General features: G+C 43.5%; 1 long non-coding RNA gene across 2 annotated transcripts; it reads right to left on the minus strand.

Moving 5' to 3' along the window:
- Positions 1 to 6,657: 6,657 nt before the first annotated feature.
- On the minus strand, positions 6,658 to 55,263 carry LOC143273192 (uncharacterized). 2 transcript variants are annotated; one of them, XR_013051084.1, is made up of 4 exons: positions 55,170 to 55,263; positions 54,818 to 54,892; positions 7,712 to 7,817; positions 6,658 to 6,996 (listed from the first exon to the last, which is right to left on the minus strand). It is a non-coding gene; the product is annotated as an uncharacterized LOC143273192 (long non-coding RNA). The 2 variants fall into 2 exon arrangements; XR_013051085.1 differs by lacking the exons at positions 54,818 to 54,892; positions 55,170 to 55,263 and adding an exon at positions 8,725 to 8,962 and having other exon boundaries at positions 6,788 to 6,996.
- Positions 55,264 to 72,089: the final 16,826 nt, after the last annotated feature.

Raw genomic sequence — 72,089 nt, forward strand, 5'->3', positions numbered from 1 at the left:
GCTACCAGGCTCAGCTTTGTATGTAGGTGTTGAGGATTTGAACTCAGGTTCTCATGCTTGCACAGTACGTACCTTATCCACTGAGCCATTCCCCAGGCCCCAAAGTGTGAGATCTTAACAAATCATCCTACTAGAATTGCCTTCAAGGACTTAACACTGGAGACTCACAGTGCAGCTTTTAGGGTGAGGACTCAATTATTTAGAATGAAAGCTAGTGTCTGATCATTAAAATGATGCTCCTTCAGACACTAAGCATTTAAATGTTTACCCCTTCAGGGTGAAAATATTCCCAAAAGATACTAGACACATTTTTGCATTAGAACAGACCACAGTGGCTTAATCGAGTGCTTCTAGAAGACTTGTTCATGGCAAAGGAAATACTTACTGCTGTGTTGAGTGTATTATGGATGCTGTGGAATGTCCCCTGCAGGTTCATATAAACACTTGATCCTCAGTTACTGGAGCTGTTTTGGGAAGTTATGGAGTCCTTAAGAGATAGGAGTTGTATTGGCAGAACTGGGTCCCAATGGGATGGACCTTGAGGATAATATCTTCTTCTGGTTCTGGCCCAAGCTCTCTGCCACCAAAATATGAAGGACTCTTCCACATATTCCTGTTGCAAAGAATGGCCCCTTCCCTTCCATGATGAAATACAGCCGAGACTGTGAGCCAAGGTGAGTCTTCGCTTCTTTAAGTAGCTTCTGCCATGAACTTTGTGACAGCAATAAGAAAAGTAACCAATATAGAGGCCAGCATGGACCAGTGCCTCTACGGTGCTTGGGAGTTCTTACATGGTTCATCACCAAATGCCACCTTCTCCTAACATAAGGAGATACATTTCATCCTCCTAAAATGCACATGTTGAGGTCTTGATATTTGGATATGTTTGGAGACAGGATCTTTACAGAGGATATTTATAATGAGGTCAGAGTTGGTGATCTAGGCTTAATGGTAGAAACCTGCTCAGTATGCATGAGGCCCTGGGCTCAATTTTAAGTATTGCAACAAAAAATGCATTGCCAGATGTGTTGTCCTCATATGCCTGTAATCCTCTTATGCGGGAGGGAAGGGAAGGGAGACAGTTGTAGGATACAAAATGAAGTCCTTTCACAAAAACAATGAGAATGAAAAGACACCAGGGTTGTCCCCAGTACATGCTGATGCCCTTAGAAAAGGGGATATTTGGACACAGAGATCTGAACAGAGGGAAGACAGAATGATAGGACCCTGCATAAGCTCAGGAGACAGTCCAGACAGACCTTCTCTCACAAGCTGCATCAGGAACCCACCATGCTCGCCATCTTGAATTTGGACCTCTAGCTTCTAGAAATGTGAGAACATGGATTTCTGTTGTGTAAGATGTCCAGTTTGTGGCTCTTTGTTATAGCAGTGCTCAGAAGCTAAAACACACCCCCAAAGCTATGGAACCTGGACTTCCTCCTCAAACAAGAACAACAGTGTTTTGACAGGCTGAACAAAGCACAGAGTGAACTCTTCCCGAAAGACTGCCTTTTGAGTTGTACTGCTCAAATGATTAAGGATGCAAGAAGGAACATTTGAATGCTGCTTTTCTGGAAAAAAAAAAAGTTAAATGGATGAGTTAACCTTAGAATTTATGTCCACCTTTGAGTGGGGCCCAACTGCAGCTGACTCTAACAGATGGATGCTTCTGAGGATCACAGAGGAGCCCCAACAAGTATTCCAAACAGGTTTCAAGCAGAAGCAGCCTTTTCCTTAAAATGTGTGAACACCCTGGCAGCAAGGCAGCCTCCTCGTCCACTCCTCTCTTGAAGTAATTTTCAGGACAAGCTCAAACACAGCTCTCACAGTCTGTTACGGGAGGAGTTAATGACTCTGTGCTCAAAAGGAATGACTTTTCTGAATTATCCATTTGACAGATCTCCCTAAGGTAACACCCGCTACCCCCTGCTTGCTCCCCTAATTGAAGTTAGCAACTGTATATCAGTCAGTTGAAGTCCATTCCCAGAAGGCACTAGTATTTATCTTTCATTTCTAAAGAATATTAAGTTTGCTGTTAGAAAGCAAGTCACCTGGAAATTTCTTTTGACACTTTCTGACTGTTCTCTGTAAATCTTTCCTGCCAGCTACCCACGTTAAGATCCTCATTGCCCTGGGTTCAGTTCTCCACGAAGGCAGTTAGTTCCTCACGTGAAATGACTGAAGGGTTCACAGAAACTTGTTCTTCTCCAAAGGACTGCCCTGTTGGCTTGTCATATGCATCTGAACTTATCAGTTGGGAATTAGTTGCTGACTTCATTTCTACATGAGAAGAAATCACCTCTGGGGCCAGAGAAATGGGTCCATAGTTAAGAGCAAGTACTTCTCTTCCAGAGAACCCAGGTTTGGTTCCCAGCACCTATGATGAGCTGCTTGTAACCTCCTGGAACTCCAGTTGTAGGAGTCAGTCCTCTCTTCTGGCTTCTGCAGGCACCTACACTCACATGTGCACATACCGCCTCTACCACATAGACACAAATTAGTTTTCTCCAATGGAGACTCACTGCATATTCAAGCCACACTTAGGAGCAGGCCCTTGGCTCAGCAGTGAATGGCCAACACAAAACCAAACCAAACTCAATGGTATTTGGGGAGTTTGTTTGCTTATTTGTTTGTTTCTTTTTGTCTTACAATTCTTTGTCTGGGCTGTTTTGTTTTGTTTACTTTACAGACATTTTGCTTATATATTATGGTTTCCAATTTTTATATGTTTTCTGTGTGTTATATATAACATGCATGTCTCAGCATCTATATGTTTCACGTGTTTTTTCTTTGGCTTTTTTTTTCTGTTTGTTTGCTTTTATTTTATCTTCTTATTTTTTTTAGATGTCTATATTTAAACAAGACTAAAAAAGAGTGTGGCTTTGGGTGGGTGGGTAAGCAGGAAGGATCTGGGAGGAGCTGGGGGGTAAAGAAACTGTAATCAAAATATATTGTATGAAAAAAATCAATTTTCAATACAAATAATTTTTAAAAAGATCTCTTAAAAAGATAAAAGAATATCTGTTTACTACCTGTATATATGTTTCTACTATTATTTAAGGTAACTTTGTATATTGATACAAATTTAAGGTTATTTTTGTTATACTGTATGTATGTTTCTACTCTTGTTTAAGGTATTGCACCTATGCAGCTTGTTCAAAAATGTAATGTAAATTTATAATCCTTGAAAGTTATTACTATATTAAGAAATACAGGTTAGTAATTAGTCATCTATAATAATCACACTTGTAGTCATGTTAGGTATGTTTTCAAGGTCAAACAGATAAATTTTAGACAGGTGATCTTCAAACACTTCAGAAATTTACAGAATATGGCATTTAAGATGTTTTAATAATCTAAAGCTTTTCATGACAATGAGATACATCTGCTCCTGGCAGCACCAATCTACTCCAGAGAAGATGATGGGCACTGAAGAACCTGCATATGGAGTTTGCTTTCTTTGTGGCAAAAGTTTGCCACTGGGCAAGAAACTGACCTTGCCTACACTGCTGACAGTATACTGTCCAAACTGGACAATCAGGACACACAAAAAAGCAACTTCTGAATTTTGTCAAGACAAGGTAGCAAAGTCCTTCAAAATTCCTGCTTCACAGAAAAGTCTGTCAGATATTCTAGGCCTGTAGGCCAAAGATGGGTGCCCCAATGTTGCAGAGGAACCTTGGGTGATTGCGCAGGCAGCCAAATGTCTCTGTCCTTTCTATAGTTTTGGAAGTTGTTTGCTCTTTACTTCCTGTTTTCTCAGGTAATAATATATTCTTCTCAGACCTCTGATGGGGTCAAAGACTAGATAGTTATAGTTACAGTTTTCCTTGTTCGCAAATTCAGAAAAGAAACTCACAAAAGAGGTGTAACTTGTATAAGGCTGAGAGACATAAAAGCTTAAGTTGTTTATCTAAGAAAACATTTTGAGGTGTAAAAAAATAGTTTTGGGTTGGTAATACAAGTTAGGATAGAAATTTGAATTAGGTACAAAACTTTGGACTCACCAAGATAGGATAGATAATGGAGTATTTTCTCTGAATTTGCCAAATACAAATGGACCCGACATTGTGAATGTAATTCTTACCTGATACTTGCTTTTATTTTATTTTATTTAGAGTTAAAACCTTCCCTTTTCATGAGACAAAAAGGGAGAGATTTTATGAGATATGTTGATCACACTCTGATACTCCTCTGACTGACAATAATGTTTACCTTGAATCAGAGGGTGGAGCTAGCTACTAGCTGACCAAATTAGCCATAAAGGTTTTGGAGGACCCAGGACATATAGAGAGACACAGGAAGTAGTAGAAAGGGGCTTGGAGAGATGCTAGGCCTTTTGGATTGAGGAAGGAGGGAAAGAGAGGTCACTGGCCACTTCTCTGATCAATCAAGTTTTTACCCTGATATCTGACTCTGGAGTTATTATTGATGAAAGAGTAATTAGATAAACACTTCAAACTGGGGAGATAGCTCAGTCAGCAAAGTGCTTATTATGCAAGCGGGGGGATCTGAGTTCAATTCCAGGCACAGTACTGTGAACCTACAATCCTCATGGTGGGCCGGTGGAGATACGGGCTTGCTGGCCAGACACTCTAGCCTAATCCATTAGTCCCAGCAAGAGACCTTTGCTTCCTTCCTTCCTTCCTTCCTTCCTTCCTTCCTTCCTTCCTTCCTTCCTTCCTTCCTTCCTTCCTTCCTTTCTCTTCCTTTCATTCTAATTTTTTTACACTTTCCCCGTTTATTGAAAATAGTTATCTTTTCTCACATAATATAATAATATATCCTAATTACGGTTCCCCCTCCCTCCATTCCTCCAAGCTCCTCCCCTCCTCCTTTCCCATCTGGATCCACCCCCTTTCTGTCTCTCACTAGAAAACAAACAGGCTTCTGTAGGCTCTTAATATAATATAGTACAGTATGATAAAACAAAACCTAACATATCAGAATTGAATAAAACAAACAGAAGGGGGAAAAGCCCAAGAGAAGGCATGAGAAACAGAGGTCCACTCATCTGCATACTCAGGAGTCCCATAAAAGCACTAAACTAGAAACCATATTATCAGGCAAAGGACACTCTTCCCACCTCCTTTTTCACGGGGTTCCCTGAACCCCAATGGGAGGGATTTGATGGAGACATCCCTTTTGGGGCTGAGGGTTCCAAGGCTTCCCACTCTCTGCCAAAAGTCTGGCTTTGGTTCTCTATATTCTTCTTCATCTGCTGCAGAAACATTTTTTTTTTAAAAATACACTGAAAAAAGATTAAGGAAGAGATTCACTGTTGGCTTCAGGTATCACATGCATGTACATACATGTGCACATGGATATCCACTCCACACATGCAAGTACATAAACAAACAAATAAATGACACTGAAGACAAATTTCTCAATAATTTTTCACTCAATTTTTGCTGGTTCTGCTTCTATAGAAACATCACATTCCACTTCAATCTGCCTTTTTATTTATTTTTGAAGATAGAAAATGGAGATGATTTGGGTAAGCCTGGAGGCCTGGCAGCTCAAACCTGCCGTCCTGGGAATTGGAAGTATGAAGATGTCATGTTCAAGGCCTGCCTGAGCAACTTAGTCAGACTGAGTCTCAAGATAAAAAGTAAAAACTGGTGTGGGGAAGTAGACCAGTGCGAGAGTGCTTGCCTAGTGTTCACTCCAAGACCACTCCAGAAACAAAAGACAGACAGACAGATGCTCTGGAAATGTAGAAGTATAACTCAGAGGCAGAGTGTGGACTTAATGGGCACTTTGTAGAGTGAACCTGTTTGTCATGGTGAGCTTCAGCTGTCAACTTGACGCACCTAGGAGGAGGGAACGTCAACTGAGGAAGTGCCTTCATCACATTGGCCCGTGCCTATGTCTGCAGGGGCATTTTTATAAATTGCTAATTGACGTAGGAGGGCCCAGCCCACTCTGAGCAGTGCCATCCCTAGACAGGTAAGCCTGAGCTCTAGCTGAGAAAGCCTGGGGAGCAAGACAGTAGGCAGCATTCCTCCATGGGCTCTGCTTCAGGCTCTTGCCTGGAGTTCCTGCCTTAGCTTCCTTCCGTGATGGACAGTAACGTGTCAAATAAAATCAATCTTTTCCTCTCCGGTTGGCTTTGGTCAGTGTTTTATCACAGCAAGAGAAAGCAGACTGAAACTCTGTCCGACAGAAGAGAGGGTCTGGGCGGGGATAGAGTCCGGTGATGAAGGACTTGCCCAGCACGAGCGAAGCTTTGGGACTTACTCCCAGCATGGCAAAAGCAAAGACAAGTTCCACCCTGTCTCCCAGACAAAGAGGACCTGGCAGGCAAGCTGGCATTCTCTGTCTACCGGATAACATAGTTGGGTTTCGTTTACTACCTGGGCCGGTTGTAAAAGGAGGGGTCCAGTGCAAAATGAGAGCACAGTGCCCTCTGTTCAGAAAGTAGTTAAATAGGAGCAAGATTTCCTGCTTCCTTCCCTTCCTCCCCCTCCTCTTCCTCTTCTTCCTCCTCCTCACTCCACCCCTTGCAGTGCAAGAGTGTAAAGCTAGGGCCTTGCACACACTATTTTCCACTGAGATGCACCCCTGGCCCCCCATTAATTGTGGCATTGATCGAGATGCAGAGCAATGACAATGGACACTTAAAGGACATTCAACTTGTCTGTGGAATAACCATGATTAGACACTTTGGTTTTATTGCTTAATCATGTTGGAACCGCACACAAGTCATTTCTGCTCTAATTTCCCTGGTTGCTGCCTCGGCGCTCCTCTCAGCCCACTGGTGAGGTAAGAAGGAGCAGAAGAGAGCTGCCGTGACTCTGAGCAGGTTTATTTGATGCTTGATTATGTATAAATGTGCACGTGTGCACACACACACAGGCATCTGTGAGCTGCATGATGTGAGTGGCGGGCACTGAACTCTGTTAGAGCTGCGTGAGCATTTTAGCTGCTAAGACATCCCTCCAGGCCCCTGGGCTTTGCCTTCCTCCATGGCAGCATTTTCAGCCTTGGGATTGGCTAGAACAAGGAAAAGCATAAGTAAGGATGGTATAGGATTCTTAGTCACGTAGGCTTCTGGGAAGAATTTGACACCTTTCTGCATTTGAGGCAAGTTTTGGTCAGAAGGACAAGGTGGCTTCTAGGGTCTTCAAAGCCTTGCTCGCTCATTTGCACACAGAACTTTCCTTTGCACCCACATTGACTCTTGCTGAACACTGCATACGCAAGTGCCCTGTAGTTTTGTGAGTGGGGGTTATCGCACCCACTACAGATGGTCCCCTGCATGCAATGGTTTAACTTAACTATCTTTCAAGTTTACAACAGTGTAGGAGCAATATGCATTCAGTATAAACTGTACCTCAGCCAGGCGGTGGTAGTATACACCTTTAATCCCAGCACTTGGGAGGCAGAGGCAGGCAGATCTCCATAAATTCAAGGCCAGCCTACAGAGTTAGTTCCAGGATGGGTAGGGCTACACACAAAGAAACCCTGTCTTGAAAAACCAAAACAACCAAAAAGAAAAGAAAAAAAAAGAAAGGAAGGAAGGAAGGAAAGAAGGAAGGAAGGAAAGAGGAAGGAAGAAAGAAGGAAGGAAGGGAGGGAGGGAGGGAGGGAGGGAGGGAGGGAGGGAGGGAGGGAGGAAGAAAGAAGGAAGGGAGGAAGGAGAGAGAGAGAGAGAGAGAGAGAGAGAGAGAGAGAGAGAGAGAGAGAGAGAGAGAGAGAGAAACTTTACCTTAAATTTTGAATTTGGATCTTTCTTGGGGCCGATGGTATTGGTTGGATCCTGTCTCACAGTGCTGAATGAACCGCTTGTGAAGAGCCACAACTTCCAGTTGGTCCTAGTCAGGAGGCAAAGCCACTGTCACTTTAGTGTGTTAAACCATGATGTGTAGAGGGCTATATGCATTGAACACATTTTCAACTTAGAACACTTTCAAATTATAATGAATTTATCTGGATGAAACTTTGCTGTCAGTTGAGTACAGCCCTGTCGTAACTTGAGAAGTGACCACATATGACTCATTCAGAAAGGAATTATGTGACACACAAATGACTTATATATCGTCTTTACTCAAGTAATAGTTCACTATCCCATAAGACTTCATTTAAAGATGTGACTCGAAAGATTAAACTATTAAGACTTTTCAGACAGATATGGAGCATTGCTTAGCCCTTATAAAGACAGGGTCCCTTAATAACTACACCAGGCACATGCCTATGGATCCCACTTGAGTACTATGGAGTGCAATGATAATTGAAGTCATGTTCTCAATAGAGGAAAAACTCCCATGTTTTGCCTGAGTACTGTAGCTGGAGAATTTTCTCCAGGTCCCACCAAGCCCCGGCAGTCCGACAGCCCACTTATAAAATAAACACATAAACACTTATATTATTTAAACTGTTTGGCCTAATGGCTCAGGCTTCTAGCTATCTAGTTCTTACAACTTAAATTAATCCATTTCTATAAATCTGTACCTTGCTACGTGGCTTGTGGCTTACCAGCATCTTCACATGCTGCTTGTCATGGCAGCGGGTGGCAGTGTCTCCCTCCTCAGTCTTCCACTTCCCAGAATTCCCTCAATTTTCCTCTCTGTTAGTCCCGCCTATACTTCCTGCCTGGCCACTGGCCAATCAGTGTTTTATTTATTGACCAACCAGAGCAATTTGACATACAGACCATCCCACAGCAGAGTACTCTCAGGTCACCTCATGCTATCCCCCATCGCAGTTCTGGATCTCCTTCACCTCTTGGTCCCCATGGTCATCTGTTTGCTCCCCTTCTGTTTGGTTCCTTCATGGGGGGCCTCTTAAGGTGGTCTCTTTACTCTGCATTTGGCTTCATGTGACGTTGTGGTTTCCACTGGAGACACTGAGAGCTCATGCCCAGTGCTTCAGAATGTGGCCCGATTTAGAGATCAGGTCTTTACAGAGCTAATAAGGCCTTCATGAAGTCCTTAAGTGGACTCACCCAATGTGATGGGTGTCTTTATAGAGGGGAGAAACTTGAGCTCTGAAATACATAAACACACAAAGTGACGGTGATAGTATATGAGTCAGGGTAGGCTGCTTAACACGATGTCACACACCAAGTAACTAAGTAAATTCTGTTTTTACAACTTTGGTAGCTGGCAAGGCTGTTAGCGATGCCTTCATTGGTTTACTCCTTTGGGAGGGTTTCCTTCTTGATCTGCAGTGAGCCTGCTTCTTACTTTGTCCTCACATGTGGAGGGAGAGGGACAGGGACAGACAGGGGAGAAAAAGAGAAGGGGATGGAGAATACAAGTGAAATCCCATCATGAGGGCCTTCCCTTTATGACTTCGTCTACTCCAGATTATCTCCCCCTGGGCCTCTCTTCAAATAGCATCACACTGAGGGCTAGAGATTGAACACAGGGACTTTGGAGGGGCACAGCTCAACCCATTGCAAAGGTAAAGCATGGGGAGAAGGTGACCATGACTACCAAAGAGAGGACAGGAACAACTTTCCTTCCTTCCCTTAGATGGGCCTCAGTCTCTGACTTATGGAACTTTCTCGTGGCAGCCTTAGAAATGAAGGCTTTCATTTAGCTTAGAAATGAAACATTTGCTCTGCTTTAGTCCTTTTTTGTGGCATTCTACAGAACACTGGAAATGGCTTTCTCAAAATATTTTTTCTTTTTGTGGTGAACTGCAACTCTAACTTCAGCCCACATTTAATCTGTTACTGAAGGTATATTAAAAACTCCTTTTGCTAAGTCTTTCCAGTGGTAAAATACTGGTAGACAGGATAAATGGATATTCCTAAATGTAAGGTGAGCTCACGAAGTCGGGGATGATAGTAATTAATAATGAGTACTTTCCAGGTGTGGTGTATGATGGTAACACATGTAGCTTTACATATATTTATTTCTCACGACAATCCTATGATTGTCATTTATAGTGGTATTATTTGTACTAACAAAGAAATAGAAACAATCCATTGGCTAACACATTTACACGAAATTTATATTCATATTCATTTTGTATGACTATACAAAATTTGTACACAACATGGCATATTTATTTAAGGAATATTATACAGCCAGACAAAAGAACTAATTATTGGTACATGTTAACTCCATGGAGGATCATTGAAAATGGGCTACATTTTAAAAGCCAAACACTAAAAGGTCTTCTAGCTGCCTTTAAATAAAATAGAGACTCATGAAAAAGAGTAGATTAGTGGCTGTCAGCAGCTAGGAGGAAAGAGAATGTAGGGTGATTTTTCATGAGTCTGGGATTTCTTGGGATGGTGGGATGTCCTGAGACTGGAGGATGATGATGGATATACAATCTCGTGACTGTACTGGAAGCTGCTGTACTATGTGGTATAAGAGGGTGAACTGACGCAGGGGGAGGATGGACATGGTGGGGGTGGGTAGGAGGTGAGGGTTGTCAGGATACAAAGCATTGTATGAGAAATTTTTAAAAAATAATACAAATTTGCCAGGCAGTTGTGGTGCACTCCTTTAATCCTAGCACTCAGAGGCAGAGGAAGGGGGATCTCTGTGAGTTTGAGGCTAGCCTGGTCTACAGAGTGTGTTTCAGGACAGCCAGAGTGATACAAAGAAATTCTGTCTTAAAAAACAACCAACCAACCAACCAAACAATTAATAAAAATTTTAAAAGAGTGAAGAGATACCCTCCCAAATAATTCAGCTCCCTCACATAAACGTTAGCCAAGACAGAAACAGAATAGGTGTTCTTTCCTCATTTTTAGGAAGCGTGTTGGGAGCAGAAGCTTTGTTCCTGGGGATAACATAGGAGTCCGCTGAACCCCTGGCCCTGCCCTGGAGTCCTTATTTAATGTGGTTACTTCAGCTGAACTACCTCACCTGCCTCCAGATCAATAGTCTCTCCCGGGTTCCTGAAACCTTGATGCTCTTTTCATTTCTACACTAAATTTCCCCCAAGTTAAAAACAAAACACAATCCCCAGCACACCTACAACTTCAGAAGTACAAAACTCCCACAAGTGTTTCTAATTCCCCACTGTTAGAGGCATAAACCTGTGAAAATCAACTTTGCCACATTGGTGGAAATTATCTTCATTCATCCTGCCATATGCTTCCACTCACCAGAGAAACAGTATTTGGTTTATTGTTCATTTATTTATTCCAGGGAGCCATGCCTTGGCTCAAACCATGTACATTACTATGAGTCCAGCAGCCAATGTAATGTTTTGGGTCCAAATCAGTTTTAGACCATTGCGGTGGGATGCTACAGCAGACTGGACTACATACAAGGACTTCAAACTAATACTTACTGTGTGCTGCCCCCACTCCAAATTATAAATCACTATGAAAGTTAAAACGAAAATCATCAATGAGGGTGAGAGCGTAAGTGGAATATGAGTTTCTGGCATATGGTACTTAATCAGATACAAGGCTTTGAAATTAGTCAGTGAATTCTCAAGTGCTCCAAGGTAATTAACTGAAGAAAAAAAAGAAAGAAAGAAGAGAGATGAGAACTTTACTTTTGCTTCCTCCAAAATAAGAATTCAAATCTCTTGTTGGTACCAAGCAAAGTCATTGGTTGGTTTCAATGGCTTCACCTTCATGTTTTGAAATCGGCAAAAGTCAGGAAAACATCCAGGTTGAACCTCAGGCCAAACTCATTTATTGTGTATAAAATTAAATTTCTGGAACCCCGAAGCTGGTTGCAATTTCAGGAAGGGTTCTCAGGAGAAACCAGGGAAGTAGATTAATGGGAGAGGCATCAGTAACTCACCACAGGGCCCACACAAGCCAGGCAGCCCTGGCCTGCCCCAAGCAGGGGCATCTTGTGGGACAGAGTGATAGTTGCCCGGATGTGAAGTCCTCTCCCAGTTTCCTTTTAGTACCCTGTTATTGATTTGTTGTACATATCTTAATCTAGACCCCACAGCTATTTACTTTCTCACCAGGGCAACTGCTTCTCTGTGTCCAATGAATACAGAAATAGAACTTTTTTAGTATGGCCCCAGAAAATGCTTTTTTAAGCTTCAAAAAGATTCCAAGGTTGGGGGTATAAGGTTTACACAGATCTCCACCCACTTTCACAGTCTGATGGATGATTATCAGCCCCCAGCTTCAGGCATTTATTACCAATGCTTTCATCCCAGGAAACATCAAGCAGACCAAACAGAACCACCCACCCCCACCCCGGGGTCCGGGGGAACAGAACCAAAAATGCTCACAGAATAGAAAATAATTTGGGTTCATGATTGAGAGCTGGTGGTAATAGAGTTTGGCTGTTACAATATATGTATAAATTTAAAGGTCATAACTCTGACCCATTCTGTTTCATAAAGCACATATTCTAAACAAAGTACACAAAGTGTTATGTATAAGTATGTGTTAGTTGAATAGAAATTATATTCAACAAAACAAATATTTGAGTTCCAACAACATATCACTTTGCAACTATTAAGGATTCACCAGTGAAGAGATTAACTGACCCCAGTGTTGTGCTGTGTTGTGTACATAAGTTAACTATAGAATCATCACACAGCCTGAGAGTACCAGAAAAGGAACCCAGAGCATTGTGGGAGAAATGTTTCACCCAGACTTACAGGATTATGGAATGTTTCCTATGAAAAGCAACATACACAGAGGGCTTAAATGGGCCATGTAGTCTACATATGTGTGCTGAGTACCTGCAATGTATCAGTAGACATTGGTATAGACTCTAGGGGTAGAGCGACAAGTGAGATGAAGTCCTGCCTTCATCAGCCCTGCAGGCCCTAGCTGAGGAGAGACAGTAAATAGAGCAGTGTAAGTGATGGCTGCCCTGGAGAAACTTAGCCAAGGGAAGGCCAAGGTGTGGGGAAGAAGGTGGGTTGCAGTCTTACACAGAGATACCAGCAACATCCTTACTTGTAAGGTGATATTTGAGCAGAAAGCAGTGAGGGAGGATAAGGGTTTCTGTCTGGAGCAACAGCAGTCTAGGGACGTAAGAACAAGCTCAAAAACTCCGATGTTCATGGATTCTAAGTGGGCTCAAAATATTAATAACAGGAACAGTTGGCCTGGAGTACCCAGAGCCCCAGAAAGATGGGTAGAAAGTGCTATTGGGAGCATCGCATCCTCTCTTCCCATCCATTGGAAGGTGATGCTTTAGATGTTTTTTTAAGAAGAGTAGCAATTTTATTATTATGATGATGATGACGATGATGATAGGGTCTTACTCTGTTTCAGGCTGACCTGCAACTCACTGTGTAGCCTCCGCTGGCCTCAAATTCACAGCAATCCTGCTGCCTCAGCTTGCCAAGTGCTGGGATGACGGGCTTGAAGCACCTGTCTGCTCTGGAGCAGTTTTATTGTTTGTTTGGTTTCTTGTTTCTTGCTTTGTTTTTCTCTGTGTAGCCCTGGCAGTCCCGGAATTTGCTCTGTAGACCAGGCTGGACTCAAACTCAGAGGTCCACTTGCCTCTGCCTCCCCAGTGCTGGGATTAAAGGTGTGTGCCACCACCACCCCACTGAGAGGCAGTTTTAAAGGGCCCTTTTTGTTGCTGTGATAAAAAAAAAATGAACTCTAAGCAAATAACTGAGGAAGCAGGAAGATGAGATAAGATAATGCTGCATTTAGAGTTGCCTGTCAAACAGATCCTGAGGAGGAAATATATCAATTTAGAAAGTCTATTAGAGAGTAATGTTGGGCTCAACACTAGGAGAGAGGTGAAACAACAAGGATTATATCAAAACAAGCTGTAAAGTAGTCTCCACGCAGGCCTTGCCTCTGTGGGTGTCAGAACTAGAGAGGAAACAGGTCTCTCTTAAATGGCATAGATAGTTCAGAAAGTTAATCATTTAGAGGAAGAGATAAATTATAAAGGAACCCCAGTTTTCAACTGTGTTAAGCAATAATAAGAAAAAACATGATACATCTTACCCACTGTTTTTTTTTTTTCAGAATCCTTACCAAATGGAGAACTTTTTCAGTTAATAGTTATTACAGTGACCACATAGAAGTATGCTGGAAACTTTGGATGTACTCAGAGAGATGACAATCTGAGAATGAATGCCTTAGTTTTGAGAAATAGCACTGTTTGGGCTAATGTTGTTTCTTGGGGGTTTCTTGTTCTTACTATTGGCCACAGATGTTCATTCATTGTGTATAAAAATAAAAGCCTGGTTTCATCTATGCAACATAAAATGAAAAAAAAAAAGATAATGCTGCATTTAACTAAACAAAAGACCCAGGTAGGGACTGGAGACATGGCCATCAGTAGAACCTGAGTTCAGATCCCCATCACTCATGTAAAAAGCCAAGCATGGGGGTATATGACAATAATCCTAGCACTTGGAGGTGGAGACAGAAGTATCCTTGGGGCCAGTCTAGCTGAACTGATGACCTCTGGGTTCAGCGAGAGACTCTGCCTCAAAGCATAAAGTGAGAGCAACCAAGGAAGACACTGATGCCTATTGTAGCCTCCACATGCATGCTCCATCACAAGTATAGATGCATGTAAAAAATTGAAAATAAATTCTTTTAAAAGAGGGCAAGGATGGCATGGGACTAGTGTAGTGGAAACAGTAGCTGTAAGAAATGGCTAGATACTGGATGGAGGCTCTTGAAAGCGGGGCAAACCATTTGGATTGGACATGAATAATGAGATAGGGTATTATGACACCAAGGGTTTGGATCTGATTGGAGGGAAGAATCGAGTTGCCATTGATTGAGCTCAGAATGACTGCAAGGAGGACATGTCAGCTGAATAGGATCAGCCATGAAGATCTGAGCCTGTTCAGCCTTGAGACACTGGTTGTTGGTGACACTGACTTAGAAGCAGAAGCTCAGATATCTGGACTAGGGAATCATCAGTCAATAGGTGGCCTTTAAGCCATGAAATGGAGGAGCTCATCCACAAGTGAGTCACCCCATATCTGAAAGTCAACTAAAAACTCAGACTGCCCCAATGAGAAGAGATCATTTGTGTGGGGAGAGAAAAAAAAAATCATAACAGAGCATAGAAACTCAACGAGTATTTATACCTCGGATCCAGTTTTTATGAGACATCTCAAAATGGTTCAATAAGGAGAGTCAACCATATATACAGACAGTAAAGACAGGGTTCTCCAAAGACAGATTGCAGCTGAATAGGAGGGGAATTCTGAAAGTAATTGATCACAGCTTGCTTGTTACATGGCTTCCTCCACTCTACAGATTCTAAGAAGACCAAGGTTTTAAGAGCTGCATGCCATCCCAGGACACCCAGTGGCCACCTATGAGTTTACTCCTCTATGCTTCAGTTCATTTTATTGTTCCAAATAAGCACTTGGACTTTTGGTAAAACATTCCAAGAAACATTAACACACACAGCATAGAACTTTAAAATAACTAGAGCATTTAAAAACATCTTTCCATCTTTCCAATGATAAGGAATACAAGAGACTGATCCCCATACAACATTGGATGTCTAGCCTTAACTATGTATCAGTGGCTCTGGTGCCCATACTCTTCTAGGTTGAAGAGTATGGCTGAAGTTCTAAAACCCTCTTTAGGCTGAAGTTCTAAAACCCTTAGGCTAGGAGTCCCCTCTATCACTTGAGGGTTAAATGTTTATTTGTAACTCTAATGTCATGCAGAAAAGAAATTTTGCTGTCTGGTTTCATGGAGTTTGCAGACTTCAGAGTTCTCCAACTGTAGGCTTGTGTCTTGGTCATACTGAATTTTCCTTGGATCCCATTTGCTCACGCTCTCCACTCTTGACCCAGAACTCCCACATGCAGTTAAAATTAGACTAATGGTAACACTTCGGTTAATTTCATGACTTGCAAAGAAAGTTTCCCAAGAACTGATTGCTTTTGTTCCTTTCCTGGGGACAAAATGCTTTCATACCCTTTAAGGGGAGGGCCTTCTCTTCTGAGCCTGCTCTGTCTCAATGCTGAGCCTTGCTGTCAGTAGTTAAAGGCACTGACAGGACCCGAGCTCCCATAGCTGGCCACAAAAATACAAGGACTGGGTGGCCTCTGCTGGGAGTGATTTATGCTGGTTGGCGAGGTCTCCCTGCAGAAATCTCTCCCAGACATCCAGAGCCCTGCTGCCTATATCCAGCAGGGAGGCATTTCTTCACATTAGCGCTGTGTGGAAAACATTCTTCAAAAGGGCTTCATGTTAAGTCAGTGTGTTGGCCAGGAAGGTGGGCAGGAGGTGCTGGGTAAGGAGTAAAAGAAGGGAGTTGACAGAGAGGTGGTGGCATAAAACTGTGGGGGCTGCAGTTTTATTATGGGCTGTATTGCCATCCTGGTGCAAACAGAGTAGGTAACAATTAAGAGAGAATGATTCCACTATGGCTCAAACCCACAAGCTCATGTCTAATGTGGTCTTATTATTTGTTTATATGAAAGCTTAATAAATGAGTGCGGATTCAACCTGATCTGTAATTGGCTTGCTAATTCAGTACAAATTATAGGGTGAAGACAGCGCTTTTCAGCTGTGGGAAATTTTGCCCTTCTCTCCAAAAGGCTATTGGAAATATCTGGGGATGCTTTGGGTTGTCATAACAGGACATTTCAGGGGAGGTTCTACTTGCATTGAGTGGGTAGAGGCCAGGAGTGCTATTGAACATCTTACAACATATAGGACAGTTTTCCCCCCAAAGAATTATCCAGGCTCAAGTATCAACTGTGCCACAGTGGCTAAACCCTGGCCCAGGGCTACAGACAAGTGGGTAGGCTTGGACCTAAGGCAGAACTGGAGCATAGAGATGTCCAGTCCAGCTTGACTCAGAAACACCAGTGAATGCATTAAAAGCATTGGCATGAAATGTGCCCCACCCCAGTGATGCTTGCCTTCAGAAGTTCACCATTATGTTTAACCCTATAGTTGGCTATTTGGAGGGTGGAAGTTTGGTCCCTGGACTTGATCTCAGTAGTCAGAAGGCAAAGAGTTTTGCCAGTTCACACGGAGCCCACTATCGTGACACCTCTCACCAGTGAGTCCATGTGATGTATCCCGATGAGTGGCCAAAATGTCTTCCTTCTCATCTTCTAAGTGTCCCAGCTAATTGAGGGTCAGACAATGGCCACGGAGAGCCATGTTTTCTGATGACATCTTCTGTATGTCGTTTCCCGCTGAGGGATGATAATACTTTCTACATGACCACTCCACAAGGCACCATCTTTAGCCATTGTCTGTCTTCCTTCTCCAGACTTTTCCATCCTAAAATCCCCATGAAGTGTTGAAGAGCTGGTCGAAAAGGGCCCCTGGATAGCTGCTTCTGGGTGTTGCCTAATGCACGGTAATGGCAACTCACCCATGCTCACTGCTGCCCTTACAGAGGGCTGTGGAGGAAGGACTGTCACTACTCCATCCTTGACTTTGACAGAGCCCTGCTGATGTGAAGAGCTGCAAAGAGATCATGGTAAAGACAGACTGTCTGAAAATTTCCCTCTGTTCTAAAGACCATCCACTCCAACCTTAGAGTCTCATAGACTCCAGGCTGGCCTTGAATTTTCTCTGTAGCCAAGGATGATCTTTTTGACTTTCTGCTCCTGTCTCACTCCCCAGTGTTGGGATCACAGGTATGCATGTTCTGTTTATGCAGTGCTGGGGATTGAACCCAGGACTTCATGTATGCTAGGCGAGCACTCTACTAATTGAGCCACATGCACAACCTTCTTCATTCTTAAAAATTTATCTGCTAGACAGCAAGGATGATGTACAGAAGATGTCAGCAGAAACATGGCTCTCCATGGCCACTGTCTGACATTCAGTTAGCTGGGCACTGAGAAGATGAGAAGGAAGACATTTGGCCACTCATCAGGATACATCACCTGAATGATTTATCTACAGGGGACCTTCTTCAGAAGGACTGACTCACTGGTGAGAGGTGTCACTATAGTGGGCTCCATGTGAATTGGCTAAAACTCCTCAGAATGGACCTAGCCCAGCTGGCTCTTCACCCAACCACATCCTGACTAAGGGAGGGTCCACTAACATGGTGAATTCACTGGTAATTTGAGCTGGGAGTAAAGAAATATCTTCAGTCTCTGTGTCTTCCCCCCACTCCACCCCCTGCTCTCACCCCCATCCACCAAATATAACCTCAGTCAGTAATCCTCTCCTTCCAGGCTCTCCTCTGGCTTCTGATGGTCAACCAATTCTTCCCCCTTAGCAACATGACTCCTAGGTACATATTATGTATTTTCTCATGGGCATTACTAGAATCTAGGTTAGTATTAGAAATTTTTTTTCCTTTCATGCCAGAAAAGCCTTTCTTCAGCATTCCAGAAACTTCCATGCCAGTATATAAGATCTAAGGTTGGATTCTGGGCTTTGTGATAGTGTCTGCCCTGGAACGTATCTTCTTGGCTAATGAAAGCGTGACTGGCGGCAGAGCAGGGGCCTCTGGATTGGAACCCTGCTGCTACCCATGGGATAAAAGAGCGATGTCGCAGAGTAGTGAGGAGAATCTATCCAGACCTCCAGGCCGAGGTAGAGGAGCAGAGGGTGGGAGGGAATGGAACTCATCTTCATCCTCTTGGCGGAGGCCTGGGAATGCCTGGCATACGACAACCCAAGCACTGCCCTCCACTTTACATGCTCCTCTCCACAAGGCAGCTAGAAAAAGGAGAGAGCAGGCCCTCTTTTGGTTAGCCTTTATTCCTTGAACCAAGTTGTGACAAGCCACTGATTTCTACCCTATAAATTATTCAAAATTCCACCTTCACATTGAGATTGGAAAATCAATCTCCCTGATTAAAAAGTGACCAGCTTCACATTGCCAAATGTTTCTTTAATCTTTTAATTATGTCTGGTTACAGACGGCAGGAGTCTCCAAGAGGCAGGGAGCTGCACTCTGCAATAGCTGAACTCAACAGATCTATAAGTCCGTCGGCCTTTCTGTGTGGCCATCTGGCCTCATTACCGTAGGTAGAAAGAACTAACTGCTTTCAGAAACACTGGCAGAAAACGGTTCCCTTCTCTTTACTTCCATGTCAGGATCCCCAGGAAAAATTTGTTGTTTCTAGAGTCCACCTAAAAATGAGACCTTAGAAAGCCTGGTGATCTAGATCCAGTAATCCTAGAAAGGTCATTTCTTATCCTGCACTGGATGGGCAGAGACATCAGGCTATCTGGAGCCTGCTGGCCAGCTAGTTTAACCAAATCAGGAAGCTTCAGACTTGCTCTCAACAAAATAAGGTGATTGATGAAGATAGCCAGTTTCAACCTCTGGCATCTACACGTACGTACGCATGCACACACACATGCGCACACACACACACACACACACACACACACACACACACACACACACACACACTACATACACACTAATACGGAGATAGCATACAAGTATAAAAGCCAATGAGAGGAAGAAATTGATAGCATGCCAATGTTGGTATATAGGCCTAAAAAATCCAACCCGAACCCAGCAGCATAAACAGAGCTGAGATAACCCAGGAACGCTCATAGTGTACATGAACGCCCTGAGCCAAGGTTTATGGAAGAATTATAATCACTTCCACCACACAGTGCTTCCTGAAAGGCGGCTCCTCTCTCCTGAGCCAGATGAAAGGCAGTCTCTAGAAGGCTTTCCAAGGCAAGCAACAGATTACTGAATGCAAAACAATAAGAGAAAGCTTCAGGTTAGCCTTGCAGTATTGCTGGGGATGTCGTTTATTAAGTGCATTGTTTGAAAATGCAGATACCCAGCCAGCTACTCCTAACTGGACATCCTGGGGACTGTCAGCAGAAACTCGCACTGACTAATGGCGTTCTCACACACTGTCAGCCACTGTTTGAAACACTCTTGCCTTAATATGCCTTGCACTGTCCACTTCACAGCCCCCCTTTCAAGTGTCTTTTGGAGAAATGGTACCATGATAGGAAATTTAAGGTCCATTCTAAACAGAAAGGAGATTCCAACTCGGAGTGGCAACCTGTGATTCCATCACACTGAAGGTTTTGCACAGGGGGATGTCTGGGTCTATAAACTACTGGAAAACCCAAAACATCAGGGTGAAGGATTGCAGGCAGGGGGAGGGAGTGACTGGGAAGGTTCTGCAGTATCTATGACCTCTGCAGTGAACCCTGCCTCACCCTGCAAGGCTGCCTCCATTCTTATCAGTCAGGGCATTGACAGCACCTGCTGGAGATGACGCATTCCACGGCCTTACCCTACCACGAGCTCACGATAACAGGAGGGCATGCCTCCTGCTCTTAAAAGACAAATTCCTTGTCTATGCTGGAGATTCAGGGGGCACACTGAAATCTCCAGCAAATACTGAAAATGTGAACTCCTTGAAACTGCTCAAAGAAGGTAATTTAATTCACATTCCATAAATGTATGAAGTTTTTCTAATCTCAACACTAGAAGATTAAAAAAAATCCAACCTTTAACTAATTTGACACCCCAGGAGGGCTGAGATAGTTGCAACAGGTTGATGATTTTCCTTATAAAATCAGCATTAAAATGTCATATGCTTGTGTACCTCAAATGTCACTTGAAATCCCTTGTATCTGAAGCCCTGTAATTTCCTCTGGAAAACACACACATAGACACAGACACAGATGCATATTCACACATATATACTCACATGTGCACACACATGAATACACATATGCATAAACACGCACATAGACACAGACTACCTGCTAGTTCTTATGGAGTAGAAAGAATTCTTACCTCAAAGTCCTCTCCCATCCAAACTTATCTAGATGTAGGGACATGGGCAGTGAATTAATATAGGTCATCAGACATACAGCAGCATCTACAGAGGTCAAACGATAAGGGGGCTATCAGGATGAACATATAAAAATGCAAATATAATGTGGTGGTTTGAATGATAATGGGCCCCTAGACTTATATATTTCAGTGTTTGGTGTCCAGTTGGTGGCTGTGGAAGAAGGATTAGGAGGTGTGGTCTTGTTGGAGTAGGTGTGCCACAGGGGTGGGCTTTGAGGTTTCAAAAGCTCACAGCAGGCCCAGTCTCTCATGCTCTCTCTGCCTCCATTTCCCAGATATAAAAAGGTATAAGCTCTCACTTTTTTGTGCCACTTTTCCCTCCTTGCTCTTCCAAGAGGGAACACTATTGGGTTCAACCTGATGTGGGTCTCACGCAGGTAATCAGAGCTTCTCTGATGCCAAGAGAGCAATGCCTAGAGGAGAGTTGCACAAGTGCACACGGTTCACGGAGCCTGAGGGTCATCCTATATAACATTTTAAACGACTTTACCATCCAAGATTTTAAATAACTTTGGAAGACAGTTTAGCCAAGTTTCAGTCCTCTATCACGAAGGTGACAGAGGCAGGAAAGACAGTAGTGACGATGACAAGGAACACGGTTTCATGTGTGTGGTCTTTTCTACTTGTGGTATCGTGCCAATGCTTAAAATGTTTTGGATCCTTGACATTGCAGGTTTACGATTCACTTTAAAAATGATCTACATGAATGATGGGGGGTGGGGGGCCACAGCAAACACATGGAGACTAGAAGACAACTTTGTGGAGACAGTTCTTTCCTTCACCTTCACATTAGTTCTGGAGATGGAACTCCAGACTCCAGGCTTACACAGAAAGTGTCTTTACTTACTGAGCCATCTCACTGATCTGGATTTGAGGTTTCTGTATTAGAGATGCTCAACATGAATTCAAAATCAAGAGCGCTGTGCCTGGAGCTCAATGGTGGAGCTCAATGGTAGAATGCTTGAAGATTCGTGAGGTCTGAGGTGATCCCTAGGAGGGAGTGCAAAGAAGGGAGGATGAGGGAGAGAGAGGGAGGGAGAGTGAGAGAGATAGAGGAAAAGAAAGAAAGAGAGGGAGAGAAGAAGAGAGAGAGAGAATAGAGTAATATAATTTTTTTAAAATGAGGAAAATTGGTTTAAGTCAGAGATAGGAAGTTTGACAAGACCTACATAAAGACCATACCAGTCTACATGTTAATGAGGTTGGAAAAAACATCACAAGGCCCCACCCACCCCTGGATGAAGAATTACAGGCAATCAATGGCTGCTGAATGAAGGAGACCAGTTTTCTCCAAGAATGAGACCCTGATAGGTTATCTAATAAGATGTGGTCAACCCTAAACACGTGGACATATGTGCAACATTAGATGGACTTAGTAACAATAATGATTGTGTTTGTAACAATAATAATTATACAAAAAGAGGTCATAAGAGGGAGTGGGCAAAGGAAGAGCTGGAAGGGGATGAAAATGATGTAAATATAGTATATTCATGTATGAAATTCTTAGAAAATATAAACATTCACTACAAATGCAACACATATATGTATATATATATATATATATATATATTTTTTTTTTTTTTCTTTTAGGTATTTTTATTCTGAATGTGCCAGGAAATGGAAATAATTCATACTGACTGACTGTCCATGAGCATAGAAGTAATAAACAGCCCTTAGGAGGAGATGAGCGTTCCCCAGGAGATAGTAAAATATGGGATAAAAAGACATGATCAAGGAATAATTGAAAAAGGAAGAGGAGACTCAAGTAACATAAACTCAATATAGTTCTTATCAGAGAGTTTAATTCAAAAAGTGCTTCAAAGAGTCAAGTATTACAGGTTGCTCAGTAAAACAGAGAAGGGTAGGTGCCTTTCAAGCAATGCATGCTAAACACAGTAAGGAATAAATGAAGGAAAGAAAAGCATGGCTAAGAACATACAGGATTTCTCTCCCACAATCTAGTGCACAAAACTGACCAAAATGCAGTGCTAAATTCAACATCATATGACATGATGAATAGCAGCTAGAACATTTTGTAGTGACCCAAGTTGCTGGCTGCAGGGGATTTGACTGTTGCCGGGTTGCAGAGGTACATACTGTGCCAATGTCTACGAGAAGAGGCCTGATGCTAGGACTTTTAAAACAACCCTAGGACCACAGAGACATCTCAGTGGTTAAGAGTACTTGCATTATCATGGCAACTGCTGTTCAGCTCCCAGCACCCACATACCAAGCCTGGTGCCCAGCACAACATACCTGTAGCCCTGGCTCTGAGGGAGTAGAGACAGAAAGATTGCTCAATTGGGCTTCTTGGCTTCCAATCAAACTGAGAAAAGGCAGGGTCCAGGTTCAGGGAGAGACCTTACCTCAAAGGAAGAGGTGGAGAGTGAGAGAGAGGATACCCGGATGCTTTCTTCTGGACTCTGCATGCACACACCCCCACACACAGGTGAGCACATCCTCATACAGACGCAAACAAACAAAAAACAAGTCCTAAAAGTCCTGGAAAGAAAAACCCCTTCGTCTAGATAATGATTGCACTAGTTTTATGTCAACTTGACAGACGCTAGAACCATCAGAGAGGAGGGGTCCTCAATTGAGAAAATTCCTCCATAAAATTGGGCTGTAGGGCAATTAACTAGTGATTGACGTGAGAGGGCTCAGCCCACTGTGGGTGGAGCCACCCCTGGGCTGGTGGCTTCCCTAAGAAGGCAGGCTGAGTGAGCCCTGTGGGGCAATCCAGGAAGCCGTCCCCTGCAGCCTCTGCATCAGTTGCTCCAGACTTTTGCCCTGTTTGAGTCCCTGTCCTGACTTCCTTTGATGACGAACAGCGACATGGAAGTATACGACAAATAAGCCCTTTCCCCTCCATGTTGCTTTGGTCATGGTGTTACATCACAGCAACAAGAACCCTAACTATGGCAATGACGAAGCGTGGGTTAGCCGTTCATTGTTCCCACAACAGGGAATGAATGACAGGACTGGGAGATACCACGCTCCAGCTCTGTGGGTGAAAGCTACCAACACAGGTCAAAGCTTGTAGGCTCCTCACATGCCTGTCTCCTTTCACATTTTACTTTCTTTTCAGGGTCTTATATTAAAGAGGCCCAGGCCTCTTATATTAAAGGAAATGATTGCCAACGGTCAACTAAACCAAGCCTGGAGGCAACCTGAGGCTTCAGACACTGTTTTCACCACAGTGGCATTAAAAAAAAAATGTCCCTTACCACAAGGGACATATTCAGAGCTGGATCTGAAGTAGTTGTAAAATGTGCCAGTGTTCCTTAGCTCTCTGTACAGTGGCTTAGTTACTTTCTCATTTCTGTGACAGAATGCCAGATGACAGCAGCTTATGGAAGGCAGGCTTAATTTGGCTCACAGTTTAAGAGTTGAACTGTCATGGTTGGTTGAGAAGCTTGACAGCAAAAACAGAAGGTGGCTGGTCCCACCGCACCCATTGCTCATGAAGCAGAGCGAGACGAACACTCTGCCGGTGCTCAGCTAGTTTTCTTCTTTTTATTCAGTTTGGGATAAATGCTCATGGAATGGTGTTGCCCACCTTCATGGTTAGGTCTTCTCTAGAGGAAATACACAGCAACATGCTACTGGGTCAATTCTGAAGGACAAAAGTTGGGGAGTCTCTTAGGAGAAGATGTGTAGTTAATGACTCCCACCATCTTTGGCAAAGTACTTTGGAAGATATAAGGAATGCTATGATGTCACAGCTCTGCCGATCCCTTTCCAACCTTGCCAGGAGTCAGAGCCTTGGCATCTACTGCTTCCCACATGAAGACCACCCAGAGAAAATGACATGATTTTCATTGACACTCTCATTGCTCTAGGTACACATTTCGATACTAAGAGAAATTATGTTGCAAAATTATTATTATCTATTTCTTTAGCAGGATTCTTTGCTAGACTGTAAAGCGCTCCAGATTCTCTTCTACTCTTAAGCACACACAGTAGAAAAGTAAGCTGCTTTTCTATTGCTGTAAGAAAACACTATGACAGAAGCAACTTAGAGAAGGCGGGGTTTATTTGGAGCAATGTTTCCGAAGGATGTGAGTCCATGACCCTCACAGTGGGAAGTGGGAGTAGCATCTGGAGCAGCGGCTGAGAGTTCATACCTCAATCCACAAACAGGAAGCAGAGAGCTAATTTGAAATACCTAGAGGCTTTTGAAGCCTTAAAGCCCACCCCTAGTGACACACCTTCTCCAGCAAGGCCACACCTCCTAATTTTACATGCTAATGCCTTGATTTGTAAAGGGAAACCCAGCCTTTCCAAGAACCAACACTGAAATAAATGATATGAAGACATAGCATGTAACTTTCCACATCCACTTCATTGATCGATCTGTCACAGTTCAACATCTATTAAAAACAGCCTGTAACTCAGAAACAGTTGTCAGCAAAATTATAGAATTTATAGCCACTTAAATACTGAATACACACGCAGACACACAAACCACACACACACACACACACACACACACACACACACACACACACACACACACAAAAGCTTTCACCCACATACATATTTGCCTCCACTCCATAATGGAAATGCTCTCAAGTGTCACTAAAGGAATATAAAATAAAAATCCACAGGACTGAACAGCGCAGCACAGGGATGAACATCAGTGGTCAACAATGTCAACAAACACCTACTGGATGGAAAGCTACTGAAAGAGGAGGAACAGCTTAACACCAATAGGAAAGGTTGTTGTGAGACACACAGGCTGCCCAGTCCTAACCAGGACCCAGGAAAGGCAAAGAGAGCTCAGCCACGGGTGTGGGAGTGGAGGAAGCCTCCAGTGAAGGTTTACTACTGACATGTGCAGCAGGACCGTGTCAAGGACCTCAATACCTCAGACCCATGGGAGTGGCAAAGCCTTCCTCTGATTGGGATACAAATATTGACAGGGTGTACAAGGGTTTATGAATGATTGATCGGTGTGTGCAAAAACTAGCAACTGTTGCTTCCTCCTCCCAAATATACACAGCCTGAGATGGCTCCCCTACAGAGACCTCTTACTAGAGACTATCCGACTCTTCATCTTGTGCTATAATAAAAGCTCTGAGATCCCAGGGTGTGATTCTTGGTTGGTATTACTCCAGCAGAGCAAGCACAATCTACCTGATTCCAGCTTTTCTGTACATAGGTCTGTGTGTCTGTCCTTTCTTTATTCCAGGACCAAGCTGTGCAGGACTCAGTGCATGGGATCTGAAGGAGGTACCAATACGCAGTGTAGGGTAGAGTCAAAGTCAATATAAAGACAGTATACACTTTAGGTTGTCTTGTCATCATTACTTTATGCCCTGGACAACGGGGTTCATTCTCTCTAAATAGTGAAGCAAACAGACTCAATTCAGGACCAGATCTGCACCCAAGGCACAGATGAAAGGGAAACTGGACCACTATTTGGATAGTCTTAGCTCACTAACTCTATCTCTACCATCCTCAATGCTCCTTCTAGGTTTGTCAACCAAAGAAGATGTTTAAAAGATTCTTCTGAAGAGAAATTGGGGGGTCTAAAGGAAAAGGCCTGTAGAAGTCCAGGACAGCAAGTGAAACCTGCTAGCTCCGTGCACCATCATCCTTCTGTGAGCCTCCAAGTCGGTGACCCTTATGAGCCTTCCAGCCAACAAGTCATTCCCTCAGATTCATGGACACCAGATCTGGGGACAGCATCCAAGATGAAAGATGGAGAAAAAATAAGGAAACAGTGAACAAGGAAACCAGTAGAAGAAAAACAATGGAGGGGTTACTGTCAATGGAGTGTAGTTAATTGCCACAGAGATTTAAAAATATTACATCTATAACACAAGAAGAGGCATGATAAAGTGGCATAATCATAAAACATGAAAGATTTCCTCAAAATTAAAAATAGCACCCTGGCAATATGAATCCAGCATGACCAAACAGAGGGGCTCATGCCTGTAGTCCCAGTACTGGGGAGATTGAAGTAGGATTTAGGATTGCTAAAAACTTGAAGACAGTCACAGTCTCAGCTACATACTATCAGGCCAGCCAGGGCTCCATAGCACAATCCTGCCTTTAAAAAAAACAAGCAAATAATGATGCAAAAATCAATATAAAATTCAAGAAATAAAGAGGATGAATTCTTCCAGAAGGAAGAGAAAAAAGACAGAGCAGGCATTAGGAGAGAAAAGACAAAAAAAATGTGAGATTAATCCAGAAGGGTTGATAGACAATAAGAATTTGATCAAAGAAATCATCTCAAGAGAGTTTGGGAGACAGCCCAGCCAGTAAAGCGCTTTTAAATTTATTTATGTATTTACCTACCTGCCATCTATTTATTTGTTTGTTTGTTTGTTTATAAAGATTACATATATAGTGTTCTGCCTGCATGTATGCTTAGACACTAGAAGAGTGCACCAGATCTCATTACAGATGGTTGTGAGCCACCATGTGGTTGCTGGGAATTGAACTCAGGACCTCTGGAAGAGGTGTCAAGTGCTCTTAACCTCTGAGACATCTCTCCAGCCCATTTATTTATCTATTTATAGCAGGAAGGCCTGAGGTTGATATTCCTATAACCCACATTTTAAAAATTAAAAAAAAAAAAAACAGCATGATAGTGTGTGCCCCTTTACCTCAGCACCAGTGAGGGAAGGATTGGCAGATCTGTAGGGTTGGCTGGTCTGCAAACCCAGTCTACTAAGTGAGTTCCAAGCTAGTCAGAGATGGTCTAAAAATAGTGGATGGTACGTGAGGAACAACACCCAACGTAGTCTTCTGCTGCATGTACACACGTGTGTAGTGCAAATCCTAATTAGTCTTAATAATAAAAACCCAGAGCCAGATATTGGGGTAAATGCTGAAAGATCAGTAAAGGAGCCAGATACTTGAGAGACTTCTTACCTCTACTGAGTCCCAGGCTGAAAGGGCCAAACTCCTGTCTCCACACCACCTTATCACTTCCCTTTTTGCCCAGTCATATCACTTCCTATTTCCTCCTCCCAAGTGCTTGGATTAAAGGTGTGTGTTACCATTACCTGGCCTCTAGTGGCTAGCTCTGCACTCTGATCTCCAGGCAAGCTTTATTTGTGAGAACACAAACAAAATATCACTACACACATGTACATGCAAACTAACACATATGAACACACACACACACACACACACACACACACACACACACACACACACACAAAGACAGAATGGAGCTGGTCATAATGGTATACAATCATAAGCCCACCACTTAGACAGCTTGGGTTATACAGTAAGACGCTGTTTCCAAAACCAAAACAAACAAAAGGAAAATGAAATCCCAGGGAAGAAGAGAGAAAACACATTTCAGAAGAAATAGCAAAACAAAACTTGATATTACTTTAGATTAACACAATCATTAAGTGCCTAACACAATAAGACACAACCCAAGTCAAGCCTACCATTTTGAAATCTCAGAATATCAGAAAAAAACTGTTCATATGACTGTGAAGAAGAATGACAGTGGACATGTCAAGGGAAGCATGGAAGCCAGAAGATGATGGCTGAATGCCTTTAAATTCAGAATAAGACTTACTTTTAATATTCCACTGTAGCCAAGCTGTGAACTAATTCCAAGGTAGAGTAAAGATATTTTCAGGCAGGAAAGTTCCCAGCGAACTCACCTGACATGCACTCCTCCTCAGGAAGGGTGTGCCACCAAAATGAGGGCACAAATCAAAAGGAGGAAAACAAAAGGAGCAAGCAAGAGAGGCTCTAACACTTGAAGGAAATGAAGAACACCGCAAGACACAAGGCCAGGCGCAACAGTAGCGTCATTTTGCCCCTGCCCTGAAAACAGTTCAGGATGGAAAAAGAAAAGGGTGTAGGGATTCAGCAAGGAGGTCTTAGGACATGGAAGGATTATCTGTTAGACATTACTATGTGGAAAGTTTTTGGGGAAAATACTAGACATTTTGGCACTTGGGGATAGTAACATACAAAGTCAACTTGGTGAAAAAACAAGGCAATTATTAACTCCAAGAAAAACGAAAAGTTGAACAAGAAAGGACAAGTAATTACAGTTTAGTGTTAGCTCAGAAGAGAATGTTATTTACATAGTTATAATAATATAAACCCCTAATATTGATTTAACCCAAAAGGAGCACACAAGAGAAGAGTGTTGTAGGACAGGATATTTAAATTGTCACCATCTACAGCAGGCATTAAATAGAGAAATTGTGGGACATGTATCCCTCAGAAATAAGTATCAGAAAAAATACCCAAATTAATTTAGAATTGCATTCTTCTGAGAAGCAGGAATAGTGATGAAGGTAGATGAAGAGAATTTCATTATTTATTTCCTCTTGTTTCTTAAATATTTGTTTGTTTTTGTGTGTGCACACGTGTGTGTGTGTGTGTGTGTGTGTGTGTGTGTGTGTGTGTGTGTGTGTGTGCATGGCATGACAGGCAGATAAAGGTAGGAACATTTGCTGGTTAGTTCTCCCCTTCTACCTTGCCTCCTTTTATTTCTGCTACTGTGCTGTGGACTCTAGGCTGCTGGCCTGTGAGCTTCAGGGCACAGCTCCTGTGTCCACCTGTGTCCACCTTCCATCTCCCCAAGGGTCGAGGGGCACGGGAGTGCTGGAATTATTGGTGCTCAGTTCCACATCCAGCTCTTTATATGTGTTCCAGGGACAGAGCTTAGGTCATAAGGCTTGTGTGGCCAGTGCTTGCTGAGCATTCTCCCTGGTCCTCCTTTCATTTCTTAAAGCCTTTTTAACAATGCTTGGTTCTTAAAGTGTGCACATTAATTTGTGTCAATTTATTAAAACATTAAACGGCCATGTTCAGATTACTATGAAGGCTCATGATCAACAAATTAGACATATTTCTACCCTCAAGGGTCATACAACCTAAACACACATAAGAGTAAACCATATAATTTTCTAATATAACAGAGCCTTGGAGATCCCCAAACCAAGCCAAATGTGTTTGCCATTCCAACTTGTAGACATATCTAAGTTACATAAACAGATACTCCGAGGTTTTCCCAAGATGCCTGGGAAAGTAATTACAAAACCTTTCCTGCTGTCTTTATGTATTTGCACCTGGTAGCACTCGCTATCCAGAACACGAAAACAAACTAGTGTTGGAAGAATCTGATGTGTCTTTATCTGGGTCTCAACTTAAACAGAGAAGGCAGTGTGGACAGATGGGGGGAGCAGGGTGCCAAGCCTACTAGGGCACATGAAGGACAGGTGGGGCTTGTTCCATTCTTGATTCACAGAGGATGATTGTGCAAGACCTCACCTAGCAGGTCAAGTATGGAGTCAGTATGGCCCCTTAGAGGTTCCCAGCAATCTGCAATGCTTCAGGAAATAAATCACTGGAGAGTCGTGGAAAATGTGACCTGCTAATTCATCCCCAATCTATTATTTTTTCTCCGCAGTAGAAATCCCTGTAGGACAATAAAGACTCATTGCCTCTAGTGGCTTGACCATGACCAAGCAGTAGCAAGCTGCCTCATGACAATAATAATGTGTTAATGACTTTGATGAGGTAAGATTCATATTATTATCACCTCTAAATTACCTTGGGGCAAACAGGAAAGCAGCTGTACAATACACAAACCAAGGAACTTGGGGGAGGAAGTGTTCCCTGAACTGGCCCCTGTGATGATTAATTTTGTATTACTCTGCTTCTGTGAATTATGATTTACATGTGTGTGTGTGTGTGTGTGTGTGTGTGTGTGTGTATGTATGTATGCAGGTCGCAGAAGGATGTGGTGTGCCCTGCTTTATCATTACCTGCCATATTCCTTTGAGACAGGGTCTTTCCTACCAACCAAACAAGCGAGCTCTAGAAGTTTGACCTCATGCTAGTGGTGTAGAAGAGATGTGGTGTGATTGTGAAGTGTCCCCACAGGCTCCCATAGTAGGATGCTTGACACCAGCTAGGAGTGCTGTATTGGGAACCTGGAGAATCTTCTGGACACGAGATGTATTCAGTGGCTGTTAGGGCAGTAGCTGTGGGCCTTGAGTCATAGGCTGTCCCACTCCAGTCTGGCTTTTTACTTCCTGATCAGCACCACGTGCCATGCAACACCCCCGCCTCACCCATCTGCCACTGCCACGGCCTGAGGCCTCTGCCACCCTTTCCTCACCATGATGGACTGTGTCCTCTCAAGCCATGAACCCCATAACCCTCTACTCCCTTGATTCTATCAGAAATTTGATCAAAGCAATGAAAAATAGAGGCTAATAACTCACTATTTTAACTGCTCTGTTCTTGGACCCTACAAGAAGCACTAGGAAAAAACAGGCAGCTGGGTCCTGGCTGTATCCTGCTCAGGGTTGAGTCTGGTTTGCTACCAAATCATTGAATATGCTTTCCTAGTGTGCTCGGCCTCAGTTGGTTGCCTAACTGTGAATTGGCCGTATTAGTGCATTGAGTTGTTGTGAACATTAACAGCTTTGCCTTGAAATGATGAGGACTTGAGCTCATTCCACAGAACCCATGTAAGAAATCCAGGTATGGTGTCCCATGTCTCTAGTCCCAAAGCCAGGAACTGGATCCCTGAGGCTCACTGGTCAGGCAGCTTCCCTGAATCTGAGAGCTCCAAGTTCAATAAGAAGCCCTGCTTCAAAGGAACAAAGTTGACAGCATGGAGGAATGATGCCCAGTGTTGTCCTTTGGTCTGGACACACATGTATACTCACAAACTGACAACATAGTAAGTAGCCTAGAAGAATATGTGTCTGTGTATCTACTAATATTTAACTAACGACTCACAGTAAAGTTGAAACTTACTGTGCTCATAATTGACATTCTCATACTGGAAAAGCATTAAAATACTTTCTCCCTAATCAGTAAACCACATAGGAAGCTGTAAAGCATCTTAACAGTTCTAGAAGATGGTTACAAAATGACATTTTCAGAGTACTTCCTTCACCAAGATGGCACCAACTCTTCCTGCCACAACATTTATATCCTCACTATAGGATAAGAAAATGTGGTAGGATTTGGGGAGATGGCTAAGTCAGTAAAACTTTGCCTGGTACACTAGCATGAGGAATCTGAGTTTGGCTCCCAGCATACAAGGAAAAGCCAGGTGAGGAGAGGGTGTCTGGAATATCAGGGTGGGAGGGGAGAGAGGTGGATCCCTGGATTCATTGGCAAACCACTCTGGCCAAATTGATGAGCTCCACGTTCAGCAAGAGACTGAATCAAAAGAAGAAACCCAGCATGGACCTTTGGCCTCCACTGTTGTGGATATCACTCTATATAAATAAAACACTGATGGCCAATGACCAGGCAGGAAGTATAGGCAGGACAAAGAGAGAGGAGAATTGGGGAAACAGGAAGAAGGGGGAGAGACACTGCAGCCATGGCCAGGACAAACAGCATGTAAAGACTCTGGTAAGCCACCAGCCACGTGGCAAGGTATAGATTTATAAAAATGGGTTAATTTAAGATATAAGAACAGTTAACAAGAAGCCTGCCACGGCCATACAGTTTATAAGTGATATAAGTGTCTGAGTGATTATTTTATATGTGGATTGTGAGACTGCGGGGCTTGGGGAACCTGGAGAGAAGCCCTCCAGCAACAAATGGCGCCCAACGGCTAGAGTTTCCACCTTAAACCTGAGAATATTTAATAACCAATTCTAAACAGAGCCAAAACCAGGTTTCTGCTTCTTGTCTCATACGGGCAGCTAGACGCCGCAAAACGCAGGTTTGAACACTGGCGGGTTCCTGGCGTGTGCGTTTGACCAGCAGTATGGCAGAAATGAGGCATCTGCCAGTGGCACATTAAGCTGTGTGGTAGATTTAGTCTTTACTATTATTTAAAAAAAAAAAAAAAAAAAAGAGGTTTCTGGGCTACACGCTGCTTTGATAAAAGCTTAGACCCACTATTTCTGAGACTTCATGACTCCCAGAGCTGGCGAAAAACGTACCACTGCCATGTTGGGAAGCTGAAGTGGGCGGAGCCAGCAGCCACAGCACCTTTTCAGTCTTAGAATGGTGAAGTTTAAAGCAATAGGCTCAAGGTAATATAAAAAATAAGCCACGTAAAGATGGCTACCATACAGAGAATCTGGATTATGTTGTCTTTGATATTCATAACTGAAGAAAAACATTTGATTGCAAAAGCTGTTGAGTTATGCCAAAATGTATATTTTAAAGGTACCTTAACTTCAAAACTTGGATTTAAGGATATGTTGCTTTGGAAAAGAGGTTCTGCTTTTGTTTCCACAGAAAGCCAGAGGCTGTGGATTTGTTCTAGATTAAGATACATCAGGTTTCACCAGCCAAGACCCCCTGAAAGGTCTCCAATGACACCATGGCCCAGATGATCCAACATCCAGAGCGGTTTCAAGGCAACTGGTTCGCACAATACAGCCTTACGGACTACCCCATAGGCCTAAAATTTTCTTTGCGTCCTCCTCCAGCAGGAAGTAGTAAGAGATGCTACGCCCAAATTCCCAAATATACCAAGCTGGCTTTAGAGGTGGAATTGGCTCACTCTCCCTCTAAACCCAGACATATTGCTTTAAAAAAAATGGTTAAGAGATTCTTGTGTCCCAAATCAGAAGAGCCCTCTGGTGTGGGACAAAGAAAAAAAACAGTATTTTTATTTAAAACAGGTTGATTATAAATGTGATTTCTTTCTAAAAAAGAAAAGGGGATATGATATAGATATATAGAAGGATATAGAGATGATAAGATAAAAGGATAGATTAATCAACCTACTTTTAAAGAACAACTTGTTTAAAATGTTTTACATTGGTATAGATTTTAGTTTATGTTTAAAATGTTTTACATTGGTATAAATTTTAGTTTATTGATACAAACTTGAAGTTAATTTTGTTATACTGTATATATATTTCTATTCTTGTTTGAGGTATTATGTTTATGTAACTCATTTAAAATTGTAATGGATAATTAAAAATAGATTAATAATTAGTCATTTATGATAATCATATTTGTAGCCATGTTAGTTAAGTCTTCTAGGTATACATAGATATATTTCAGATAGGTAATCTTCAAACACTTCATAGACCTAGAGAATATGGCTATTTTTTTTTTATTTTTTTTATGGTTTTTCGAGACAGGGTTTCTCTGTGTAGCTTTGCGCCTTTCCTGGAGCTCACTTGGTAGCCCAGGCTGGCCTGGAACTCACAGAGATCTGCCTGGCTCTGCCTCCCGAGTGCTGGGATTAAAGGTGTGCGCCACCAACGCCCAGTGAGAATATGGCATTTAGATAACTTAGAATTCTGTTGACGTGAGACACAATTGCTCCTGGCTGGGCCAATTTGATCCTGAGAGAATGTTGGGCTTCTAAGACATTTCCATTGGGAAGTTTGTCTTCTTGGCACAAAATGGCCTACTGGGCAAAGAACTGCCCTTGCCTTGACGGCTGACAGTACGAATGCAATGCTGTCCTTCCTGGACAAGCGGGACACAAGGAAAGCGACCACTGTACTCTGCCAAGACAGGGTAAGATGGTCTTTCAGAATTCCTGCTTCTGAAGATGGTCTGTCAGATACTCTAGGCCTGTAGCCAATTTGAATGCACCAACAATGCTGAGAAACATTAGGTGACTGTCCAGGCTGCCAGCTGTCTTCGTCTACTCTTGCAAGACTCCCGGAAGTTGCTTGCATCCATCTACTATTTCTGAGGTACCATTATGTTCCTTCTCAGGTCTTTGATGTGGTTGAAAACTAGATAGTTGTAATTTCCTCAGTTATGATAAAAGATAAGTTAGATATAAAACCTTAAACTCACAAATATAAGATAGATAGGACATCTTCTTTAATATTGTAACTGTAATTCTTGCTCGATAATTGTTTTGTTATATGTAATTTTACCATGTTAAAGTTAAAACCTTCCTTTTTAAAAAAAGAAGAAAAGGGGAAGTGCTGTGGATATCACTCTATATAAATAAAACACTGATGGCCAATGACCATGCAGGAAGTACAAGCGAGACAAAGAGAGAGGAGAATTGGGAAAACAGGAAGAAGGGGAGAGAGACACTGCAACCACAGCCAGGACAAGCAGCATGTAAAGATGCAGGTAAGCCACCAGCCACGTGGCAAGGTATAGATTTATAAAAATGGGTTAATTTAAGATATAAGAACAGTTAGCAAGAAGCCTGCCACGGCCATACAGTTTATAAGTAATATAAGTGTCTGAGTGATTATTTTATATGTGGATTGTGGGACTGCGGGGCTTAGTGGAACCTGGAGAGAAGCCCTCCAGCTACACTCCACATACATGAATGAGGAATGTATACACAACACACACACACACACACACACACACACACACACACACGCACACACACGCACATGCACACACAGGAGGAAAGAAGAAAATGCACTAGTGATACATAACTCTCTCTCTCAATCTCTTTCCATCTATATACAGCTCTGTAAATGGACATTTCCTGTCCCAGCTGTCTGATCCCAAGTAACTGACTTAGAGGCTGAATATGAATTATAAATGCTCAGTCAATAGCTCAGGTTTGTTACTAGCTAACTCTTACACTTAAATTAACATATATTTCTTATAGCTAACTCTTACACTTAAATTAACCCATATGTCTTACGTAAGCTTTGCCACAAGGCCTGGTACCTTTTTTCAGTAGAACGTGCCCATCTTGCTCTCTCTGCGGGCAACTCTCTGACTCTGTCCTCCTTCCCCCCAGCATTTTCAGTTTGGGTTTCCCACCTAGCCTTATTCTGCCTTGCTGTAGGCCAATCAGCATTTTTATTAACCAATGAGAGTAATACAGAGTCACAGCCTACAGAAGAATTATTCCACAGCACAGCTCAACTTTGAAACTTTGGTCCCTGGCATCAGTCTTGGGCTGCCACAAAAAGAGGCCAGGTTACTCCTATTCCAGTGTCAATTGCACAGAGGAAATAAAAGGATTTGCTCCTCTATCACGGTAATGACAGAGTGAGGGGAGGCCAGGAAAGCAAGGAGAGGGTTCGATGTTTACCATATGCAAAGTTGCAACCCTGTCGTTTTCTGGACAACTTGGTTTACACAGGGCTCGAGGCTATGGTATTAACGTTATGTGGTGTTTAAGTATGAAGTGGATATAACAGGCTTTTATGTGCTACAAGACCAAGATCATAACCACCATGCAGAACACGGAATTAGAAAGGTGCTCCAGCATTCCACAGAACCTCCTTAGGAATGAACTGTTAAGACACAACTTGCACCTAATTTACAGACTTCCTGTATAATTTTAAGTCACTCATAGTCATTTCTCTGAATGACTGAAACTGTAGCATGAATCTGAAAAGTTCTTATTAATAAAATCAAACCTGAGCCAGGTACTGGGGTGAACTGGAAGATCAGAGAACTAGAACAAGCCACAGCTACCTCACTTTGCCGGATCCTCAGCTGGTCTTGTTTCCTCAGACTGGAGGCCTCTGAGTCCTCATCCAGAATGGGTCTCAGCTGAACTGCTGCTCAAAAGCCTGAATGCTTAACCAGACCAAATGCTTAACCTGGCCAAATGCTTCTAGTTTCTGGTCCTCACGCCTTATATACCTTTCTGCTTTCTACCACCACTCCCTGGGATTAAAGGTTCGCTTTCTGGGATTAAAGGCGTGTGTCACCTTGCCTGGTCGTTTCCAATGTGGCCTTGAACTCACAGAGATCCAGAGGGATTTCTACCTCTGGAGTACTAAGATTAAAGGTGTGAGTGCCACCATTTTCTAGCCTTTGTATCTAGTAGCTGTTCTGTCTCTGACCCCAGATAAGTTTATTAGGGTGCACAATCTTTTGGGGAACACAATGTCACCACACTGAAACAGTCTTCCTGAGGGAGCCAATAGAACTTCATCCCAAGTAACGATTTGTTTTTGCTCACCCCACGGCAAAGCCCAGATCATCAGAGGCAGTTGGGTGCTCTTAACGATTTGATACCCTCTCCAAACATAATTCTATCCCCCTTGAATTGTTTTTTGGATTGTCTTTCCCAAGAGAATGAGCCAGGTTTTGGAGACCTTTATATTCTCAGAGCCCCACAGAGCTGTCCACCTGGTAGGTCCCCGAGTCTTTGCTGAATGACAGCAGTGTTAATAGTGCCTACTACCTGAACTCAAAAAATCCCAATCTAAGAGTACAAGAATTTCAAAAAACCTACCTTGAGTTTAGCACTGAAGAAAGAGAAAACATAGAGCTTAGTAAATAAACACCAGTCACAAATGTCATCCTTCAGAACTGGAGGCACAAAAGACAAATGTTATGTGGTCTCACTCATATCTGAAGGCTACAAGTCTTGACCTCCTGGAGATGGAGACTAGAACAGCAGTGGCCAGAGACTGGGAGAGATGTGGAGGATTGCACTATGATTTGAATATGAATGCATTGAAGGCTTAGTCTCAGTGCAGCAGTGTTCAGAGTTGAGGGTTCTAACCTCACCAATGGGTTAACAGGCTGCAGAAGTCATAGCTTAATAGGCTTTTGAGATAAGGTGGGATCTTCACCGGGTGGGGCTTAACTGGATGAAACAGGACACTGTGGGGAAGGATGCTTTTGAAGAGTTTGTTTAGTCTTAGCACCCTGACCTTTACCCCAACCTGGCAACCACAGTAAGCTAAACAGATTGTCCCCACAACACACTCTCTGCTGTGTGCTTTCTTTTCCACCGTGGGTCTAAATGCAGTGGAGCCAGCAGGTCTGAAACCTCTGAATCCATGAGCCAAAATAAACCTCCATTATTTATCCAGTGTTTTGCCACTATTACAGAAAGCTGACCAATCCAGAGAGAATGATACGAGGGTAATTAATGACACAAGTGTACCATTTGGTGTGGTGGCCCACAGAAGCTTCCTAGTGAGAACTTACTCAGGGTCAGAGAATCTGAGCTTTCTTTATCCAGCAGGGCTGCGTAAGGAGATGATTTGGACATGGGCGTGGTTACCAGGTGTTTGGAAGGGTCTATACTTGGCTGTATGTTATTGCTTTGATCTTGTAAGGGGGAGGTATTCTGCCTCTCCCCTTGGCATATTATAAAAAGCCATTTTGAATGAAAGATGAGGCTGTTGAGTATTGACCCAGGCCCTCCTGAAGCTCTCCTGTGTTTCTATCTTTCTTCTCATCGGCTAGATCTCTCTTTCTATCTGACATTTCCTCATTCCTTTCTCCTCCACCTAAGAACCCTTCAAAAGGTGGGAGCAGATCAGAGCTGGTCTCCCATGGACTCCCACAATTTGGCCAGAATAACTTCTAATGTTTGACAACACAGTAGTATAACTAGTTGACAACAATAAATTATATATGTATTTCCAAAGAACTTGTAGAGAATGTCTAAGTGTTTTCAACACAAAATGATTATAAGTGTTTAAAGTGATGGCTCTGCCAGTTCTGATCATTACATGTTGTGTATATATATTGAATATAATATGTACCTCATAAAACTGAAATATAATGAACCCCATAAAATGTAGCTATTATAGATCAATTCAAAATTGAATACTGAAAAACTCTTCTTAAGGAGCTTGTCATTTAGTTGTTCAGGTTCATATGGGGCAACACCTGCTTGCTATACAAATAGGCCCTAAATTACTTATAATAAAAGTGTAAGTTCAGGAAACATTATTGTAGTGTAAGCTGGAGGAAGTGGGAAGGACATGTGCTCTTCCTTGGAATACAGGGAAGAGAATTTCCTGTGAAGACCTGGGAAAAGTCTGTTCAGGCACTGGCAAGACCCATTTAACCAGAGAGACACAAACAGGGTCAGACCAACCTCTAGTTGGCCTTGGAAGCCCCAGTCAGGCCTCACACCAGACATGGTGGCAAACAGCAGCAGCCCAAGAGGCTTCTGGGCAGGATTCGCTCATTAATATTTTCCTCCTGCTGATGGATGAGGCATCTTATACTAGCTGGAGTCATTACAACAGACGAGTTCCTGAGAATGTGACAGATGACAGTGGTGGTGGCAGCACCAGGCATCTTGGTCGGCATCCCAAACGGTGATGCATCCAGGCCGGGAAGCACCACTGTTTCCCTGAGTTACAGAAATTTAGAGAAAGGGGTAGGGATGGGATAAAGAGCTTTTATCCACAGCCTCGAAGGGTGGAGATTTATGAGAGACATCTAATGCCAACTCCTCTCTGAGATGGTTTCCATGTGTCTGTCATTGTTCAGGCTAGACAAAATCCAGTCAGAGGAGCTGGGGAGACAGTGCTATTGGTAAAGGGTTTGCCATAAAAGCACGAGGACCTGAGTTCAACCTTCAGCCCCCATGTGAGAGCTGAGAGCGGCAACACATGCCTGTAATCCCAGCACTGTGGAGACAGAGGTTGTGGCATTGGTCAGCCCAGCTGAATTGCTTTGCTCCAGGTTCATTGAGAGGCTCTGCCTCAAAGGAAGGTAGAAACCAGGAGTGGTGGTCCACGCCTTTAATCCTGTCACTCAGGAGGCAGAGGAAGATAGATCTCTGTGAGTTTGAGGCTAGCCTAGACTACACAGCTGATTCCAGGACAGATGGGGGCTACAGAGTGAGACCCAATCTAGAAAAAATAGAGAATGAGGAAGATACCCAACATTAACCTCTGACCTCCACGTATACCTGCAAGGAAATCTGTACACACACACACACACACACACACACACACACACACACACACGAAGCAGTCATAGGTAGCCTCTAGATCTCAGAGTTAATTTATGAGCTTCCATCTCTCTAGATCTAGATTTTCTATGGATAGTTAAGTATGTAGGGTTTTTTTTTTCTTTATCTCTGGAGTCAAAGCAAGTATGCTTGATGGATTATATAATAATGGCTATCCATGAAAATAAATTTATCACCACATTCAGGCTGATTATCTCCAAATAATAACTATTTTAAGCCTTTGTAATGGCTATAAAGTATTAGAGCTTCAGCAAAATGAAAGCACACCATAAAGTAAATTCCTCTCAAATTTTATGCAAATTACCCAATTTGAATAAAACCATTAATTAAGTTTACATATGCAGATTAATTCTAACTAGCCATGTTTTAATTCTTAGTTATTAACTACAATCTCATTGTAATTGTTCCTATCAGTTAGAAAAAATTAACAAAAGAGTACTTTAAGTGTTTTATATTTCTGTGCATTAGATATAAAATATTAGTGTTCCAATAAAAAAGACATGAAAATATACTATGATATAATAAATAAATTTATGGGAGTAATTTTATGTTAATTGGAGAGTTTGCTTGAGAACAAAGGGGCAATGAATATTTGTGTCTCTCTCTACTTTATCTGTGATCATTTTGCAATGGTTTTTCCATCAAATTGAGTATTAGGATGGCTCTTCGTGGAGACAGTAGGAAGGGGCTTGTCAATGAGTAAGCCTGTCCAAAATACGTTTGGATAGAAAAATTGAGGTGTTTGATCTTCTGTTTTATGTACCAGTGAATAATCATAACAGCTTTAATGAATGTGTTCTCTGCAGCCTAAATACATTTGAAATCACATTTCTGAAAGACATAAAGTAAGAGTTATTGTTTATAAAATCCATTTTACAGGTACAAAACTGATTGTAAGAATAAATGACTTGGCCAAAGACAGATCTCCAGTAACAGACAGAATCAAATCTAACTGCCTTGATTTTTCAGTTCAAAGTTCTTGTCACTGAATCTTGTTTATGACAGGGATGTCACTGGTACTGGATGTCTTCCTGAATCTGGAGCAAGGCTCACAAGGGAAACAGAGAGAACCTTCTATGTCTCCCCGTCACACACCCTCTTACACAGGAAATTATGACACTACTTTCCCCAAATCATGGATCACCAAACTTGTTCATGAGGCTGTAAGAATATGTGACAATTATGCCCAGTAATAGAACAGATAAAATATGTATGGAGGAGGAACCTCTTAGACTTCTTTTTCCAAAAATACATGTACATATAAATAGACTGATACAGACTCAGACATACACACTTCAAGGTCAACCATCTGCCACGATTCCATATTGCTTTCAGTTCCTGTTTGGAAGTATTCTACTTCTCCAATCCTTTGTCTAGTTTTTGTTTCTTTGTTTCCTGATTTCTCTATCTTCTGTCCATTTAATCTTAAAAAGACTGCCCACCCCAAAGGAGCTTGATGATCATGCAACTTTTGGGAAACAGATGACACTAGAAAATTCTAGAACATTATGATTTTGAGCAAAAGTATTAGAGATCTCATTTGGGCCAAGGAATGTTTTGCCATCTTGTCAGCAAGACAGAAGCATCTCCCCAGGCAAGAAGATTCATAAATAATGGAACACAGTGGAAAATGCACGTAAGGAAGAGGACCCAGGTATTCATAATCTGTAATTTTCTGTGACCTGTTTTAATTCCGCTGTGTGAGAAAAGGGACTCTTACCTTTTCTTTCTTTCCTTTTATAGTTCTGTTAACTGGTATCATAACAGGATTTATCCAAAAACAGAACCACTGACAACACACATGGCATTCAGAATCTCAAACCAGGTAAATCTTTTTGCCTATAATATTAAAGAAAACCATCGGCTTTGTCAGTTTGGGCTTATGTAATAGAATACTTTAGACTGATTTTATTAGCACTTTGGAAGGTGGCAAGTCCAAGAAAGAGGTAGTGTCCAGTGGATGCCATCCTCTTGGTTTGTAGATGGCTGTCTTCTCAATGTATCCTCACAAGGCTGCAAGAAGGAACTCTCATCTCCTTTTCTCCTTTTAAGGATGCCAAGCCAGTCATGGAGGCCCTGTTCTCATGATGTCATTAAAATTCAATCACCTCTCAACGTCCCACCTCCCAATACATCTGTTAGAATGAGGTCTTTGATATATATGAATTTGGGTAATATGTGCCATGTAGGCCTGTACTGTCCAATCAAAAAGCTCTCATGGCTACCAAGCTCTTGACATAGGGCTCATGTGTTCAGACCTGCTGTAAATTATAAAGAGATGACTCAGAGGTTTAGAGCATATGCTGGCTCATTTTCGTCAACTTGACACAAACCTAGACATATCTGGGAAGGGGGAATTTCAACTGAGGCAATGCTCCCATCAGACTGGCCTGTAAGCAAGTATGTGGGAACCTCTTCTTGATTAATGATTTTGGTAGGACGGCCCAGCAAATCGAGGGTGGTGCTGCCTAAGAACAGGCTCCTGCCTTTCGTTTCTCCCCTGACTTCTCTTCATGACGTCCTATAAAAAGCCATCCAAAGCAAACCCTTTCTTCCCAAGTCACTTTCGGTCATCGTGTTTATCACAGCCACAGGACAGACTGCTTGCTGCTCTTGTAGGGGAACCAGCTTCAGCTCTCAGCATCCATATGCACCTCATAATAATCTCTAACTCTAGTTCCAGTGAATCGGACCCCTTCTTCTGGCTGCTTTTGGGTTCTTACATGTATGTGGTGCACATAAACTCATACAAGCACACACACACACACACACACACACACACACACACACACACACACACATTTACAAAATGAAAAAAAAACCCAAATACCTCGTTGTTGATTTTTTTAAATTAATGACATGTTGAAGCAATATTGTTTTGGATACACTGGGTTATGGTAAAATAACACTCAATTTTATTATGCTAGTTTCTTTTACTATTGTTTAAGGCAACACTTAGAAATTTAACATGACTTCTGGGACTAGCATTTGTGTTTTGTGTTACATTTTTATTAAATGCTAGGGGCCTAGCCTATTGATTCTCAAATGGACTGCTCTTAGGACATTTGGCAGTGTCCTGAAATAGTCCTAGTGTCTGGGTGGCAGAGGTTCAAAACATTTCCATATGCCCTTTAATGCCCAGGGCTGCCTTACTCTGCAGTAAAGAATTACCTGTCCCCAGATGCCTATATTACCAAAGTTGAGAAACCCCAGTCTGGAGAAATCAGCTAAAGAAGCATTAAAAGAGCTTCGGGCCCACAAGATGGCTCAGCAGGTAAAGGCACCTATCACCGTGCAGACAACTGGGGTTCAACATCCGGGACCCACAAGACGAAAGGACAGAATCAACTCCTGGAAACTGTCATCTGGCCTCCACATGCATCGTGGCACTCATGCCAACACACACACACACACACACACACACACACACACACACACACACACACACACACATACACACACACACACACACACACACACAGTAACATAAGCTTTAAGATGTTAAAAACTAGAAGAGCTCAGTGTGAACAAGTCTTGAAATTTCCACCTACGTAACGCAGTGTGGGTAATGTGGCGATGGGTGCCCACACTGTCATTTGAAATATAAAGCCCTTGAGATCTGACGCATCTCGTTTGTGTGTGTGTGTGAAGTGGGGGGGGGGAGGCGGCGGCAAAGCAACTCGCAAGCAAAGAAGGGAATCCAGAGCAGCCAGCTCTGACCCTCTTTCAGATGCTGGTGGTGAAGCGCCAGCAGCGTGCCCGCCGGGGAGAGCTGGAGGTGTTCCCAGGTCCCCGAATAGATGGTTTGTAGTTCGAGGCACCTGCTCGTGGAGTCGAGCAGTCACGACACATGTTCACAGCAAACCTCTCCACATCCTAAACGACAAACTTTGCAGTTTTAAACCAGACTGGTTCTAAGTTCCACGATAAAGATTCCAGAGCACAAAATGCAGAAGGGGAGGTAAGTAGTTCATCACAGCGAAGTCTGTTTCTGCCTGAGTGGTTCACATAGCTTAGGGAAGCTAAGGATTGGAAGAGAGCAGTTGCAGTTGAGACAACACAACTGGAAAGTGCTCGTCTTAGAAGTATGGGGACCTGAGTCCAGCTCCAGAAACCGTGTCTAAAAAACACGAAGAAAAATCGCAGAGGTGGTGGTGTGCACTTGTAACCTCAGCATTGCGGGGGGGGGGGGGGGGGGGGGGGCCAGGACAGGCCAGTCCCTGGGGCCCACTGGCAGCTGGTCTAGCCTAAATTGGTGAGCCAATGAAAAGGAGGTAGACAGTGTCCTGAGAAGAACACCTAAGACTGTCCTCAGGTGTCTACACATGCGCACACCCACCATACGTGCACACACACAAACATGCACACATGAAGAAAGAAAAGAAATTGGACAAAATCAGTCCTAACCCTGTAATGTCCTAGGAACTGCATCTCTTTTGAAAATGTGCCTGGTTTCAGTGGGTTTTTTCCTTATTCCAAAGTAACACAGTTCTGATGACTTCAGCTTTTCTGGCTCTTTGGACTTTAGTGAGGACATAATAACTATATTTGGATGTGATGCCCTGAGAACTTGGGGTTGATGGGTGATAAAGTTTGGGGTCTCTGGGTGAACATGTGGGACTCTTTTCTGTTTGTATCTGTATGCAAAGGGGGGAGTGATACTCTTATCATTGAAGTCTCCTGCAAAGAATTGGAGGTGTCATGAGACGTTCAAGAACGGAAGCATGTCTCCATTAGTCCCCCGTGGGTGGAAATTTCCTCTTGCCCAACAAGCCCCATTGTATCTTTCTGAAAACTATACTTTTCAGGACTTCCTGGTCTACAGCCTGGCTCTCCTTGACTTGCCCTGTTTCAAGTGCAACTGTCAATTTGGGATTCTGAAAATAGAGCTTTTCCATTGGTGCACCTGCACCAATTTTGTTTCCGGGGCAGCTGGGGTCACCACTTCAACACCCAGAAGGTAGAGTTTCTGGGTAAACTCACAACGTTCAAAATTCAGGCACACATAAGAACACTTGTAAGCAAAAATAAATTGGTTGGTGATTGGTGAATGAAAATGATCTCCTTATAGAAACCACTTAAGGAAAACCAGGATTGCTTTGCAAATACTGTACTGTGCCACTCAACCACAGGAGGAAAAAAAGAAACAAACCAAGCCACACTACTTTACATAACTTTAGGACCTCATATAACCTCTTCCACTCTACCCAGATTCATCCCCTGCCTTTAAAGCATAATAAATTTGTCGAGTAAAACTTGCAGGAAAAGCTTATTCAGAATAAAGATAAGTCCAACCGTGATCTGTTTGAAGAACAAAGAGAACACAGAGTTAAGTTATACTAGGTATTAACTATGCCACCCCTCCTCTGGGTCTGTGGGCAGACTGCACTTCCCTACCCTCGTGGATTTAGACAAGGTTTGGCTAATGAAGTATGAACAGAAGGGATGCATGCCACTTTGGGTCCCCTTTGAGAGAAAGTGGCAATGTCACCATGGATCAGCCTGAATTCTTGAGGCACCTGAATAATTAAAGTCCCTTTGCAGACTCACTATGTATCCCAGGCCTGGGAAGTCCCAAAGGTTTTCAAGCTTTCCTTACTGTGGCATGGCCTAGTCGCTCCTGATGAATGAAACAGCTCCTGGTTTTGTTCTCTGTATCATCTTCCAAATCACCATGCAACTTATTTCCCATCTCATCTAAGATGGGAAAAGAAACTTCAAATATAAGCAAGTGATGATCAAAAACGGTCATTCCAGAATAAGCTTACTTATGGGAAGTAAGCTTACGTCTTACTTCCCATTGCACATTCAGAGCACCTGCAATGTCTGAGCCTCTGCATCCAATATACGTTTAAACTTAAGGTGAGGAGAGCAGTGTTGGGGAAATGAGAGTGGTGACAGTCACTCAATGAACTCTTTTTATTATTATTATTATTATTATTATTATTATTATTATTATTAAGATCTCTTATTTTTAGGGCGGTGGTGGCGCACGCCTTTAATCCCAGCACTCGGGAGGCAGAGCCAGGCGGATCTCTGTGAGTTCGAGGCCAGCCTGCTGGACTACCAAGTGAGTTGCAGGAAAGGCGCAAAGCTACACAGGGAAACCCTGTCTCGAAAAACCAAAAAATAAAATAAAATTAAAGATCTCTTATTTTTAAGCAACTGCAAGTAGGTATTTCTTTCTTTTCTTTTTTTATTTATTTTTTAAATTATACTCATGATATTCATTACTTACACTCATGATATTAATCACATTTGTGGTATTCATAGATCACATTCACAGTATTCATTCATATATATATATATATATATATATATATATATATATATATATATATATATATATATATATATATTTAATTTTAAGTGTCGAATGTCATTTCTTGAAGGGGGTAGGAGGTTAAATACAGGCTTACAGCACAATGGGAGGACCCCGGAGGGCAGAAGTTCGCTACTGATGTTTTACAATCTTGCATCTAAGCTGTTAATGCCCGTTATTCAGGATACACAGACAAGGAACTTCCCTTAAGCATTCAGGTGGGTGGAACCTGGAAGGGAATTAGCATTGGGAGGATATCAAGGTCAAGGTCCGCAAGCAAGGCAACAGTTACCCAAAACGGGGGCCAGGGTACTGCAGGTCCCCCTTTTATTAAAAAATGAGCTTCTGACTTCAATGAACTCTTATTAGGTTTCATTATTGACTCTGTGTGCCTGTATACACACACACACACACACACACACACACACACACACACACACACACACACACACACACACACACTTGAACCATGGAACAAGAGGAGTTGGTTTTCTCCCTGTAGGATTTGGGGATTGAACTTGGGTCCTCTGGCTTGGAGGCAGGTGTCTCCACCTGCTGAGCCATCTTATCAGCCCAGAGGATAGTCAGTTTGACTCTGTCTCTGTGTGTGTGTGTGTGTGTGTGTGTGTGTGTGTGTGTGTGTGTGTGACAGAGTGTGTGTCTTGTCTGTTCCATCTCTCCAGCATCTCTCCCTACTTTCAGTCTGCTGATTTGCCCCACTTTTCCTTGATGCCAACTCAATAATGTTGCCACAGAATCATTTCTAATGACTGCTTTTTCCATGCCCTGATTGGGTGCGGCCAGCTTTCCATTATGGTTTTGGATGCTTGTGGTCCCCGCTGGATTGCTGAGCAGAGACTACCAACGTGCAGAGCACCTGCAACGTCTGACCCTCTGCAGCATCCAGTTTTTCCATGCACCCCCTTTTCGGTTCCCCCACTGCGCATGAACCACAAGCATGCAAGCGTGAAGTCTGAATACTAATGAAAAGGGAAATCTGGGTTAGTTGTGGCAATGTCTGAGCTGGAAATTCCTCTGGCTCTGGGGCATGTGTTGGCCACATGACTGCTCTTGGCCGCGTCAGCTGCTGAGCACTGGCTTCCTATGATGCTTTGAGCATTTAGATAGGTTTCTTTTTGGTTTCTACTTAATTTTCTGTTTTGTCAAAATGAAGCATGTGTATAGTGTAAAAACAAAACCAAAAATGGGCAAGTCAATAGAACCTCTAACGACAAAGAACAGCTTGTCTATTCCACTGCTCTGTCCCTCCTAGCTCTGGGTTCATGACTCTTGGGATCATCCACTTGAAAATCCTTTCTCTGCTTTTGCCTCTCCTGGGTCATATGTCTTCTGACTTAGAGTTTCCATTGCAGAACACAAAAGCTTAGCTTTACTAACACCAGTGTCTACCCACCACACACACACACACACACACACACACACACACACACACACACACACACACACACACACACGCACTCACGCACACGCACACGTGCACACACGTTCAGCATCAATTGGTGTTTTCTGTGTAACAATCCACTTCAATACTTATTGGCTTAAGGGAACCATTTATTTACCCACAATTCTGCTGATCAGCAGTTTGAACTTGGCTGGGCAGGGTGATTCATTTTTGCAGCTGTGGGGTGACTGGGTTGGCTCAGAGCTGGCTGGCCTAAGTGGCTCCAGCTGGGGTGGCTCTTTCCTACTCCTTGTGATTTTTTTCATCCTGCCGTGGATTCTGCTCGCCTGTTCGCTCACAGGATGGTGAGGTTACGAGATTAAAGAGGAAGTGTGTACAGGTTCTTGAGGGTGAGGCTCAGAACCACCCCTTCTGTGGCCTACACCAGGGGATGAAAAATACACCCCGCCTCTTAGCAGGACGTGCTGTCAAATGTTGCTGCAAAGAGCACAGAATCATGGCTGCTTCTGTAATCTACCTTGCCACAGACACAAGCACTGCAAAGAAAACCCTTAGTGTCCCTCGGGGTCTGGGAGGGATTAGTTCCAGGTTGCCAGCAAGTCCTAAAACCTAAGCATGCCATGTTCCTCATAAAAAGCAATTTACATATAACCTATGCACCTCTTAATGGATAACTTATTTTTTCTTTTATATTTATCTGTTCTTTGTGCACGTGCACAGGAGCCCGTGGATGCTAAGTCATGCATGTGGAGGCCAGAGGACAACTTGCAGGGGTTGGTTCTCTCCTTCCACCATGCAGGTCCTGGGGATTGAACTCAGGCCATCTGAGGGTTGTTGGCCCTCGATGAATATTTAAGCCACCTCTTCACTACTTAAATATCTAACAGGATGTAACTGTTATTTAAAAGTTGTTATATTGCATTAATAAGGGGGAGAACGCAGTTGGGCTCATTTAGTGAAGATATAATTAAAGTAATATTTCTGATCCTAAGCCATTGACTGTGCAGAGGGGAAGGCCTGGGTGGCTGACTGCACACACCGTTTCTCCACCAACATTCCATTCACGTAGCTGTAGTATCTCATCACCAGTGTGAGCCAAGTTGGGATTTTCCCCACCACAGCAATAGATGTTAACTTATTACTTGGCCTCATAGTGACTACAATTATTATTTCCTCCTATATAAAGACTCTGCTTCAGTTGGCAGAATAAATCATTGTTCCGAATTCCTTGTTTCTTGGCTTTTTGCACGTACTTACCACTAACTCAGCTCCACATTCTACAGTAAGTAACGAATGTGTGTGTGTGTGTGTGTGTGTGTGAGAGAGAGAGAGAGACAGAGACAGAGACAGAGACACAGAGAGACAGAGCAAAGCAGAGACAGAGGGAGAGACAGAGATGCCCCCATCATGTGAGAGGACGTGCAGAGGCTTGAAGAGGCCATCAGGTACCCTGTTCTATCACTTCCTACTTTCTTCCCTTGAGACATGGTTCTTGTTGATCCTGGAGCTAGGCTAATAGCCAGCAATTCCAGCCATCCTGCTGTTTCCACTCACCCACAACACTGGGGTTACAGGCATGGCTATAACCACACCCGGCTTTCTATATTGGTTCTAGGGATTCGAACTCAGGTTCTTATGCTTGTGCAGCTAGCACTCAGGCCCACTGAGCCTGAGCCCAGCAAGCACAGCTCTCTTAAGAGCATGCGTATCTAATGAGCCAGCAGTTCCCCTGGAGTCCCTGTCCTCACTGCGACCTGACTGTTCCTGTGGCCACCACACAATATCACTCTAAAGACTTCCTTCCATGCCCTCCTATACACACAGTCCTGCTTCTTAGTTCCCAGCATCCTTTCTTTCTCATGGTGGATGACCACACCATCCAGCAAATTCCTGAGCAATCTTGCACCGGAGGGATCTTTTAGGTCTGTTCCTTTGAGTGTTTGCAAATGCTCTTCTCACTTACACACTCACTGGCCAGCTTGCCTGGGAGCAAGTTCTTAGGTGGTAATGTTTCTTGTAAGTTGCTAAGGTAGGTGCTCTTCTAAGTGGTGCTTTTGCAAGAGCTCCGGGGCCACCGTGAGACCTGATCCTTTGCTCATAATCGGATTATCTTCTCTAGAGTTTATCAGAATTGCTGAGTTATTACCGTACTTCTGAAAAGAGATACAAGGGTGCTTTAGGAAAGGTCTTCATGTCGTAGTCCACAGACTCTTGCAGTCTGGTAGCTTTTCTGCTCTATTATGAGATCCCTCTTGAATACTCTTTAGAATCCCTATACTTTTCTAATTTGTCCTTACAACTTGTTTTTTTCCTTCTTTTTTTTAGGTTTTAAAACTTTGTTTTTCTGCATTCCTATTCAACACATTGTGTGTATGTGTGTGTACACACACACACACACACACACACACACACACATATAATATTTTCTTAATTCTTGGAGAATATCATGCATGCATGCAATGCATTTGGATCATATTTCCCCTCAACTGCCCCTCCTCTAACTTCTCCCTGATTCACTTCTGTTACTCCTCACCCTCACAACTTCACTTCTTCTCTCTCCATCTCAGTCTCTTCATCCTGTGTCTTTGTCTCTCTGTCTGTCTGTCTCATAACCTACTCACTTTGTGTTGTGCATATGTACATGGGTGTGGGGTCATTCACAGGAGCCTGGTTGGCCTACCAAGGGCCACACCCTTGAACAAAATGGACTCTCCCTTCCCATAAAACCACTGGCTCTCAATAAGTCCTAAAATTGGTGTGGGCATTCATGAGTCCCTCCCCTTCCATGCTGGAATGCTGCTGACTGGCTTGATCTTTTGTGCAGGTTTTGTGCAGGCAGCCATAGCTGCTGTGAGGTCCTAAGTGCAGTGCTCCCATCATATTAGAAGATACTGTTTCACTCTGGTTCTCCCGGACCTTGGACTCTTAGAGTCTTTCTGCCCCCCTCTCCTGCAATAATCCATGTGCCTTGGGGAGGGTGTAATACTGATATCCCATTTGTGACTGAGCACTGCATTGTAAAGGGAACTGTTACTTAAGTGAAGAGGCAGAATACAGAATGGGGAAAATAGTTTCCAGCTGCACCTCTGACAGAGGATTACATTATATTATCATTATCATTATATTGGATGTATAAAGAACTAAAAACCAGCTACCAAGAATCCAAACAAACAACCCAATTAAAATGTGGGCCATGGAATTGAACATAAAGTTCTCAAAAGAAAAAATACAAATGGCTAAGAATTATTTTTAAGAATGTTCACTATCTTTAGCCATCAGGGAAATACAATATTTTAAAAAACATTTTTAAGTCCTAGAAGCTCTTGAAGTCTTCATAATATTCCTGTGTAAGAACATCTTGTTCTTGTTTTGTGGCAGTATCTTTTATCAGAACACTAAGAAAATTCCATTTGCCATGTTGATTCCCTTTCCCTGTGACATAATGCACTCACAGGTTTCATTGATTGGGAGATGGCCAGCATTCTCCTCACCACGGCGTATTAGTATTGTTCGTGCCACTGTAACAAAACACCTGACAGAAATGACTAGGGAAGAGGATTGATTTTGGCTCATGGTCTCAGATGGCTCAGTCTATGATGGCAAGGTAGAAATGGTAGAGCACAGCAGTTCATAACACAGCAAGCTAAGAAGCAGAATGCCCATGTTCAACGGCTGTATCCCCTTTGTCTTTTCCCCAGGCTATGTAATGGTGGTGCCTGCCTTCAGTGTAGACCTTCCTCTTCACTGTATCCTCTCTGAAAATGCCATCACAGCCATACCAGGAGGTGCACATCACCAATCAAGTTGATAATAAAGATCATGATCTTGAACCCCCTTTGCTCATATAACCCCCCCCTCCCTCTCTTCAACTGGACTCCAGGAGCCCTGCCCAGTGCTTAGCTGTAGATCTCCTCATCTGCTTCCATCAGTTACTGGATGTAGGTTCTATGATGACAATTAGGGTAGTCACCAATCTGATTACAGGAGAAGGCCAGTTCAGGCACCCTCTCCACTATCCAGGAGTCGTAGCTGGGGTCATCCTTGTGGGTCCCTGGAAATTTCCCTGGCACCAAGTTTCCCCCTAATCCAATAATGGCTCCCTCTGTCAAGATATCTCTTTAACTGCTCTGCTGTGATGGGGCTGCAATGGGTGTGAGAGGGGCAAGGGATGTGCCCTCAGGATCTAGGGCCTAGAGAGCTGGCTGTCCAGCTGGTAGCTCAGATACTCACCTCGTCCTCCAATGGGTGCAGGTCGTATTCTCATCTCTTAAAAAACAAATGGGGCCGGGCGGTGGTGGCGCACGCCTTTAATCCCAGCACTCGGGAGGCAGAGCCAGGCGGATCTCTGTGAGTTCGAGGCCAGCCTGGGCTACCAAGTGAGCTCCAGGAAAGGCGCAAAGCTACACAGAGAAACCCTGTCTCGAAAAATCAAAAAAAAAAAAAAAAAAAAAAAAACAAAAAAAAAAAAAAAAAAAAAAAACAAATGGGAACATACCAAGGAACAGCTGATTCAAATTCAGACAAATCCTAGCGGGGCATTTAATTCTGCTACTCCATGTCCAATGTCTGGGGCATGTGGGTGTGACATGAGCTCCAATTGACTTGAATAGCTCCACCTTTATAGCCTGAACATTTGAGGCCTACATGGTCTCTCACTTTGGCTGGCTACATTCATTGCCCATAACTTTCATTACAGATGACCCATGTTCCTAGTGTCTCCAATTTCCTGGGGTCTTCACTGTGACTTAGGTTTTGCTTTTCAGCTTTTTGCATCTCCTAGTCATGGGTTCCCAGAGGGACCCTGACTACTACAAATTTTATGGCCTCCCAGCCTTTCCTTAAAAATATTGGAGGAAGTCTCCATATTCCTCTGACTCTTGCATTCTGAATGTCTGCAAAATCAGCACCCAGTAGACAATGGGTGCCAAAGTCTTCCACCAGCATGAGCAGTAGCTGGAACCCCTAAAACCATGGCTGTAGGGGGTCCCTGATTGGCTGGATCTCTAAACCCAGGAAATACTTCCATAGGCAGATCCATGCCACCAGGATATCCTGGTATCTTTTTCTTCTCACAGACATCTTTCACATAAATTTAGTCTTATACCCTGTGCCCTGCAATGGGTGGTGTCAAGCCACTTTCCTACTCCCCCAGCATGTAGTGCTTGGCTTCTCTTCCATGGCCCTAATGTCTTCAACAATGACACTCTCCTTGTTCAGAGCTTTCAGTTCCTTCCTTTTTATTTATTTATTTATTTTTAATTTTACAATACTATTCAGTTCTACATAATAGCTACAGATTCCCTTGTTCTCTCCCTTCCTGCCCCCTCCCCTTCCTCCCAGCACATCCCCCATTCCCACCTCCTCCACATCAAGGTCTCCCCCGAGGACTGGGATCGACCTGAAAAACAGTCCAGGCAGGTCCAGTGCCCTCCTCCCAGATTGAGCCAAGCATCCCTGCATAAGTCCCAGGTTTCAAACAGCTAACTCATGCAACAAGCCCAGGACCTGGTACCACTGCCTAGATGCCTCCCAAACAGATCAAGCCAATCGACTGTCTCACCTATTCAGAGGGCCTGATCCAGTTGGGGGCCCCTCAGCCTTTGGTTCATAGTTCATGCGTTTCCATTCGTTTGGTTATTTGTCCCTGTGCTTTATCCAACCTTGGCTCATATAAACCCTCCTCTTTCTCCTAATTAGACTCCCAGTGCTCTACCCGGGGCCTAGCTGTGGATGTCTGCATCCAGATTCCTCAGTCCATGGATGGGGTTTCTGGCCCAACTATTAGGGTGTTTGGCCATCCCATCACCAGAGTAGGTCAGTCCCGGCTGTCTCTTGACCATTGCCAGCAGTCTTTTGTGGGGGTATCTTTGTGGATTTCTGTGGGCCTCTTTAGCTCTTTGTCAGCATTGTTTGTAATAGCCAAAACCTGGAAACAACCTAGATGCCCTTCAACTGAAGAATGGATAAATAAATTGTGGCACTTATACACAATGGAATACTACTCAGCAGAGAAAAACAATGACATCATGAGGTTTGCAGGCAAATGGATGGATCTAGAAAAAATCATCCTGAGTGAGGTAACCCAGACTCAGAAAGACAAATATGGTATGTACTCACTCATAGGAAGATGCTAGATGTGGAACAAGGATGACTGGACTGCTACTCACATCACCAGTGAGGCTACCTGGAAAACAGGACCCCAAGAAAGACACGGAGAAATGGATGAGATCTACATGAACAGCCTGGACATGAGTGGGAGCAATGAAGGGCAAGGGTCGAGGGAAAGAGAGTGGGAGATTTTAGCTGGATCAAGAAAAGAGAGGGAGAACAAGGAATAGGAGACCATGGTAAATGAAGACCACATGAGAAAAGGAAGAAACAGTTTCTTCCTTTTTGTGGTCAGTCTGTGTAGCTTCCCAATTCCCTTGGCTCTGATTTTTTACTCCCCATTTTTATTGTAAACCTGGGTAAAAGCAGCCAGCAATTACCATGCCTCGATGCTGTCTTGAAAAATTTCTTTGCAGAATGAACTAGTCCACCACCTTTAAACTCAGCTGCTTCCCAATTATCCAAGAAATATATAAAATATAGATAAATTCTTTGTCAAAACGCAACCTGAATGACCTTCTGTCTGGTTGCCTGTTGAATCCACATCATTATCTGCATTTCTACCAGCATTCTGCTATTCCGAGTCCCATTAGAATTTCCCCGTAATCTGAGCTTCCAGCTTTCTGGATTTTTCTAGCCTCTATCACCAAACTCCTCCGCATTTCTGATTTGTAAGGCCTAAGAACCACCTGGTGGGGCTTAGTCACGGCAAAGGCACCACTTCTCAGCTACCAATTTTCTATATTGATTACTTTTCATGTGTCTGTGGCATAAGAAGGAAGGATTCATTTTGGTGAATGGCTTCAGAAGGTTTAGCCCATCATGGTGGGGAGGATGTGGGGCCCTTTGTGTCAGGATAGCTGGGGAGCAGAAGGAAGGAGAATGCTGGCACTCAACGGGCTTTCTCCTGCACCTTTTATTTTGTCGAGATCTCTAGACTATGGGACGGCGCCATCCACCATCAGTGTGGAATCACCACCACTACCACCACCCCACCACCCTGCCCCATGAGTCTTCTCTAGAAACATCCTCCATTGTATACTCACAGGCGTACCTCAGCATCAGTCTGTGTTCACCCTGTATCAATGTGACTAATCACCTGGCAGGAAGCAACTTAAGCAACAGAGCAAATGTTGGCTTAAGTGTGAGAGTTCGGTCCACCACTGTAGCTAGAGTTTTCCTGCCTTGCCCACAGTCAGGGCAAATCTTTGTCACCCGCCAGTCCCACAGCCGCTCAGACCTAAACAAGTAAACACAGAGACTTATATTGCTTACAAACTGTATGGCTGTGGCAGGCTTCTTGCTAACTGTTCTTATTGCTTAAATTAGTCCAGTTCTATAAATCTATACCTTGCCATGTGGCTGGTGGCTTACCAGCGTCTTCACATGCTGCTGGTCATGGCGGCAGCTACAGTGTCTCCCCTCAGCCTTCTGCTTCCCAGAATTCTCCTCTCTCCTTGTCCCACCTACTTCCTGCCTGGCCACTGGCCAATCAGTGTTTTATTTATTGACCAATCAGAGCAACAGATTTGACATACAGACCGTCCCACAGCACACCACAATGGAGAAGACATGGCTGTGAGATTAGCTTGTAGGGGTGACAGTGGGAACAGAAGGCTGCTCCCTCACATCTCAGGGGTCCAGGAAGCACAGCAAGGCTGTAAATGTCAAAGGCTCACCTCTTAGTGACCCACTTCCTCCAGGGAGGCTCCATTTCCTAAAGGTTTCACAGTCTCTCCAAACATGGCCGTCGCCTAGGAACAATGAGTTCCAACACTTGAGTCTAAGGGAGACGGGTCACATTCACACAGCAGAACTGGGGCTTCACATTCGCCCACCACCGCATCTCTAATCCTGGCTGCTAGCACTCCTGAAGCCAAGAGGAGATGGAGGCTATTTGCCTTACAACTGCTTCTTTAGTGTCTGTAGCACGAATCTGAAAGAGTCTTATTAATAAAAACAAACCCAAGGCCAGTAACTGGGGTGAGCACTGGAAGATCAGAGAAGCAGAACAAGTCACAGCGACCTCACCTTGCCAATTCTTCATCTGATCCTGTTTCCTCAGACTGGAAGCCTCTGAGTCCTCATCAAGAATGAATCTCAGCTGAACTGCTGCTCAAAAGCCTAAAAGCTGAACCAGGCTCTAGTTCCTCATCCTCAAGCCTTAAATACCTTTCTGCTTCCTGCCATCACTTCCTGGAATTAAAGGCCTGAGTCACCATGCCTGGCTGTTTCCAGCATGGCTTTAAACTCACAGAGATCCTGATGGATCTCTGCCTCTGGAATGCTAGGATTAAAGGCGTGTGGCCACCATTTTCTGGCCTCTATATCTAGTGGCTGTTCTGTTCTCTGGCCGCAGATAAGTTTATTAGGGTACACAATATTTTGAGGGAACACAATACCACCACAAGTGTCCTTACTTTCAAATGTCTTTAGCTCTGCCCAGCATTCCCTAGCTCCTGACTTTGCCAGTCAACCTCTTCTGGGAATAAGCCTCCATTCTTTGGCCAAGCAGGGAAGGGAGAGCGGCTGGTGGTGCCAGAAAACAAGGGAAAATCTGAGGCTCAAAATACTCCTAATGTAGCTTCTATCTTCTTGTTTTCACTCCAGCCTACACCCCTGCTGAGGCATCTGGTGCCTCTAGTGCTGAGGTATTCCAGAACTCAGTCATTCCGTTCAAGCCAGCTTTTGGCTTTTTGGTTTTCGACTCTTCCCATGCAGCCTCCTGTCTCTGCATCAGCCATTGCCCATCTGCCTTCTGTTTAGCCTTTGGAATGTTTTCACTTCCTCTTTTCTCTTGTCGTCCTGACTCGTGCGCTTTCTCACTGTCCTGCTGACTCTTCGGATGTCTTTGAGAGGAATTGGAGGCGTAATCATTTTTTGAATTTGCTATGGTTAGTTAGAGGTCCCTCTGGTTTGTCTTTTGGGAGCACCGAGTAATCGTGGAACCAATTATATCCCTCGCATTCTGCATGACAATTAGTGTCCCTTTGTTTTCATTAAGCACCAGAGATAAGAGTTTAAACATTTCTCTATTCCCTGGGAAGGAAAAAAAAAAAAAAAAAAAAAAAAGACTGGAATAAAAGTGGTAGTCCCCCCACAGGGACAATCTCAGAAGAGGAATGTAAGAAGGGTTTGATTCTCCTGGGGCTGAGAAGGTGCTCAGTGAATCATTTGCATGAACTGCGTAAGGCCCAGGAATCACAGGCCCAAGTTTTAATCCCGACATCTCTAAGCACAGGCCTGTGCATATTGAGCTGGGGCTAGATACTTGATTATTTCAACTCATCCAGCTTCTTTTCCTCGTTGAAGCTGAAGCTAGGAAGCTAAGCTCACGTCCCAGTCTAAATCTATAGTTGAAAAGTACCTCATCATAACTAATCTCGATGAAGATAAAATAAGAATCCCCCAGGAGGCATCTCATAAAGCACTGATGTTTTATTTACATGCTATCTTGACAGTGGGTGGATAGAAAACTTATGTACAGAGATGTGGATTTTAAAGTTGACTATGGTGGGCCGGGACAATTAGGAGCTCCAGGCCATCCTTTGGTATATAGTAAGTATGAGGCCAACCTGAGCTACATGAAATCCTGTCTGGAAAAAAAGAAAAAAAAATCAACCAATGAACTATTTAACTAAACCCAAACAAGAATATCTGGATTTTATAACCTCTCTGTTCTATTAATTAGGCTTCTGATGCCCACCCCTGCAAAGTGCTATTTGATAACTCTAAGGGAAAGAAAGGTTAGCCACATATGACTTTGACAACACAGGCAGTATGGTTGGGACATTCCGTAGCCGTCACAATGTCAACCTCTTCTTCCTAACAGCCTAGCTCTTTTTGCAAGCATATCGGCTGGCCCTTTCCAATGCCGTCAGTTTGTCTCATGTAGGTATCCGTAGAGGTCAGAGATACACTGAGTTAGCCAAGGGCCTTCAGCTGTGCAGTTTGTTCAGTCCCAAAACCAACCCAGTACCTTCGCAGTCCCAGCAAGAAAACCAGTGCTGGCTGCATTCAGAAGCCTCCCTGCCCTCCCGACTGCACTGGGCTTCACTGCCCTGCCAGCAGTAGCTGCTCCCAGCATGGCTGACATGCAGAGGCTTGAGCACATTAGCCAGGCTGACTTCTCGAAAACGCTACTAATTAACTGTTAACACATGACATTTTCACACATACCCAGTGCAAAGAACAACCAATTCAGCCCATGCACCAAAAGCTGACAAGAAAAGTGAGAAAGAATAAATAACGATGAGACAGTAAAGAAAAAAAAAAACACAGTTTGGTAAGTTGGATATGACTATATGTCTCTGTACCATATTCAAGACTCAAAGAGGCCTCATCTGGAATAATTGGGGAACACAAGAGAGGGGGAGGAAAACATTTCTCTTTAATCTGCTCTGCAGACATAAAAAGGATTGAAAATACTTCATAAAACCTCAGCTAGCCTTGTGACCTCGAGCACAATCTTGTCCTGAAACCTCAATTTTTCTCATGTGTAAACGAGGGGATTGGATTACTTATAACCCCGAGGAAGAGACGTCTTTCAATGTTAACAGTCTGAGGTGAGAAAAGAGCCCCAGGAAAAGGCAGGTGGCCATTGCATAACATTCAAAACTACACACACCAGGAAGAGTAGATGGAAAGATTTAGTAGCAAGAAACAGTTTTTGGGTTTTTTGTTGTTGTTTTTAACTGTAGCAGTAATACTCCCCAAAGAACTCCATTGTTTGAGGAGATGTCATTAGTATCAGAGAGGGATCTTAGCCTGTAGCCCCATGTACCTAGCAGGACATGGTAGGCATACTGCTGTTTATTTAAACAAAGAACCCCATGCGCAATCTCGTCTTTCACAGCCTGAGTAAGCCACGCAGCCTTGGAAGAAGTCTTGTTTCTGTTGTTTTTCTTTGCAGAAAATTTGAAAGTTTAATTTCTCCCTCAAGTGCCCTGTGAAGTACTGAGGAGCTGATGGTAGACAGATACTCCATTTGCGAGAACCCATTCTCCACACACAACCAGCTTTCCCACTAGGCAGTGGACTCGGTGGGCAGGTAAAACAAGGCACGAAAGAGAAAGAATTGTGAAAGTCACTGGCTGGGCTGTTTGCCCAAACCCCTTTCCTGTTTAGACCTCAGTCTCTCCACTGGTGTGCAATGCCCAGGTGACTGCAGTTTAGATAAAGTGTTCTTGGGTAGTTTGCTTTGTGGGGTAATGCCAGATTGGGAGAGCTCAAATAAGGAGAGATATTAATGCCACAAAGTTATTTTAATGTGCATTGCCATCAACAGTTAATTCTTGGTAGAAGAATCATGCATGAGTCTTGGCCACCAGTTTCCACGTCTTACCTGTTTTAAGCCCAGCTAGTCACAGTTCAAATTGCCTATTTGTTACATTCTGGCTTCACTGAAGCTTTTGAGGTCCTCCCCTGGCTCACTCTGCTGCTGCTGCTGCTGCTGCTACTGCTGTTGCTGCTGCTGCTACCTCCTGCCTATCTTCACTTCCAGCTGCATGGTGGTCAGTGCCCTCAGTCATCCTTCAGTGTTGATTGTGAAGCCACCAGCACAGACACTGTTGAATAGCCTGCTTATTGAAGGAGAAGGGTACTTGCCCCTCATTGTTCAATTTTGACCACTTTCCCTCTCTTTTGATACCAGCACATGATGGCGTGTGCACATGTGTGAACATGCAGACACACATGTAGCTGGAAGATTTCTCGGGTCCTGCCCAGGCCCTGCAGTCGGGACAAATCTCTCCCATCCACCACTTGGTCCCAAATAAACATACAGAGGCTTATATTATTTTAAAACTATTTGGCCTAATGGTTCAAGCTTCTCGCTAGCTAGCTCTTACATCTTAAATGAACCCATTTCTATACATCTATACTTTGCCACGTAGCTGTGGTTTACTGGTATTTTCACATCTTGCTTCTCCTGCCGTCGGCTCGCAGAGTCTCCTTCCTCTCCTTTCTCCTTCCACTATCTCTCTTGGATTTTCCGGCCTGGCTCCATCCTGCCCTGCCATAGGCCAATGCAGCTTTATTTATCAACCAATCAGAGCAACGCATATTCACAGCGAACAGAAAGACATCCCACAGCACACACACACATATGCACACATACAGTTGCACCTTTGAAAAGACATACATGAATGTTTTTATGAATGTAAAACTACCATATCATGCAACACTAAGTCACTCCTATTTTAGACAACTTGCTACCCTCCTCGGAGCCTTGTACAAATTAAATTAGAATTAAATTTTCCCATGGATGCCATAGATGCCTTAGAGATGACCTCTTGACAACTCACGGGGTTATAGAACAACAACAACAAACACAACAACAGCAACAACAACAATACATGTCTGCCTTCAGAGAAATTCTACTCTGGTAGACAGAAAGCCTTGCATATGCCTTCCAAGAAAAACACATATGCTACTTTGAATCTGAAGTGTCCTTCCCAGGCCCCTGTTTTGGACACTTGCTCCCAGGTGGAGGTGTTATTTGGAAGCCATGGAACCTTTGGAGTTGGGGACCTAGCAGGCACGCTTGGGGCAGGCTCTGGAAAGCGGCACTCCCTGTGGTGATTCTCCCTCTCTTTCTCTGATTCCTGGTCTGCTCCCATGTGAACAGCCCCCTCACGTGGTCCTGCCACCACGAGCTGCTCCACCATACCTGCGGCGCTGTGATAGGTTAAACCCCTCTGAGAGCGTGAGCCCAAAGGACTCGTGCCTCTCTTAAGCTGTTCCAGTGGTCACATTGTGATCAGTGACAGAGAAAAGAAATTGACGGAGCCTGCCTAATATGGCTGTTATTATAGAACTTATGATGTATTTATCCTTTGACCCTGAAAATCAATCCTGGTAATACATAATTCATCTACATATAACATGCACATGTGTAGAATAATGTGGAAGTGGATGTGCATGTACACACACACACACACACACACACACACACACACACACACACACACACACACTGTTGTGGTTTTAATGAAGGATGTTCCCCCATTAGCTCCTGTCATGTATTTGAACACTGATCCCTAGATGGTGCTACTGTTTTGGAAGGGTCCTTGCTAGTTCTTTGTCAACTTGACTCTAGCTAGAGTTATCTGGGAAGAGGAGCCTCAATAGAGAAAATGTCCCCATCAGATTGGCCTATAGGAAAACCTGCTGGCCATTTTCTTGGTTAATGACTGGTGTGGGAGGACCCAGCCCACTGTGGGTAGTTCCATGGTCTGGGCTCATGGTCCTGGATGGTGTAAGAAAGCAGGCTTGTGGGCTGGAGGGATAGTTCAGCCGTTAAAGGCTAGGCTCACAACCAAAACTATAAGAAAGCAGGCTTGTTAGCCATGAGGAACAAACCAGTAGGCAGCATCTTCCTTGGCCTCTACTTCAGTTCCTGCCGCCAGGATATTGCCCTGACTCCCTCAGTGGTGGAATGTGACCTGAGATTTGTACAGTGAAATAAACCCTTTCCTTTTCAAGCTGTTGTTGGTCACAGTGCTTATCGTGACCACAAAACCTCTAAGAGAGGAATGCTGTGACACACTGTCAGGAGGTACGGCTTTGCTGAAGGAAGCACCTCATAGGGGGACAGGGCTTGTGGGTTTCTAGCTTAGCTCTAATTCCTGCCCCCACTTCCGGTACAGTCATCAGTCACCCAGGTCAGTGCCCCGCCATGTCCATGCCTTCCCCACCATGATGGACTCTATTTCTCTGGAGCATTAAACCAAAAACAAACTCTCTCTTTTGTAACTTGAGTTTCATCAGTTTCTGTATCACGACAATGGAAAAAATGGCTAACAGCACACACACACACACACACACACACACACACACACACACACACACACACAACATAGACACAACATAGACACACATACACACATATGCACGTGCACACACATGACTGCAGCATTATTTGCCACAGTAAAAGACAGAAAGCACCACAACAGCCCGTACATGAAGCTGGCTCCACAAACAGGACAGTTGCCCAGTGGAATAGAATGCAGCTACCAAAGGAGAGAAGAGGTTCTTTATTTATGTCTTGGTGTAGACCACCCACATCCAGAATTGAAGTGGGGGTAGAATCATGATCTAGAATGTGTACCATGTTATGTTTGGTTTTACCAATGGAAAGGGGTGCTGGTGCTGGAAAGAGAGAACAATACTTACCTCCAAAGGAAGGAGGAATCGGGCAAAAGAGTCAAGAAATGAAAGCTGGATGGGTTAACTCAGACTTTTTCTTTCTTTTTTCTTTTTTCTTTTTTTTTTCTTTTCTTTTTTCTTTTTTTTTTTCTTTTTTTTTTTTTTTTGGTTTTTCAAGACAGGGTTTCTCTGTGTAGTTTTCGGGCCTGTCCTGGATCTCACTCTGTAGACCAGGCTGGCCTCAGACTCACAGAGATCTGCCTGGCTCTGCCTCCCGAGTTCTGGAATTAAAGGCATGTGCCACCACCACCCAGCTCTTTTTCTTTTCTTTTCTTTTCTTTTTTTTTTTTAATGTTTTTGTTTTGTTAACCTGGAAAAGTGATGAAGATTTTTAAATAACCACACTTTGGAGTTTAAAATTGCAACTATGAAAAATGTACAAAGGAGACATACACGATGTCATCACAGGTCAGAAAGCTTTGATCTTATCAGGGAGGCCATGGAAGCCTTCCTGGAGGAAGTGGTTCTAAAGCAAAGACCTGAAGAAAGAAGGAAGTTTATGTTCAGAGAACAGAGCAGAGTGTCCATACCACAGGCAGGAAATGACACTATTAAAGGACAGTGACGAAATGCTGAGATAAGATTGAACTAATAAGGGCAGGCTAGACCATATGGGCTCATAGGTCATGCTGAGAAGTGTCCTGCTATTTATTTTATTCTAAAGGCATCACGACACTGATGAAGAGTTTTAGTGAGGCAGACGTGAGAGGTCGGGGCTTGGATAAAATACTGAAGTCGCTGGCGAGGGTAGAACTAGGTGTGGTCACCCCTTGTCCACACAGCCACTGCCCGTCTTCTGGACTCACCTATGAAACACACACTGTGCTCACTCACAGCATTCCACAGATTTCAATTATGATCCATCAGTTGCTATTTGCTAAAAACATTACACAAATTGCACACAGGATGAAGTTGTTAGAGTCTAATTTACACTGGAACGTATCTCCGTTTCCAGGCAACGTCATCGCACGGTATAATGATGGCTCTGACCCTCTGTGTCTTCCACAATCTGGCTAGTGAAATGAACGCAGGGAACCATTTCTGTGTGTTCAGGCCAGTATCACAGCTATTACATCCAACCTGGGAATAAAACCCATTTTTAATGCACCATTTGATAAGAACACTTAACCTCGGTACGTACTGTAATTAGAGTGATAATTAGAACCGCACAAGAACCTCTTAAGACTCGAATATGTTTGAAATTCACCTAGATGAAAATCGCATTATCTAAGACCAACCCAAGGTACTTTTTTTCCCTTTCAAGTTTACCTTGATGCTGCTTCCCTATCCCAAACCCTTTGTGATCTAGGGGGAAAGAATAAGAATTTTGTAGGTAGCGTATCACACAGAGCTGGTAGGCTTAGCTGAAAATTGCTTTAGTTATTTGAAGGGGCGGAAATCCTTAATTTTGAAATGAACTCTGAAGGCCAAGGGATGGAGAAGATGAAGTGAGTTGCATATGCAGAGAGGAGAATCTGTTCTTGTGTGAATCCACTCATGAAATGTTAAAATATGCATACGAAAATTGTGTTCCTTAATCTCTGAAGAAACACTTATCACCAAGAATCCTTTAATTCTCTTCCTTTGCTTGATTTATTAGCTTATGAAATTATGTTAATAGCCTTCATGGTAATGGTTGGGGGGCTCCAGTGACCTGATTTTAATAATGAAGTAATTTATGCAATAAATGCAATCAGCATCTACGGGTCTCACTTAACAGAACATGTTGGTGATTAGCCAGTGCTAAAACAAGGGGCTGTCGGCATGGGGCGACACATGGGATTCTCCAGAGAAATCAGCACGGCTGCTGGGCAGGAGGTGCGGCCACCCAAGGCATCTAATCCCCGCTGCAAACGCAATGCCAGAGCTAGAGACTAAATCGGAGCTTAATGAACCAACTGCCCGGTGAGCTTGGTCCGAGTATGAGGGCCTCCTTGCCTTTGTGGGAAGAGAGGGGGTGGTTCTTTGAAAGAAATTGGGCTGTGAAGAAAACTGCCTCCAGGGAGGTAGGAGCCCAGGGAAAAGAAGTCCTCCTGGGAGGTGACGGGAGTGGACCCTTCTGGATAAATTAAGGTCATTGGCTCTGCAATTATAAAATCAACATCCTAGAAACAGCACTGAGACTCATATTGTGTGCTAGCTAGTCTTGTGCTGGCTTTTGTGATATGATCTCAGCCTTTTGGCTAAGATCGAGTGGAGAGTATTACGTTTTCATCTCTTGTGTATGTGTATACATGTTCACGCATGCGCAAGTGTGTTCATGTGAGGCTAGAGCTCAACCTCAGGTATTGGTTCTTACACGCTGTCCACATGGCTTTTTAAGACAGTTTGTCACTTGCTGATTAGGCTGGAGTGGCTGGTCAGTGAGACTCCAGGAGTCCACCTGTCTCTGCTTTCCAGGCACCAAGATTACAAGTATGCCATCATAACCAGTTTTTGTATATGGGTCCTGGGGATGGAGTTCATGTCCTCATACTTCTGTGGCAAGTATGTCACTGACTGGTGGTTTTCCTAAGTATTCTTCCTATTAACCTCCCTTCCTCCCAGCTAGCCTATATTAGTCTGTTTTCTTCCAGATCTCCCAGAAATGGAGGCTGGTTGGTCTGCCATTGTCCCTTTCCACCGACCATGCATATTCCAAGTGAAAGCCTGTGAAGAGCAAACTGTATAGGAGCAGGAGTTTCCAGTAGGGCCCTGATATGATACCATCGTACCATTGTCCTATCCAGATATCCACCCTGGAAGATACCCTTTCACAGATTTATTTTAACATTGTCAAAGTTTGACTGTGAAGTATCCTGTGCAGAATCTTGTGTTTGACTCCTTGGTCCCCAGCTCGTGGTGCTGCTTTGGGAGGTTGTTAAACTTTTCAGGATGAGGGGTTGTTGAACTTTTAAGGAGTGAGGACCAGACGGAGTTGGTCACTGGGGCAAGCTTATGGGTCAGAGCTTGGGAAGAATTCTAGGCTGAGTCTTGCTCTCTGCTTCCTGGTCCCAGGGGACTGTGACTAGCTCCTACTACACTGGACCCTAGCTGCCCTGCCTCCCTTACCCTGACATGCCAAGAAAAATAAATTCTCCCTTGTAAGTTGCACCTTGACAGGTTATTGATCAATAACATTCAATATCAAATCTGCTTTGTCATGAGAGGTAAAATACCTATGTAGCTAAGTTTTAAACTGTGATATAAGCAACAAACAAAATTCCACTACATTTGCTTTGAAATTGTAGTTCCTGAGTTCATAAATGCTTCTGTCTATACTTGCTTACGGTATTGGTCAAGATGCTTGACTCTTGGAGAATGGTTCAAATTTGTCTCTATTAATTTTTTTCTTCTAAATCTAAATGAATGGGCTCTGTGATGGTTAACTTGGAATATCCAGGTTAAACATGATTTCTGGGTGTTTCTGGGAAGTTGCTTCCTGATGAGATCAACATCAGAATTCATGAATCAGTGTAGATGACATCCAAACTCCGAGGGGCATCCAAATTCGGAGAACTAGACTAAGGTCTAAAGAGAAGGAACACTGCTCTACTTCCTCCTTTCTGCTGCTCTTTGAGCTGGGACATCATCTGATCCTGGACTGAGGTTCCATGGGTCTTTGGCTTTCTGACTTGTACAGAAATGAGAAGTCTACCTCTCCTGAGACTCCAATTGTGTCAATGGCAGATTGTGGAGCTCCTTATCCCCGAAGACCATGTGATCCAACTTCTCACTATAAATCTCTCCCTCTTCTACAACTGCACACACACACACACACACACACACACACACACACACACACACACACACCTAATGTGAGTACTAACTTTATGCTAAAATCATAAAGTGTTTAAAGTTTGGGAGACAGAGACAGAATATGCTCTCTAAGAAAAACATACAAATCATGAGCACAATTTTAATTCCCCAGTCCAAGTATAATTGGCTTCCTGGCTATATTAGGACTGTGGACGTCTCCTGTCTCAGGTGAAGCCTAACAAGATTTACACCTTTCTTTGGAAGTATATAAAGGTGCTTATGCATTCACAGTACAGCATGAAGCAAAATGCCTTTGGGAAGCTTCGTGTGCAGTCTGCAACAGAAGCTGCACCTAATTACATAACGTCAGAGATCAGCAGCGATGCAATGCCTTGCATGCTGTAGCATCTGCTAGCTGCTGCACCTGGCACTGTGTAGGTGCTGAGTCTGACCACCGTTCTCTCTTTACTCCCCACTTCCAAAAAGCTCCTCAAAGTATTGTCCCCACCTTATAATCACATAATAACTGTCAAGAGACTTTTGCTTAAGGGGCCTCCTGGCAGTAGGATCAGGATGCATCCCTGGTGCATAAACTGGCTTTTTGGAGTCCACTACCTGTGGTGGGACACCTCACACAGCCTTGAGGCGAGGGAGGGGCTTGGACCTCCTTCAACTGAATGTACCAGGCTCTGCTGACTCCCCATGGGAGGCCTTACCTTCTCGTAGGAGGGAATGGGGGGTGAGTTGAGGTGGGGGAAGGCTGGAAGGGCAGGAGGACAGAAGAGGGGGATCTGTGATTGGTATGTAAAATGAATTAAAAAAATTCTTAATAATAATAAAAAAGAAACAGAGACTTTTGCATCTGCTTTCCCTGCATTTTTAAGCACAATATCTGGATTGTCTATCCATGGTCACCAAGGATGGCTTTAGCATGTGATATAACAAATATAATTAATGAAATTGCAAGGGCATCAATTCCTTTAAAAAGAAATAACTCCCTATGTTATTTGAGCTATCTCTTATCACACATAATTTTCAGGAATTTTCCATGTAGCAATAATATTTTATGAAGACTAAGAAAATGTATACCATTTTCTAACATCAAAATGGAAAGTAACAATTTAACCACAGTATGATGCTAAGTAATAGCCCCAAGATGAATGGCTATTTCTGTTGAGTTTATCAAATTTCATATTATATATACATCTATATATATGTATATGTGTATTTCTATTTTTACACACATATATATCTGGTTTTGTGTGTGTGTGTTTGTGTGTGTGTGTGTGTGTGTGTGTGTGTGTGCACTAGAGAGAGAGGGAGGGAGGGAAGAAGGGGAGAGGGGGAGGGAGGGGGGAGAGACAGAGAGCATATGAGGGCATGTTCCTGTGTTAGGGTGTATGTACATCTGGAGGTCAGAACTACCTAGGTTTGCTTGTAGGCAAGTCTATGGGGTTTGTCTTGACTGTTAATTGAGGTAGGAAAACCCACCCTGAATGTGGGCAGCACCATTCCTGAGTTGAGCCTGAGACTCTATGAGTAAATAAAGCAGCAGCAGGCAGGCAGTACGGGTATACACACCCCTGTCTCTGTGGCTCCCGGCATTTATAAACTATAATCTGCAATTGTAAGCCGAATAAACCCTTCCTACTTCAAGTTGATTTTACTAGGATATTTCTTAAACACAATTTCTTTATTGATTCTTTGGGAATTTCACATCATTCACCCTAATTCTACTCACCTTCTGCCCCCTCATAACCACCCCCAAAAAGAAAATTAAAAAAAAAAAATCAAACCAAACTACATCAAAGCTTTTTTTTTTTTTTTTTTTTTTTTTTAACCACTGGAACATTCTCACTGGCCTGGAACTCACCAAGTAGGGTAGCCTGGCTGGCTTGCAAGCCCCTGGGATCTGACTGTCTCTGCTTCCCAGTGCTGGGATTACAAGCACAGGCCACTGCTGTGGAATATTATTTGAACTATGTAAAGATGTGTTACATTTGCTTATGCTGTGGAATATTACTTTATGTGAAGGTGTGTTACATTTGTTTCTGCTGCCTTTGTTAATGATGTAAAATCTGTTACATTTGTTTAACTATGTAAAGATGTGTTGCATTTGTTTCATCTTGCCCGCCTAAGGCACCTGATTGGTCAAATAAAAATCTGAAAGGCCAATAGCCAGGCAGGAGAGGGATAGGTGGGGCTGCAAGCAGAGGGAACATTTAGGAGGAGAAATCTAGGAAAGAGAGAGAAGGAAAAGAGAATGAGAGAGAAAAAGAGAGACATGCCTAGAGCCAGAAGCCAGGCAGCTGTCAGCCAGCCAGCAGGGAAGTAAGATATACAGAAAGAAAGGTAGAACTCCCCGAAGCAACATGTAGATAAAGAGAAACAGATTAAAATAAGAGTTAAGATAAGGCTGGGCATTCTTAACTAATAATAAGTCTCCGTGTCATGGTTTGGGAGCTGGTTGGGGGCCCAAACGAAAGCCTGCTACAGGCCATCACATCCAGCTTTTTACAACAGGGTCAAACTCAGGGCCTCACGCTTGCAAGACAAGAAATTCTACTGACTGAGGTAACTCCCCAGCCCACATTGTGCTTTCTAAACGAGTTATTTGGGAATTTCATACAATGTGTTTTGATCATATTCACCCAGCTCCTCCAGACCATCTTACCCATCCAACTTTGTGTCCCCCTTTTTTAAAAACCATGCTCAGTTTGTGCTGCCCACATATTCTTGGAAGCATGGCCTTCTACTTGAATGTGGTCAACTTGTCAGGGGCTACGCTCTTAAGAAAACTGAATTCTCCCTCTTTCAGGAGCTCCCAGTTGCCCACAGCATCTCTGCTGGTGGTGGGACTTCACGTCTTCCTCCACTCTCCATGCAGGACTGGCCACGCTGTCCTAACCACTGTGCCACAAGCTGCCTTTTGAGACAATGCATCGTTCTGTAGCCCACACTCCCCTGGAACTTGTGGCAAACTTCTTGTCTCTGCCTCTCAAGTGCCGGGGTTGCAGATGTACCCACCATGCCCATATCTTCACATAGATTCTAAAATTACTGTTGTCACTGCAGGTTAGTGACATTTACCAACTGGAGTTCTCAACCTCACAAGGACAGTTTTCTGCCATTTTTGTGGTTAAATCCTGTACTTTGTGAAGAAAGAGGCGATTGACGGAGCAGCAGATGGTTGGAAGTCGCCATTCTTCGTTCCCCACTGAGTTCCTGGCTCCCCACAACCCCCTCCTTCACTTGGGAGTCATCTCTGTGCTCCATAAGCCCTCTCTCCTCTGCTGCCCAGGGGCTCTCTGCCCTTCGAGACACAGGCCAGTGGATAGCTACTCCCACCATCTTGGAAGGACAGCTCTGTGATTCTTAGGTTGGAGGAACAGCTGAAACCTTTCCCCTGTGGCATGGAACCCCTCACCCTGTAAGAGATTCTGCCCTCTCTGTGGCTTGCAGGACAGCGGCGACTCTCCACTCCCCACCCTTCCTCAGAAGTGTCCGCTGCCTCTGGATTTCCAAGAGTGACTGGGCTCCAGGAGCTTCTCCTGCCTTCTGACCTGCCTGATTCTGAAGGTGTTCTTCCTTCTCTGGATTTAAGAAAGTGTTGTAGCATTTGTGACTGCCGAGTAATTTAAACCTGATATTATGTTAAAGGAGATACAATGAAATGAAAAGTTGTAAGTCATTCACATTTATCTGCATAGTTTTGTTTGTGTCTGTGTTCATTTGTATCGGGCGTGGGGGCATTGTGTGAGCATGCCTGTGGAAGCCAGAGGAGGTGTTCCTCAAAATCCATCCACTTTGCTTTTTAAGATGGGGTATCTCACTGGGACCCCTGGCTTGCAAACAGGCTATGCTGGCCGGCCAGGGAACCTTAGGAATCTGCCTGTTTCTCCTCTTCAGTGCTGGGACTACAAGGGAGTTACTATGCTCGGTTTTTGTTTTGTTTTGTTTTAAATGTGGATTCTGATTGAACGCAGATCCACCTGAGTGATCTTCCCAGTCACCCCTAATGTTAAAAGGACTATCTTGAAGTCATTCACTTTCAAGCCAGGGAGGTCACACAAAGGTGACAAAGGTCATACACACTGGCCATCCTTTAGTTTTACAACCCACACTTTACTGTACTCTGTGGCCAGCATGATGACTCTAGCTTGTTTTGTATTTAAACTTGTATTATGAAATGAATGGGTGACTGGAAAAAGAAGAGTTACTTTTGCTAAAATAACCACTGTTGTAGTCTGTGAAGATATTTTTCTAAAAATGGCCAGAAATGGGTTATTTTTAAAGTCTCAGCACCTATATCCAGTACGGAACCACAGCACTGTGGTTGGAAGTGTGGATCTTGGAGGCTGCCTAGCCCAGACACAAATCCGGCCTCTTCCCAAAATACCTGTGTGACCTCGGGCAAGGACCCAGCCCTCGGTCAACCTTGTCACTTCCACATTTCAAGTGAGGCCACCACTTCTCTCTGCAATTGCAGTGAGGCGGAACTGAATTTGTGACTACAAAGCACCGAGAAGTCCCTGCTGTTATTAGAATGACCATGGCATGCCCCGTCTCATCCACAAAACGCCACTCACCCACTGTTTACAGGCTCTGCCAGGAAGAAAAGCTTTGCATCTTGCTTTCTCTCTAAATCACTTTCCCCTCCACTATTCAAACACTAGTCCAATTTGGCACATTTAAAAAAAAAAAAAAAAGGTTATTACCAAAATAGCCCATGGAAGTGTATGTTTTACTTTAAAAAGTGTGTGTATTTGTTTGTTTGTTTATTGTGTGTTTATGTTTTCGTGTATGTAAGTGTATGTTCATATGAGTGTGGGTGCTTGTTAGGCCTAGAGGTCAATACTGGGTGCATTTCTCAATCACTCTCCACCTTAGCATTTGAGACAGAGTCACTCACTGAACCTGGAACTTAATTCAGCAAGGCTAGCTGGCCACTGAGTCCCAGGGATCCCCCTGTCTCTGCGTCCCTGACACTGGAATTATCAGTGTCCTTGGCTTTTGATGCGATCACTGTGACCCTGAACTCAGGTCTCCATATTGGTTAGGGCAAATGCATGATACACTGAGCTACCTCCCCCGACTGGATTGAATGTTTTAAATGTGACCCTAAGAGTTCTTAAGAGTCAGACTCTTTTAGACCTTTCAACTCTGTTTGAAGCCCCGTGTTCTAGAAAACAGGTCACAGTGGGTGGCTCTGTAGGCTTCTTCAGAGCAACAGCCCTGGGAGACCAGAGGAAAGGAAGGTGTTCGCCTTTGCCCTGCAAGAAGTTTGCTTCCCACATAGAAAGTAGGGGTAGCTATGGTTGCATCAAGCTTTGAGGAAATGATGATCTGGTTTGTGGAAAGAATTAAAAATCATCTATCCAAAGCAGTTTTGCAACGTGGCATGTGGGAAGAAGGGAGGAAAGGTCACTGTTTCTCCTCCACCTCGTCACGACTACTCTCCAACCTGACATTTCTTAATCTGAGTTTCTTTTCCAGGTCATTAATTCGATTTCCCAATGTTTCCCAGCCTTTGAAAGCCTCAGTTTAAGAAACCATCATCCACATCATTTTCCCTTCTTGCTCAGTTTTTTCTCATGCCAGCTTGATGTTTTTGTTTTTAATCCCCTTTCCAACACTATTTTTGTCTCCTGCCTGACCTCCTTCTCTGCATCCACCCACGCTAATGTAACTTAACATACCAATTCTGAAGCTCCTAAAAGAAACAAACAGAGAAGCAGGAAAGCATCCCTCAGAGACTGTGGGGGACACAGAACAACAAAACTGAAGCTTATTGATACCTTTGCAGCTGAAAAGCAACAAACCATTACACCAAAAAAACTTACCACCTTAAAAGCTTACTTACCACCTTAAAAACAGGAAAAACTGAGTCTGCCTTGAGTGCATCATGCTACCCCCACAGCTTCTCTGTGTTCATCCCCAGTGTGCCCACTTCTCTCACCACTGAACATGTTTTGCTTTGGCCAATAAGGGGCCCCTATTTTAGGCAAATCAGATCTTCCAGAATATAGAACCCCCTAGGTGAACAAGGAGCTACATTTAAAGAGAGAAAGAGAGTCTCGCTGATCATCATCAAAAGTGACTTGCATAGGTCCTAGGGTTGTCCTTAGGGCTACTTTTATCACCCAGAGCTCTGGGTTGAGACATGTACACACATGTGTTTTGTCACTATGTCTAGGAACATGCAAAAATTGGACCATCTAGCCAAGAACAAATTTAAACTGATTCTCTCTACGAGTGTCTCTCTGCTACTGTGGGCTTTCTTTCTTTCTTTTTTTTTTTTTTTGTCTTTTTTTTTTCTTTTTCCTTTTTTGTCTTTCTCTGTGTATATATGTGTGTATATGAATACACATATGTGTACAGGTGCACATATGCATATGAACTCATGCATGTGGAGGCCAGAGGACAACCTCAGGCATCATATCTTGGGGACCATGGGCTTGTTTTTGTTTTGTTTTGACAAAGGTTCCTACTGGCCTAGATCTTTCCTAGTAGACTAGACTGACTGCCAGTTAACCCCAGGGCTTCCTGTGTGTCTGGCTACCCAGTGCTGGGGTCACAAAAGGTACACCACCATTCAGACAGACAGCTGCTCGGTTCTTCTTTCTCCCCGGATGGAGAGTGGGCCACTTCTTACGTGTCCTGACTCCTCAAACACGCCCCTCTTTGGGAGTAGTCCCAGCATCCAGGACAATGAACTCAGCAGTGGACAGTGATGTGGGGGTCTTTCTAGAGTGCATTTCCACAGGGAATGCCCAGTGTCACTGGCCGCGTAGTCCTTGAAGATGACTGGTGACAGATGACTGCCATTTATATAAAACGTGCCCACTCCCACATTTGATGCTCACAGGAATCTTGAAGGGTGAATCTCCATCTTCATCTTATAGACAAGCCAACCAGAATGCCAAAGTGCAAGGGACTGACCAAGGGCCCTGGGTTCCAGGTTGGTAGTTAGGATGCTAACTCCATTTCACAAATAGGAACTCA

The sequence above is a fragment of the Peromyscus maniculatus genome, chromosome 5 (genome assembly GCF_049852395.1).
Source record: "Peromyscus maniculatus bairdii isolate BWxNUB_F1_BW_parent chromosome 5, HU_Pman_BW_mat_3.1, whole genome shotgun sequence".
Classification (NCBI taxonomy): domain Eukaryota; kingdom Metazoa; phylum Chordata; class Mammalia; order Rodentia; family Cricetidae; genus Peromyscus; species Peromyscus maniculatus.